The 72,089-nt window shown below is 39.4% G+C and overlaps 3 protein-coding genes and 1 pseudogene across 14 annotated transcripts in view; 3 read left to right on the top strand and 1 right to left on the bottom strand.

Moving 5' to 3' along the window:
- The window catches only part of LOC122327411, a 48,670-nt gene extending 33,610 nt beyond the window's left edge, over positions 1-15,060 (top strand). Inside the window, exons 2-7 of one of the 6 annotated variants that reach the window (XM_043222762.1) lie at positions 3,024-3,359; positions 3,570-3,908; positions 4,256-4,363; positions 4,689-4,714; positions 5,031-5,198; positions 11,888-12,053. In XM_043222762.1, the coding sequence (XP_043078697.1) occupies positions 3,024-3,359; positions 3,570-3,908; positions 4,256-4,363; positions 4,689-4,714; positions 5,031-5,198; positions 11,888-11,908 (998 nt within the window). In that variant the 3' untranslated portion in view covers positions 11,909-12,053. Of the gene's footprint in view, positions 1-2,107; positions 2,301-2,562; positions 2,943-3,023; positions 3,360-3,569; positions 3,909-4,255; positions 4,364-4,688; positions 4,715-5,030; positions 6,254-11,887; positions 12,054-14,361 lie in introns of those variants that run through there. The other 5 variants (XM_043222766.1, XM_043222765.1, XM_043222764.1 and 2 more) reach the window with 5 other exon arrangements.
- A 754-nt stretch (positions 15,061-15,814) lies between these two features.
- Positions 15,815-37,362, bottom strand: LOC122327441 (SLAM family member 5-like). Of its 2 annotated transcripts, none has more exons than XM_043222808.1 (6): positions 37,084-37,362; positions 17,762-18,097; positions 17,265-17,561; positions 17,055-17,186; positions 16,714-16,781; positions 15,815-16,110 (listed from the first exon to the last, which is right to left on the bottom strand). In XM_043222808.1, exons 1-6 carry the CDS (start codon positions 37,127-37,129, stop codon positions 16,063-16,065), a joined length of 927 nt encoding a protein of 308 aa, XP_043078743.1. In that variant the 5' UTR covers positions 37,130-37,362; the 3' UTR covers positions 15,815-16,062. The 2 variants fall into 2 exon arrangements, with proteins under 2 accessions (XP_043078743.1, XP_043078742.1); XM_043222807.1 differs by lacking the exon at positions 37,084-37,362 and adding an exon at positions 18,630-18,790.
- A 2,390-nt stretch (positions 37,363-39,752) lies between these two features.
- Positions 39,753-48,971, top strand: LOC122327295 (annotated as a pseudogene).
- Positions 48,972-57,655: 8,684 nt separating this feature from the next.
- LOC122327408 (SLAM family member 5-like) lies at positions 57,656-66,632 on the top strand. Of its 6 annotated transcripts, none has more exons than XM_043222758.1 (7): positions 62,681-62,879; positions 63,099-63,189; positions 64,288-64,617; positions 64,785-65,066; positions 65,140-65,244; positions 65,663-65,733; positions 66,353-66,632. In XM_043222758.1, the coding sequence occupies exons 2-7, from the start codon at positions 63,150-63,152 to the stop codon at positions 66,440-66,442; spliced, it is 918 nt and encodes a 305-aa protein (XP_043078693.1). In that variant the 5' UTR covers positions 62,681-62,879; positions 63,099-63,149; the 3' UTR covers positions 66,443-66,632. The 6 variants fall into 6 exon arrangements, with proteins under 6 accessions (XP_043078690.1, XP_043078689.1, XP_043078688.1 ...); XM_043222757.1 differs by having other exon boundaries at positions 62,772-62,819; XM_043222755.1 differs by lacking the exons at positions 62,681-62,879; positions 63,099-63,189 and adding an exon at positions 57,656-57,884 and having other exon boundaries at positions 65,571-65,733.
- Positions 66,633-72,089: the final 5,457 nt, after the last annotated feature.

Here is a 72,089-nt window from a genome sequence, read left to right as displayed (position 1 = left end):
CAGTGTTACTGTCACTGGTGAGTACCGCTTAGTTTCGTTGTGGATAGTGAGCTTTAGTTGAGCTTTGGCTCAGGTGTCAAGTAGGGTTGCAGAGCGGTGGAAAATTTCAAGAAGCTTTCCAAAAAAAAGAAACATTCCACAATTTCTTGAAGGTTTCAGATATTTCTTTTTAACCACTATGGTCAAATGATTCATGATTTGTGGCCTGATCATAGCGACAGTCCACTGATGGATGATGGTAAAGAGAGCTCTTTTAATCACACCGATGCTCGAGAGAACATTACTAATCACATTGAGATCGAGCCCGAGGCTGCCAGTGAGATTTAATTCTTTTTTACTTTTGAACCAAGGAATCATTCTTTCCAAAATTCCAAAATTGTAAGGTTTGCATTTTTTTGTATTTTATATTTTTGCTATTGAAATGCTCTATTTTACAAACACATTGACGTGTCCTTGTTAAACTTGAAATGTTTTTACCACCGTGCCCTCATTGTACTCAAAAAGTTGAATAATAGCTTTTGTTTGCATTCGTTTATCGTCGTGGATAGAAGAAATACTTTTTATACAGCACCACTACTATATCTGTGAAAAGCGTTGACGAAATGACAACAGACTCTGTGCCTGAGTTCTATTGCTATTGTCCTCTCACAAAGGAAATACTAATATTATTTCATTACAGCGCCACCTGTTGGTCAAAAGTGATAGGCAGCTCTAACCCTAGTTAGATCTCACCTGTCCGTAGTTTCTCTGAACCCTTCACTCTAAAATCAGCAACAACCTGTCTAAAGTGTTCTCCCACAATCTAGAACTCAGTACTCATACATTGTTTACTACCTTGATGGCACACGCACATCAGAGACATCAGTTTTTAAATCGGCAAGTAATGTAAAAAAAAAGTTTTTATTTTGTATATTTGCTCTATTTGTCATTGGTTATATATATTTTTTTGATTTGCTTTTATTTTATTACTTCATTCGAGTTATTTTTTATGCCGTTTGAAATGTGTATGGTGCTTTGTAATCATATTTAAACACTTTGTCTTCCAAAAAATGTGATTTGCGACCTGAAATAATATGAAAATGTGCACCAGGTCGACTTGCGTTTACGTTTACAATAAAGTTTACAATAAAAATTATAATAAGCGTGCCCATTTATCTCTGATAATGCATGGAATATTATATACCTTATTATATACCTTAAGAAGCATGGATGTTTTATAAGGGCCAAACTAGATGAAAATCAACCAATAAGGCAAATTCAGAATGCTTAAAGACATGTATTATTTGAAACTAGACCAGGTACCAGATGGGATGTCTTATAGTTCTGCGACAGACACCATCACAGAGCATAGTCACATGAGGTAAAGACAGATTGAGTCTTATCTGAGAGATTTTGATGTAGATGAGAAATGTTCATAGTCCATGTAATGATAGTCCAAAAGTGGTGAGCTGGCAACGAGTCCAAAAAAAAAATACATTTTAGGTTTTAGGACAGATTTGATGAAAGGTTTTTGGTCCACTTTAAATGCTGACTGCTATTTCTTTCCCTGGCACTCCATTCCAAAATATGCGCCTATAGCTGCTTACAGGTTAAAGAATAACAAAAAAGTGGATAAAGTTGCAAAGGGGCCTTAAAAGAAGGAAAATGTAGAATTGCAAATATGAATCGGTAAAGCCAAAATAATAAGTGTTTAATCTGGGAAAAACGTAAGCACAAATAGCAAGAAATGTGGGATAATGAGGGGAAAAGGAGACATCTATACCAAGTTCAAAAGACTTTCAAGGTAAATAGGCAGGAAGTGGAAGCGTTAAAGACGAATGTGTATTAACAAGATTCAGACAGTAAGGCATAAAGATTATGGGTCACATTAAAAATAGGGAAACAACTAATAGCCTTTATACGGAAATTGGGCTTTAATGGGATTTGATGGTAATAAAGGAAGAGTGATTTTTAATAACTAAGAATATTTACAATGGAAACAGGTTTTCAGTATTATTTCAGTGTTTTTTTCTCCCCATTCCCCCTCTATATAAAATTCCTAGTAAATACAGAGGGTGGCGGTAATGAACCAAGGGACGCGCCAAACGACGTTAAAAGAAGAGAAGAAGTATTATTTGAGTCACTCAATGAATGAAAACGAAATCGAAAATAAATCCGTTTTTGTAATGTAGCTTTTACTGTGTAAAAGCAATTATTATTATTATTATTATTATTATTAATAATAATAATAATAATAATAATAATAAATGAAGCTCCGATCCATGCCTTTGATCACGACGATCGTGTTTTACTCGCCCACGGTAAGACTTCTCACACGTGGACTCCTTTGTGTTGTTGTTTTTGTCGTTGTTTTTGTCATGTCATTCATTCCCATGTTTAATTTACTATATAGAATTTCATTTTAGATTGTTAAAGTATATACACTCTCGCTTTATTGGATTGAACTTTTTTTTATTTAATTTTTTTTTGCGTTTATGTATGTACGTTGTTATATACGGAAGAGTTCAGAGTAAAAAGTGCATGTTGAAGAGCGCACATTGTACAGAGTATAAGGAATAAACTCTCGATATCTTCATTATTGGTGCTATGCAGCTACGCACTTGAGCTCAACAGGTTATGGGCCCAGAGCATTGAGATAAAACGATCCTCACTGAGTGAGTTAACGGCAAGTAAGTGTGTAAAAGAAAGTAAGGATGGCGAGCAGAGCGTCAGGATTTCTAGCACCACCGTTTTTATTCAGCGGATCAGAAGACAAGTGTTATCTGTGGGAAACGAGGTTACTTGGATATTTGTATAGTCTAAAACTGAAAGAGACTATACTGCATGAACCTACTGATCCTAATGCCGAACGGATAGCCGAAGATAGGCTGAAAAATGCAGATTGTTATGCTGAATTGAGAAGGTTGATAGATGATAAAAGCCTATCACTAATAAGACATGAAGTTCTTATCAAATCTTGATTTCATTATACTTTCCTGTTGAATAATTTTGTTTGGTTTATAATGAACTAATTTCTTCTCCAGGTGTTTTCAGGGGCGGTACTGATGGACTGTCGGCTTTTGTGATGGATGGAGATTCAGTCGCTCTACACACTAATGTTGAAACAAAACAACAAGAAGTCATAAAGTGGCATTATAAAGACACTAGAATAGCTCAGATCGCTGGAGATCTCAGTTTTATCTGTACAGATGTTCAGTGTAATGGTGGTACTGAGAGATTCAGAGAGAGGCTAGAGCTGGACAATAAAACTGGAACTCTTACAATCAGAGACACCAGAACCACAGACTCTGGACTTTATGAATTAAAGATATTCAGCAGCAGATACACCACCGAAAAGACCTTCAACGTTACCATTCGTGGTGAGTCAATTAATTCGTTTAATTAATAACATTGTTTTAAACCAGGTTGAGGTCACATAAGTAATGTTATAATTACTGAATGAGGAAATAAGATAAATACTTATTGTGTGCAAAACGGAAATACATGTTGCATTACTCTACTCTCAGATCCAGAGTTTGTTTTAAGATTTGGCAAAAAGATCCTTCAGCAGCTGTTGGTTTGTGTTTCAGGCGTTTCTGCTGCTGAACGAGATGAAATGAGGAGAAAGTCATTGATGGAAGGAGAATCAGTCACTTTAGATCCTGCTGTAACGAAAAACCCAAATGATGTGATGGTTTGGTATTTTAATGACATTTGCATCGCTGGAATCAATGAAGAACCCAGAATGATTTGTACAGATGTTCAGTGTAATAACAGCACTGAGAGATTCAGAGACAGACTGAAGCTGGATCATCAGACTGGATCTCTGACCATCATGAACATCAGAACCACAGACTCTGGAGAATATACACTACAGATCAGCAACAGCAGATTCAGCATCACGAGGAGCTTCAGTGTTACTGTCACTGGTGAGTTTTGTTGTGGATAGTGAGCTTTAATTGAGCTTTGGCTCAGGTATCAAGTAGGGTTGCAGAGCGGTGGAAAAAAAAAATTCCACAATTTCTTGAAGGTTTCAGATTTTTTTTTAACCTCTATACAATCCCAATATTAAACTTTTGTTTAGATTATCAACTTCACAAAGAGCAATTCATGTTAACACTGCTATTGTGTTCCTGACAGCTCAATGATGTGAAAAACTCACCATCGGTTAAAGTAGCATCATGCAGCCGATGAAGGAAGCAGAAAAGTGTAAAAAGTTGCAAAAGAAAAATGTAAAATTTGCACTCTAGTACTAAAGACTTATTTACTCTTTCAGGTTTAGGTCTGTCTGCAGGTCAAATAGCAGGAATATGTGCTGCTGCCCTGCTTCTTATTGGTGCAACTGTTTGCGTGCTTTTTTACCAACATCGAGTGAGAAAGAGAGGTGAGTATTACATTAGTGATGAGAAGTCTTTTTATGTGACCGGTTCATTAAGACCACTTGATAAAAACTATTTGTTTCCCAAAATGATTCAGTTTACATCAACACTTTAATTACTTTGTCGTTATTATAATCTGTTTCCTCTTCGGTTGAAGTCATTGGTTTTCATACATTACACTTACTACTGTACTTTCTGCTGTTCATCATTCAAATATAAATAATATATCTGTGTGTTACACATACGGCTGATTTAACGAGGTGTATTTATTAAATAGATATGTAATAGTAATGTCGTGTTTAATTGAGTTTGTCGTTGTTGTTTAAACAGACACTAAGATGAAGGACAGTTCTCAGGTAAGATACTATGAACACTGAATCGGTTTCCCTAGAAGAAGATTCAGATCTGTAAGCTGGCAACATGTTTGTGTGATTTATTTAGTTTGTTTCAGAAACCATCACACTTATTGATAGCTTCGGTGAAGGTTTTATTCAAAGGCGCCAATATTTTTGGCAACAACTGTATTTTACTGTAAAACCAGAAGATGACAGTTTTAATGTAGTTTATCAGTTCAATTTAGGAAAAGAACATAACATAAAAATAAGCACTTACGTTCCTTGTCTAATTTTTTTTTTTTTAATCGTTAGTCACCTTCGATCTGTTTTCTTACAGGTGAATGGTGTTCATGATTTGTGGCCTGATCATAGCGACAGTCCACTGATGGATGATTTTAAAGAGAGCTCTTTTAATCACACGATGCTCGAGAGAACATTACTAATCACATTGAGATCGAGCCCGAGGCTGCCAGTGAGATTTAATTTTTTTTTTCAAAATTGTAAGGTTTGTATTTTTTGTATTTTATATTTTTGCTTTTGAAATGCTCTATTTTACAAACACATTGAGCGTGTCCTTGTTAAACTTGAAGTGTTTTTACCACGTGCCCTCATCGTGACATCGTGCCATTCAACGTAAAGTTGAATAATAGCTTTTGTTTGCATTTGCTTATCATTGTGGATAGAAGAAATCGTTTCTGTACAGCACCCTACTATATCTGTGAAAAGCGTTGCCCATTTATCTCTGATAATGCATGGAATATTATATACCTTATTATATACCTTAAGAAGCATGGATGTTTTATAAGGGCCAAACTAGATGAAAATCAGAAATCAGAAATTCAGAATGCTTAAAGACATGTATTATTTGAAACTAGACCAGGTACCAGATGGGATGTCTTATAGTTCTGCGACAGACACCATCACAGAGCATAGTCACATGAGGTAAAGACAGATTGAGTCTTATCTGAGAGATTTTGATGTAGATGAGAAATGTTCATAGTCCATGTAATGATAGTCCAAAAGTGGTGAGCTGGCAACGAGTCCAAAAAAAAAATACATTTTAGGTTTTAGGACAGATTTGATGAAAGGTTTTGGTCCACTTTAAATGCTGACTGCTATTTCTTTCCCTGGCACTCCATTCCAAAATATGCGCCTATAGCTGCTTACAGGTTAAAGAATAACAAAAAAGTGGATAAAGTTGCAAAGGGGCCCTTAAAAGAAGGAAAATGTAGAATTGCAAATATGAATCGGTAAAGCCAAAATAATAAGTGTTTAATCTGGGAAAAACGTAAGCACAAATAGCAAGAAATGTGGGATAATGAGGGGAAAAGGAGACATCTATACCAAGTTCAAAAGACTTTCAAGGTAAATAGGCAGGAAGTGGAAGCGTTAAAGACGAATGTGTATTAACAAGATTCAGACAGTAAGGCATAAAGATTATGGGTCACATTAAAAATAGGGAAACAACTAATAGCCTTTATCGGAAATTGGGCTTTAATGGGATTTGATGGTAATGAAGGAAGAGTGATTTTTAATAACTAAGAATATTTACAATGGAAACAGGTTTTCAGTATTATTTCAGTGTTTTTTTTCTCCCCCATTCCCCCTCTATATAAAATTCCTAGTAAATACAGAGGGTGGCGGTAATGAACCAAGGGACGCGCCAAACGACGTTAAAAGAAGAGAAGAAGTATTATTTGAGTTACTCAATGAATGAAAACGAAATCGAAAATAAATCCGTTTTTGTAATGTAGCTTTTACTGTGTAAAAGCAATTATTATTATTATTATTAATAATAATAATAATAATAATAATAATAATAAATGAAGCTCCGATCCATGCCTTTGATCACGACGATCGTGTTTTTACTCGCCCACGGTAAGACTTCTCACACGTGGACTCCTTTGTGTTGTTGTTTTTGTCGTTGTTTTTGTCATGTCATTCATTCCCATGTTTAATTTACTATATAGAATTTCATTTTAGATTGTTAAAGTATATACACTCTCGCTTTATTGGATTGAACTTTTTTATTTAATTTTTGTTTGCGTTTATGTATGTACGTTGTTATTGTAATGTATTGTCATTTTGACAGTGTGTCTTTAAGTAACTCTCTAGACTCTGCATTTATTTTGCATAAGCTCCGCCTCACTCTTGTACACCAGAACAGATTGTGAAGTAAAGTCGCTTGGAACACTTGAGAGCACTGTGTTGGTATCGTGCATTATTTTACATGGTGTCAGAAGTCTGTAAAACACGAAAAAGGCAGAATGGCATCCTCGCAGTTCGAGCATCCAAGAATCGATTGGGACGCTCCGGATTTATATCAGGAATTCGAAAGATTTCGGAGTCACGTCACGTTTGTCTTCGAAGGCCCACTATCAGAGCTGACCGCAAAGCAGCGTGCAGGCTGGCTAGGCACGTGGATTGGCGAACAAGGTCGAGAGATTTATAAGACATTTAACTGGGCGGAAGGTGAGAAGGATGATCCATTTAAAGTGTTGGACAAATTCGCAAGCTATATAAGGCCGCGAAAGAATAAGAGGATAGCCAGACATCGTTTTAAGCAAAGAAAACAAGCGATTGCTGAAAGTTTTGATAACTTTGTGAAGGATTTAAGACTTATACTAATGGATTGTGAGTATGCTGATCCAGATGACATGTTGATCGATGCAATAATCGCGGGTGTCAGAGAGAAGCGCGTTCAAGAACGACTGTTAGACAGAGAAGATTTAACGCTGGCAAAAGTGCTGAAACCGCTCAGCAATTTGAACTTTCCCAAAAGCAGATTCAAATCGTCAGGGAAGAGGAGTCTCAAGTGCGAGCAGTACAAGTGAAAACAAAATACCAAGTGGCAAACAAAAAAGCCTATCAGAAATATCAACTTAAATATCCTCAGAAAGAAATGCATGTGAACCGGCCCAAAAAGTGCTCAACCTGTGGTAAAGACCCTCAGCACAAGTGGAATCAAGGAAAATGCCCAGCAAAAGGCTCTGTCTGTTCCTACTGTCATAAGCCAAACCACTGGGTGGCAGTATGTCGCAAAAGATCTGTCAACACTGTAAGCGTTGAGATGGATTCGGAAGAATTAGAATCTAAAGAAGAGGAAATTCTCACATTAATTTGACACAGACAAATAATGTGAGTAGCGACAAATGGACAGCAGACATTGATATTTTGTCACAGAAAGTGCCATTCAGAATTGATACTGGTGCAAAGTGTAATACGTTGACTTTGAGTAGTTATCAGACACTTATGCACACTGGTGAGCTTAAACGTTCACATCGAGTACTGCAATCATACTCAAACCACAAGCTAAAACCAGTAGCAGCAGTGGATCTAAGGATTGAACACAAAAGTGCTACTGTGAATGCAGAGTTTGAAATTGTGGATATCTCTCAAGAAAATGTGCTAAGTGGTGAAACAGCTGAAGCACTAGGCTTGGTTGCTAGGCTTGATGCATTGCAGTCATCAGATGAAAAGAATAAAGAAAAATGCTCTAGTAATGCAAGGGAGACACAAAATATACCACCTGGGTTAGACGATTATCCAGAGTTGGCTCATACAACAGGAACTTTGCCGGGCAAATACACCATCAAAATTGACCCAAATGCAAAAGGCGTTGTTCATCCAGTCAGAAGGCAACCAGCGGCACTCCGAAAGAAAATAATTGAGAAACTACAAGAAATGGTCACAGATGGATTCATCACCAAAGTCGACCAACCAACCGAATGGGTCAGCTCAATGGTAACAGCTGTTCGAAATGGCAAGATCAGAATTTGCATCGATCCGAATGATTTAAATAAGGCCATAAAGCGTGAGCACTACCCGATGCGCACCATTGAGGAAGTAGTCTCAGCAATCCCGGGCGCCAAAGTTTTTTCAGTCCTGGATGCAAAATCTGGGTTCTTGCAAATAGAACTGGATGAAGCATCATCTTTGTTGACAACTTTCAACACACCTATTGGGAGGTTTAGGTGGCTGAGGCTTCCTTTTGGCTTGAAATGCTCACCAGAAATTTTTCAAAGAATAATGGACGAAATGCTTGAGGGAATCAGTGGCACAATAAGCATTATGGATGATATCCTGATTGCAGCTCCCACCGAAACGGAGCATGATGCGATTCTCCATAAAGTAATTCAGAGAGCCACAAGTTACAATTTGAGCCTCAACCGATAAATGCCACATCAAGCAATCTTCTGTGCCATATGTAGGACACCTAATAACAGCCGAGGCCTAAAGGCTGACCCAGCTAAAATAGAAGCTGTTAAGTCAATGCCAGCGCCAACAAACAAGGATGGTGTCCGTCGCTTTCTAAGGCTTTGTTACCTACTTGTCGAAGTTTCTGCCAAACCTCAGCGAGGTGGATGCTCCACTGCGGCAGCTTCTAAAAACTGATGTTGAATTTGCATGGCAGCCAGCACAGCAACAAGCATTTGACAAACTAAAAGATTTATGCACACAGTCACCAGTACTTAAATTCTTGATCCTTCCAAACCTGTTGAAATTTACTGTGATGCCAGCAGCAGCGGCTTGGGTGCTGTTCTGCTGCAGGGCGACCATCCAGTCGCCTTCTCGTCTCGATCACTAACAGACACCGAAACTCGCTACGCGCAAATAGAGAAGGAGATGCTCTCCATTGTCCACTCCTGTACCAAGTTTTACAATTACATCTTTGGAAACCATGTCACAGTGTACAATGACCACAAACCTCTGGAAGATATTTTTAAGAAGCCTCTCTACCCCCATGCGCATACAAAGGATGCGTCTTAGGCTCCAGTGGTATGACCTGACAGTCCATTACAGACGAGGGAAAGACATGGAGCTACCTGACACATTGTCTAGAGCACAACTACCTGAGAAAAAGACAGAAATTGAAGGCTTGGAATGTATCTCAATGCTCAGTTTTGTCTCGGTTCGTGAGAAGAAGTACTCTGAGCTCCAGGAGTGCACAAAAAAAGAGTTCAGCGCTCTCCAACAAATAATACAGCAAGGGTGGCCAAACCACAGACGCGACATGCCCACAGTAGTCCAACCGTATTGGGATTCTCGAAGTCAGCTTGCTATAGTTGACGGCATAATCTACAAAGGCCTGCGTATAGTAATACCTCCATCCATGCAAGATAATATGCTGAAAATTGTACATCAGTCTCACTTAGGAATAGTGAAAAGCAAACAGAGAGCTCGTGAGGTCTTATACTGGCCAGGCATGAGTGCTAAAATAGAGGAAATGATAAAGAACTGCAGTAAGTGTGCTGAATTCCAGAACCGGCTACCCAGAGAACCGCTCAAGCCCACAGAAACTCCAGGACTTCCGTTTGAAGAGGTAGCCTGAGATCTGTTTGAGTTTGAAGGTAATCATTATGTTTTAGTGGTGGATTACTTTTCAAAATTCATTGAAGTGGATAAGCTGAAAGGTCTGTATAGCAGTGCTGTTGTTGAAGCTCTTAAGGCTCAATTTAGCAGACATGGAATCCCAACCACTCTTGAGAACGGACAATGGTCCCCAGTACTCTGCAGAAGAATTTAAGGATTTCTGCCAAAGCTATGGAGTCACGCATAAGACGTCATCACCTCACACACCACATTCAAATGGTGAAGCAGAGCGAGCAGTTCAGACTGTTAAGAGACTATGGAGCAAGGCATTAGACAAACATCTTGCTCTTTTGGACTACAGGTCAACGCCAATAGAGTCAGTAGGCCTATCACCAGCACAGCTACTAATGGGCAGACGGCCCCGTAACAACCTGCCTGCTGCTCGGCAGTTGCTCACACCTACTGTCTATGACCCTTTCAAAGTGAAATGTCGTCTGGATGAAAGCAAAAGCATCCAAAAGTACTATTACGACCGCAAAAGGGCAAGTGGTCCCCGGACTCCTCTGCGTCCCGGAGAGGAAGTAAGGATGCAACCATATCCTGGACATTTCAAGTGGTCTCCTGGTGTCATAGTGAGACCACATTGTGCTCCAAGATCCTATGTTGTAGACTGTGGAAGTAAGGAGTACCGTCGCAACATTCAGCATCTTCGTAAAAGTACAGCAAAAGCAAATGAGGCCCGTCATAGGCCTGACAACGAACTTTGGACTGAAATGCCAGAGGCATTTAGTGATGAAGGGCACAAACCTGCAGCTCACACTATTTTGCCTCAATCAACGCATGAGGAGCCTTTCTCTGGCAAGCAATCACTGCCAGCAGGACAGTATGTCACTAGGCGGGGCAGAGTAGTGAAACCTCCAAATAGGCTCTGTCTGTAGTCAGGGAAAGGTGTGGTAAAGACACCTTGTGGATGTAATGATGCTGGAATGTTCATTGTTAGTGTTAAATGCATCATTGACTGAAGTTTACACAGAATGTGTGCTAATTCCTTTATTTATGTTTTTGTAGTTTGAAAGGAAAATAGCAGTCAAGAATTTAACATTCATAATAGTTATATGGATGTATATATACATATACAATTGTTTTGTTTGAGTTTGAATGTTTTCTGCTGAGGAAGGGATATGTAATGTATTGTCATTTTGACAGTGTGGCTTTAAGAAACTCTCTGGACTCCGCATTTGTTTTGCATAAGCTCCACCTCACTCTTGTACACCAGAACAGATATTAAAGTAAAGTCGCTTGGAACACTTGAGAGCACTGTGTCGGTATCATGCATTATTTTACAGTTATATACGGAAGAGTTCAGAGTAAAAAGTGCATGTTGAAGAGCGCACATTGTACAGAGTATAAGGAATAAACTCTTGATATCTTCATTATTGGTGTTATGCAGCTACGCACTTGAGCTCAACAGGTTATGGGCCCAGAGCATTGAGATAAAACGATCCTCACTGAGTGAGTTAACGGCAAGTAAGTGTGTAAAAGAAAGTAAGGATGGCGAGCAGAGCGTCAGGATTTCTAGCACCACCGTTTTTATTCAGCGGATCAGAAGACAAGTATGATCTGTGGGAAAGCGAGGTTACTTGGATATTTGTATAGTCTGATACTGAAAGAGACTATACTGCATGAACCTACTGATCCTAATGCCGAGCGGATAGCCGAAGATAGGCTGAAAAATGCAGATTGTTATGCTGAATTGAGAAGGTTGATAGATGATAAAGCCTATCACTAATAAGACATGAGGTTCTTATCAAATCTTGATTTCATTATACTTTCCTGTTGAATAATTTTGTTTGGTTTATAATGAACTAATTTCTTCTCCAGGTGTTTTCGGGGCAGTACTGATGGACTGTCGGCTTTTGTGATGGATGGAGATTCAGTCACCCTACACACTAATGTCCAAACAAAGCAACAAAGATATATGAAGTGGTATTATAAAGACACTAGAATAGCTCAGATCGTTGGAGATCTCAGTTTTATCTGTACAGATGTTCAGTGTAATGAAGGTACTGAGAGATTCAGAGGCCGACTAGAGCTGGACAATAAAACTGGAACTCTTACAATCAGAGACACCAGAACCACAGACTCTGGACTTTATGAATTAAAGATATTCAACAGAAGATACACCACCGAAAAGATCTTCAATGTTACCGTTCGTGGTGAGTCAATTCATTCGTTTAATTAATAACATTGTTTTAAACCAGGTTGAGGTCACATAAGTAATGTTATAATTACTGAATGAGGAAATAAGATAAATACTTAGTGTGCAAAACGGAAATACATGTTGCATTACTCTACTCTCAGATCCAAAGTTTGTTTTATGATTTGGCAAAAGATCCTTCAGCAGCTGTTGGTTTGTGTTTCAGACGTTTCTGCTGCTGAACGAGATGAAATGAGGAGAAAGTCATTGATGGAGGGAGAATCAGTCACTTTAGATCCTGCTGTAACGAAAAACCCAAATGATGTGATGGTTTGGTATTTTAATGACATTCGCATCGCTGAAATCAATGGAGATCTTGGTTTTAACTGTACAGATGTTCAGTGTAATAACAGCACTGAGAGATTCAGAAACAGACTGAAGCTGGATCATCAGACTGGATCTCTGACCATCATGAAAAGCACGATCACGGACTCTGGAGAATATACACTACAGATCAGCAACAGCAGATTCAGCATCACGAGGAGCTTCAGTGTTACTGTCACTGGTTAGTTTTGTTGTGGATAGTGAGCTTTAATTGAGCTTTGGCTCAGGTATCAAGTAGGGTTGCAGAGCGGTGGAAAAAAAAATTCCACAATTTCTTGAAGGTTTCAGATATTTTTTTACCTCTATACAACCCCAATATTAAACTTTTGTTTAGATTATCAACTTCACAAAGAGCAATTCATGTTAACACTGCTATTGTGTTCCTGACAGCTCAATGATGTGAAAAACTCACCATCGGTTAAAGTTGCATCATGCAGCCGATGAAGGAAGCAGAAAAGTGTAAAAGTTGCAAAAGAAAAATGTAAAATTTGCACTCTAGTACTAAAGACTTATTTACTCTTTCAGGTTTAGGTCTGTCTGCAGGTCAAATAGCAGGAATATGTGCTGCTCCCCTGCTTCTTATTGGTGCAACTGTTTGCGTGCTTTTTACCAACATCGAGTGAGAAAGAGAGGTGAGTATTACATTAGTGATGAGAAGTCTTTTTATGTGACCGGTTCATTAAGACCACTTGATAAAAAAACTATTTGTTTCCCAAAATGATTCAGTTTACATCAACACTTTAATTACTTTGTAGTTATTATAATCTGTTTCCTCTTCGGTTGAAGTCATTGGTTTTCATACATTACACTTACTACTGTACTTTCTGCTGTTCATCCTTCAAATATAAATAATATATCTGTGTTACACATACGGCTGATTTAAGGTGTATTTATTAAATAGATATGTAATAGTAATACGTGTTTAATTGAGTTTGTCGTTGTTGTTTAAACAGACACTAAGATGAAGGACAGTTCTCAGGTAAGATACTATGAACACTGAATCGGTTTCCCTAGAAGAAGATTCAGATCTGTAAGCTGGCAACATGTTTGTGTGATTTATGTAGTTTGTTTCAGAAACCATCACACTTATTGATAGTGTAAGGAGGAGGCGGAAGCCGATTGCGATTCCATTTGCGGATGTTTATTGGAAACACACACACAGATGAGGATGGTCAGAAACAAGCAAGGGTTGGCAACAGTAGTATCAGTCCGGAAGGCAAACATACACAAAGGGAGATCCGTGGGCAAAGTCGAATGAAGGCAAAGGTCAATGACAAAGTTCAGTAGTAATCGGTTACCGTAACAGACAAGGAAGATCCGTGAAGCCGTGAGTCGATAAAGCAAGCAAAAGGTCATACACAATAGTAGTCAGTAGTTCAATGGTAAACGCTTGGTAAGGCAGACAGGCTGGCACATTCGCGTGAGAGCACCTGGTGCTCTACGGTTAAATAGCCCTAACCCGGAAGTAGCAGCAGAGGGCGCGGCTCGGGTCAGTACTCGGGAGAGGGCTCCCTCTGCTGGCTGGATGTTACAGATAGCTTCGGTGCAGGTTTTATTCAAGGGCGCCAATATTTTTGGCAACAACTGTATTTTACTGTAAAACCAGAAGATGACAGTTTAATGTAGTTTATCAGTTCAGTTTAGGAAAAGAACATCATGTGTTCTGCAAACATAAAAATAAGCACTTACATTCCTTGTGTATTTTTGTTTGTTTAAGCAAATCATTAGTGAAATCATTAGTCACCTTACCTTCTGTCGATCTGTTTTCTTACAGGTGAATGGTGTTCATGATTTGTCACCTGATCATAACGACAGTCCACTGATGGATGATGGTAAAGAGAGCTCTTTTAATCACACCGATGCTCGAGAGAACATTACTAATCACATTGAGATCGAGCCCGAGGCTGCCAGTGAGATTTCATGAGTTCGCACTTACATATAATTAATCATAGTAACGGTAAAAAGTAAGCGTGTTTGGCGTGCTGTCAGGAGAGGGCTCGAACTCGGTGGACTACCGAGTCCAGAGTTTTTCCTCTTGTCCGGAAAAGCGGACAGGGCTCGGTGTCCGACCCGATCCCTAGTTAGATCTCACCTGTCCGTAGTTTCTCTGAACCCTTCACTCTAAAATCAGCAACAACCTGTCTAAAGTGTTCTCCCACAATCTAGAACTCAGTACTCATACATTGTTTACTACCTTGATGGCACACGCACATCAGAGACATCAGTTTTAAATCATGAGTTTTTATGTTGTATATTTGTTCTATTTGTCATTGGTTATATATTTTCTATATACATATTTGTTAAAAAAAAAAATTAGAAGCAGTTGTTATATTCGCAATTTATTTATTGAATTGTGGATTTTTATATTTTATACAATTTGAGGTTATATGTGACTTTGTTGCCTTGTGTTTTTCTGTAATAAGTCATAAGTCACAAATAAGCTTTCTGTAATAAATCGGAATATGTGAGTTTATTATTATTGTTTTGTTTATTGTATGCGTCTAAAAAGTCATTTTAAATTTGATGGATTGAAATGTTCAAAATATTATTAGATATTTTTTTACACTGTCAGTTTATGGTTTAGACACTTAAGAATTAAATATTAATGTAACTCATGAAACTATTTGGATACATTTAAATGCATTTAGTACAGTTTTTAGCAACACTGCTTAAAGTTACACTAAAACTAAAGGCATGGTACTATAAATGTACACACATCGTATTTATTCATAAAGCATTTTTATTGTCAGAACTCTTGAAACTAGTCACAGCATGAGTTTATAAGACCATTTTTAATGAGGTATGAGACATATGTCCTTGAACATGTTTATATTTCACAAACACATTTTTTAGTCCCTTTTTTGTGTACAAACCAAAACTGTGTCAAACTGTCAAAATTATGGGCAGAAATGGAAAAACACCCTTCAACCACATGCATTAAACACAGACGCGCTGCTGACACCTCAGACACGTGCAGAGAAACTCATGAACAGACATCAAACACAAATTCAGCAGCAGGCGATTCTCACGCAGAAGATGTTAGCCTGCCAAACCACTCTCGACTCGTTTTGATCAACGTTTTACATTTATGGTGTCCTCGATTCATTCTAAGAGCTCGCCGTTTCACACTCGTGTCATTTGCACTCCCCTCCATTTTCAGAGTCAATAATCAACATTTCCAAGCTTCAAAAAGCGCAGAAGCTCAAATCGGCGCTCGATGCTCAAAACTGGTCTGTCGGGTCTTTCCACGCCCCGAAAAGTCTTTTCGCGGCCCGATAGCAGTCGCTGCGTCAAGTGTCAAGAGACAAGAGGCATGGCTTTGGAGAGTGATTAGCAGAAAGCTTTCAAAGCTAGCTTTAATCGTCGTTCATGTAAATGTGTTGCGTTGGATGTTTTTTGTGATTCGTACCAGCTTGAGAGCTCTACCATCTGAGGGTGTCTAAAGAGTTGAACCAATGAAAACGTCTTTGTTTAATCATATGACGACAGATGCATAGTCCACATGAGTCTCCTCTCCGATTTTCTGCAAAAAGCATGCACAATTGCGCTAAAACGGTTTGCCTTTTAAGGGTTAACACATTTTCTTTAAAATCAAATACTGAACTCAGGTAATAGAGTTGTACTACCTTTATATACAATACCTATCATTCATCTAATGGTACAAATAAGAACTCTTTTTGGGGTAAATAGAGTGACATTTTGACATTATGCCAAAAACATCAACAACAGAAACTGTCAAATGTTTAAACTACCAATCAGTTGTAAAGCCCGTGTTAAGTAGACGGAAAAAAACAGATCCGGTGCCTGAATTAGCTGTAACTGTTTGTTTTCTGCCAAAATAAACTCAATGTTCATAACTAATCACGTTTAGCGTGCTAATATGTAGCAGGGTAGCATCACTGACAACATGAACCTCGTCTCATTTTCTTTAGCTTATATTTTTACGTTGTTTACTGACTAAAGAGTAGTCATTGAATACATAATGTTAAATTGAGCGTTTCTTAAAGTGTATATGCATATTTTTACACTTTGTGTTGCATTTGAAAGTGCCTGTAAATATCTGATCTGATTAAAGTGTTGGCCAGGTCACTATACAGCCACAAACACACACATCAAACTTTCTTACCAATCTGCGTGATTTTCTTTTGAAGAATGTTGTCTCTGCATACGTTATTTCTTCAATACAAGTCTGAACTGTTTAAAGGGATAGAAATAACACAAAATATATCAAGGCAAGCATTTTGCTATGCCACAATTAAATCACAAGAAATGTATTAATTGCATTTATGAATTTGTCTCGGCTCTACGCAGTAATTATAGCAACATTCTTGACTTTTTCATTTTTATTTAAGCTCAACGAATCACAACATTGTCATTCCCAAATGTTCATCTGAACACTGAATCCTCAGACAAGATTTCATGGGCTATCAACATTAGAGTGCTTTAAAAGCGGTAGGAAACACTTGCCTTTTTGATCGGCTCTTTTACGTTTCCTGTAGATGCAGGAGATTGTAATTAGAGCTAAAGCGAACAGAGATCCAGCAGAGATCAACAGTATTGGAAGTGAGTCTTCTTGTGAAGGAGAATGCGAGTCCAGTGCTGTAAGAATAAAGCTGGAAGTAAATGCGTCGGTCTGATTTACAACAACATACAGAGATCATAAAACAGCTGCTTTACCTGGACATGGCTGACAGAGCTGAGTAACGTTGATGTGTTGAGTCTGGTTTCTGATGGGGTTGTTGATCACACAGCTGTAGGTGTTTTTATCCTGATATTCCACCTCCAGAGGTAGAGAGAGACTGATGCTGAGATCAGACACACTGATGCTGGACAATAAACTGTTTCCTTTGTACCAGGAGAGAGTCACATGACCCACGTTCACCGCCGAACACAACAACGAACAATTTGATGATGAAGATGAAGATGATGAACATTGTGAAGAGTTCCTGCTGATGACAGGAACAGGCAGACGAGCTGAAAACATGACAGAATAAACTGAAATATAAGTAAATCTTATTATTGGTTCAATGGTTTGATTGAGTGAGTGTGATATAGCAATTTATAAAATGATTAGTATGCAAATAATTCATAAAACAAGACAATATTTGACAAAATACATCATATATTAAAACAAGATAATAGATAACAAAACAAATAATAGACAGTCTACTCACCATAGACTGAAACATTGAATGTTTTTGTTGTCAGTTGAGGTCCACTAAGATCTACTTTATAAACTCCAGCGTGTAGAGTTGAGATGTTCGTGATGGTCAGAGATCCAGTTTGATTGTCCAGCTTCAGTCTGTCTCTGAATCTCCCGTCAAGAACATCATCATATATCGAAAAGGTTTGCTTCTTTCTGTTATGTTTAGCTATAAAACTCTTTTCATCTCCAATTGTCCACACTATGTCGTCCACCATGTCGTCTATTTCAGTAACATCAATGTTTAGAGTAACAGAATCTCCCTCCATCACTGACTCCATTTCTTTTATCATAGCCCCAAACGCACCTGAAAAACATTAATATGCGCAAACCGAAGATGCTTTTTGAAGTCAGCTGTAGATAAACTGATTGATGAAATACGAATACAATTCATGAGCAAATCATTTTATCATTATTTTAACACATCTAAAGTAAAAACATCAATGTGAGAAGTTTTTTAAATGTATCTTTAAAAAATAAATACGCTATAAATGCAAATGCAATAAATTAATAGTTTCATTAAAGTTTAATTCTGCTTGATAAACATGCATAGATAACATAAATTGTAGTTATTTATGAATATCACAGGAGTGTTTTTACAAATATTTTTGAGAAACTTTTCCGCAATTTTTTTAAGTAAAGATATTTTAAACGAAAACAAGATGGCTGGAATTTTAAAGTGGTTGAATGGGGATTTAGCCTTTCTGATCTCAATTAAAACAGACACCTGAATTGAATTCAAAGTCAATTTCAGGATATTGTTTCATCTGGCACATAACAGAGAATTCTGAAAGGACCTTAAAGAAATTATGCCATTAAAAAAATATTTTATAACTTACCCATCAGACTCGAGAGCAAGCAGAACAAAACAAGTGCGTAGAGCATTTTCTTTAGGACTTCAGTGAAGACTCTGATCTAACGTCGGCTGATGAATCCTCTCAGTTCAACATAACGCTCATTATATATCTAATCTTCATACTGGTCTGATGCGTGTATGAATTCAGTTTGGCCATTTTTGTGCACAGAAATGCAATGTTAAAAAACGTTCAGCTTCTGAGTCAGACTGAAAGTCGCTGCGGTGGGTTTTCTTTAGAAAGGTGTTTGTTCTGCTGGGTAGGCAAACATCTTGTGCATGAGAGAAATGGCATTTAGAGCATGAGGTGAAGGGGCTCTTCCTGCTTTTATACATGACGCTGTAACCTGAAAAACACTAAACCGTAACAAGCGTAATAGAAACACAATATAGTTGAGTGCAATTCATATTTAATACTTTTTTTCCACATTTTATTATAAAATAGTGTAATGCTGTATTTGGAAAACTCTAATATTTCTGGCTGTGAGAAATTCTCCCGCAACAAAAAACAACCTTAATGGTGTCCGAGCCCATCCGTATTTTATTTTTACTGTGAAAGGTCGCGTGCAACTACACAAGTGCAATGACAGAGTTAAAGACAAATATATGATGTATGTTTATTGATGCTGGACAATGATGAGAATGAGGAACGTTGTGAAGAGTTACTGCTGAGGACAGGAAGGAAGAAGAAGATCTATTCTCTATGAGATATTTTTCAGTTCAGTAACTCCACGGTATGTTGATGTCTTTATGTATTCCAGTAACGTTAATGTTGAGAAGGACATGACATCCTTCCATCATCGGTGTGGTTGGATTTTAGTTTGTTTCAGCAGCACCAAACACACATGAAGAACGTGAGCAGGTTAACAGTAGAATGAACTGGGGCAGTTGTGGCTTAATGTGTGTTTACAGTGTGTGTGGGTGTGTGTGTGTGTGGTTGTGATCGTTCATTTTCTCACTGCTGCGTGTGAGAACTTGGATGGGCTCTGAGTATGATATACTTATAATTCACCTCCTTTCCCTTCCTAAAGAGGTTTTATAAATCAAGAGTAATGTTAAATACCTAAACATAATCATGCTACATAGCCCATGGAAAACCCTCCAAATATTTTTTTTTTTTTTTAAATATAGAATAGCTAATGTCATTTCAGATGGTTCCGGCCTTCGGGGGAATCGATGGGTAGATCAATGGGTTTCTGTACCAAAAAATACTTCTAGTTTTAAAATGATACCCTAAATAACTTCTGGCAATGCCCACATGCGCACTTCTGACTCAACGTGTGACATGTATTCGTATCTTGGAACTGATGTGTGTGTGTGTGTGTGTGTGTGTGTGTGTTGGTATTTGTGGTCAATGGGGTTAATATCAAACAATATGCTCATCTATATATTGCACAGAACTTCTAAATAGAGTTTGTTTTGAATATCTAAAAATACCTGTAGTTTCCTGTAAGGGGTTGGGTTAGGTGTAGGGTTGGTGAAAGGCAATACAGAGATGCTGAATTACAGGAATTTATTTAGCATCGGAATCGAAAAAAATTGTAGTCAATAATGCTAGGTCAAGATAATCGGGACTATCACAGAATGTAAACAGAAACTGCTGTTACAGAATAACACTCGCAAACTTGAACATCCACACGCTATCTCTCTGATAAGTAGGGATGGGTAGATCGACAACTATTTTTTTTTTAAATGTCGCTTGAATCGAGGCTGAAACCTCGCTGACACGTGGTCACGTGATGCTGAGGCTCAAATACAGGTTTGTCTTTTCTTCTAGATCTATGCATTTAGTTTTTGGAAAGAATTTTGATGCATTATATTATTTTCTATTTAATGTATTATTATTATCAGTTTGGAAAAATTTGTTTAATGTGATTGATGTTTAGACCAAAATTGAAAACACCTAAAAACTCAAGTGATATTGAGTTAAAAACGTTAAAGTGAACAATTCACAATTCATTTTACAGTAGCTGTGCTGCCCTCATCAGGCCATTCATTTTAGTCGTCTTTTTAAAGAAGGATAAACATTACATTTACATATATATATATATATATATATATATATATGCGCTAGAAATCTTTTTTTTGGCTTGCTTTGTAAGTTATAATAAGTAATAAAAAAAAAGCTACATTCATGAACTTGCGGATTATATCAAATCTAAAGTAATAGTTTTTGAGCAAAGTTCCAGGAGCTATGTGTTTATGAAATAATTTTACATGGATTTGGTCATGTCCATCTGTAGAAGAGAAGAGAAGATAATTACTGACCAACAAAAAATGTTCTGGAAAGTCAATGAACCTGTTTTGTATTTTGAACAGAAAATTGCAGAGCAATTTTCAGAAATACTGTCAAGGTACAACATCAGCTGCCATTTTTGGTGAGATCATCAGTTTTGGTGAGAAACTGAAAGAGCCCATTCAAAAGATTGTCTACAAAGACACCGCCAGAGATATGGCTAATGAAATTAAAACAAACTGTGAATCCCTAAATGGAAACAGATCTAACCTAGAGAAACACATTCTTAGGAGGTTGGCAGAACAGGAGGATTTTGACATGTACATTGAATACTTAAACTTTCCCAGAGACCACTTAAAGGGTTTTGTCAGTAAGTATATCACTGATAAGTTTGAAGTCAAGGTTCGACCCAAGATGAAGGAGAAAATTGAACTTGTGAAGCAGAAGATTATGGCAGCGGTTCATAGAGCAACTACACAACACAATCAATGGAGATGTTCAGAAATGGCTGCATAATTTCACAGAGCAGCTCTCAGATGTGCTGATATTCTTTAGTGGAGTGAGTCATGAAGGTCTGGATGATTTCAACCTCCTAGAAGATGTGATAAGCAACTTCAGTTCAGTATCATTAGAAATGCTAGACAAATTCAGTACAGAGACATTTCCAGTAAGTCTGGAACATAAGGACAGACCAGATGAGATCCTGATTGGTCACCTCTGTCAGTGCCGCTGGGTTCAGTGTCCATTCTGTCGAGCCACCTGCACCAACACAATAGAAAACCATTCTGGAGATCACAGTGTTCCCTTCCATCGAATGAATGGTCTCACTGGGTGTTGTTATGAGGAACAGAGCTTCTCAGTGCAGATTTTATACGGGCCAATGGATTTCATACAGAAGGGGATATTTATGCAAAGTGGAGCATCACCCCTAACTTCTCTGAACTGTGTTTCTGGAAATGGTTTGTGTACAGATTTCAGAAAGATCTGAAGAAATACTTTGAGAAAACATTCCACATGTGGCCAGTGATTTCAAAGCAATGGAGCCAGTACTCAAAAGAGCAAGCTATTGCAAGCTTGGATAAATATAAATAATGAAAAATGAACATGAATTACATGTAGGTCTGATTCATAGGCCACAGTTTGAAAATTAGTTTCTGAGATGTTCTTTTTCAATACAAAGAGCTCCTAAAGGACAAAAATATATTTTATAATTTAAACCAATGAAAAATAATTGACTTTCTAGTAACAGAATTGTGCCCATAGTTGGCTTATGATGGTTTTGGGAAAATCACTTAAGTTTTATTTTATTTGTCATACAGAAGTTATTACTATAAGTTCACAGGATTAGTTTCTTTGATTTTTAATTTTTTTATTCCATTTAAATTGCCATTTTGGTGTTTGCTTTAGTCGGTCACTTGACTGTGTAGCATTTTTTCCCCTGTTGCAGCAATTCTGTATTTCATACTGTAACAGCTAAGAAAACTATGGGCCAGGTAATGTTGGCAGCTTGATGTTCATAAAACCCTCATGTCAGCATAGTGAACCTGTGTATCATTTGTTCTTTTCGTATTCAATTAAAGACTTAAATTCAGAAAATCGAAAATTACTCATGTCATCATTGATTTCAGATAAAATATAAAACCAAATAAATAAATAAACTCTTTTTTGTGTGTGTGTGTGTTGTCTGTTTCTTACTAATGTTGAAAATGATAAATATGAAAAATGCCTAAAGCCCAAATCTGATTTGGAAATTCAATCATCCAGTTTGACACGTGTTCTGTTCCTCTAATAAGTAAAATTGGTCTGAAGATTTATATACTGACGAATAAGTACAAGGAGGTAGGACAATCTGAGCGAGTACCATTCAACATCAGAACTTCCAATGCAATTAATTTTTAATTGGATGATCAGGGTAAATTGTACTTCCTTAGTCTTCTGGGAAACATTCCTGTTCAAAAGTTTACCACCCCCATCCCCATTCTTGAGAATCCGTAAATGTTTAGACCTTATATAATAGTTATACCAACAAGGCACTCATGAACAACTATCATATAACAGAAAAACATTGTATGAATTGGAAACAATGGCACAGCACGAGGATCGCCACCTTAACGCTGGTGGAGGGTTTGAGTGCCTGAATGACCCTAGGAGCTAGGTTGTCCGGGGCTACATGCTCCTGGTAGGGTCTCCCAAGGCAAACAGGTCCTAGGTGACAAGCCAGACAAAGAGCGGTCCACTTCACCCCTATGGTAAAAAAACAAACTAGAGTCGCGGCGTCGCCGGTATGGTGCAGCCGGGGCCCGCCATGGAGCCAGGCCTGTGGCTGGGGCCGGCATGCGCAGCGCCTGGTGGCCGGGTCTTGCCCCACGGGACCCGGCCGGGCTCAGCCCGAAACAGCGACGTGGGGCCATCTTCCCGTGGGCCCACCACCTGCAGGAGGAACCGTAAGGGGCCGGTGCCTTGTGGTTTGGGTAGCAGTCGAAGGCGGGGACCTCGACAACCCAACCTCTGGACTCAGAATCTGGTTCTAGGGACATGGAACGTCACCTCTCTGGGGGGGAAGGAGCCTGAGTTGTTGCGGGAGGTTGAGAGATACCGGCTAGATATAGTCGGGCTCACCTCCACGCACTGCTTGGGCTCTGGAACCCATCTCCTCGAAAGGGCTGGACTCTCCACTACTCTGATGTTGCCCATGGTGAGAGGCAGCGGGCTGGTGTGGGCTTGCTCATAGCCACCCAGCTTAGCCTCCATATGTTGGAGTTTAACCCGGTGGACAAGAGGGTCACCTCCCTGCGACTTCGGGTTGGGGGGAGGACTCTCACTGTCATTTGTGCCTACGGGCCGAATGGCAGTGTAGAGTACCCGGCCTTCTTGGAGTCCTTGGGAGGGGTGCTGGAAAGTGCTCCAACCGGGGACTCTGTCGTCCTGCTGGGGGACTTCAACGCTCACGTTGGTAATGCTAGTGTCACCTGGAGGGGCGTGATTGGGAGGAACGGCCCCCCCGATCTAAACCTGAGTGGGGTTCTGTTGTTGGAATTCTGTGCTAGTCACGGTCTGTCCATAACGAACACCATGTTCAAGCATAAGGGTGTCCACCAGTACACGTGGCATCAGGACACCCTAGGGCGGAGGTCGATGATCGACTTTGTGGTTGTATCATCCGATCTCCGGCCTCATGTCTTGGACACTCGGGTGAAGAGAGGGGCGGAGCTGTCAACTGATCACCACCTGGTGGTGAGTTGGATCCGTTGGCGGGGGAGGAGGCCGGACAGACTTGGCAGGCCCAAACGCACCGTGAGGGTCTGTTGGGAACGTTTGGCAGAGACCCTGTCAGGGAGATCTTCAACTCCCGCCTCCGGCAGAGCTTTGACCGGATCCCGAGGGAGGCTGGAGACATTGAGTCCGAGTGGACCATGTTCTCTACCTCTTTGGTCGACGCAGCCGTCCGGAGCTGTGGCCGTAAAGTCTCCGGTGCATGTCGTGGCGGCAATCCCCGAACCCGATGGTGGACATCGGAAGTAAGGGATGCCGTCAAGCTGAAGAAGGAGTCCTATCGGGCCTGGTTGGCTCATGGGACTCCAGAGGCAGCTGACAGGTACCGGTGGGCCAAGCGGACCGCTGGCCGGGTGGTTGTGCAGGCAAAAACTCGGGTCTGGGAGGAGTTCGGGGAGGCCATGGAAAATGACTATCGGACGGCCTCAAAGAGGTTCTGGCAAACCGTCAGACGCCTCAGAAAAGGGAAGCAGTGCCCTGCCAACACCATATACAGTGCTGGTGGGAACCTGCTAACCTCGACTGGGGATATTGTCGGGCGGTGGAAGGAATACTTTGAGGACCTCCTCAATCCCGCCAACTCGTCTTCCACTGAGGGAGCAGAGGCCGGGGACCTGGGGGGGGACTCGACCATCACCCTGGCTGAGGTCACTGAGGTTGTTGAGAAACTCCTCGGGGGCAAGGCACCAGGTGTGGACGAGATCCGCCCGGAGTACCTCAGGTCTCTGGATGTTGTAGGGCTGTCTTGGCTGACACGCCTCTGCAGCATCGCGTGGATGCGGGGGACAGTGCCTCTGGACTGGCAGACCGGGGTGGTGGTTCCTCTTTTAAGAAGGGGACCGGAGGGTGTGCTCCAACTATAGGGGGATCACACTTCTTAGCCTCCCTGGGAAAGTCTATGCCAGGGTACTGGAGAGGAGAATCCGTCCGATAGTTGAACCTCAGCTTCAAGAGGAACAATGCGGGTTTCGCCCTGGACGTGGAACACTGGACCAGCTCTATACCCTCTTCAGGATTCTGGAGGGTTCTGGGAGTTTGCCCAACCAGTCCACATGTGTTTTGTGGATTTGGAGAAGGCATTCGACCGGGTTCCTCGTGGTGTCCTGTGGGGGGTGCTCTGGGAATATGGGGTAAGGGGCCCTTTGCTAAGGGCTGTCCGATCCCTGTATGATCAGAGCAGGAGCTTGGTTCGCATTGCCGGCATTAAGTCAGACTTGTTCCCAGTGCATGTTGGACTCCGACAGGGCTGCCCTTTGTCACGGTCCTGTTCATTATTTTTATGGACAGGATTTCTAGAAGCGCAGCCGGGGCGGAGGGGGTCTGGTTTGGTGACCACAGAATAGCTTTTCTGCTTTTTGCTGATGATGTTGTTCTGCTGGCTGCATCTGGCCAAGACCTACAGTGTGCGCTGGGGCGGTTTGCAGCTGAGTGTGAAGCGGCTGGGATGAGAATCAGCACCTCTAAGTCTGAGGCCATGGTTCTCAGTCGGACAAGGGTGGCTTGCCCCCTTCAGGTTGGTGGGGAGTTCCTGCCTCAGGTGGAGGAGTTTAAGTATCTTGGGGTCTTGTTCACGAGTGAGGGAAGGATGGAGCGAGAGATCAACAGGCGGATCGGTGCAGCCCGCAGTAATGCGGTCGCTGTACTGGTCTGTCATGGTGAAGAAGGAGCTGAGCCGCAAGGCGAAGATCTCGATTACGGTCGATCTTCGTTCCTACTCTCACCTATGGTCATGAGCTTTGGGTCATGACCGAAAGGACGAGATCCCGGATACAAGCGGCGAAATGAGTTTCCTCCGTAGGGTGGCTGGGCGCTCCCTTAGAGATAGGGTGAGGAGTTCAGTCACTCGGGAGGAGCTCGGAGTAGACCCGCTGCTCCTCCACACATCGAGGCCAGCTGAGGTGGCTCGGGCATCTGTTCGGATGCCTCTCGGACGCCTCCCAAGGGAGGTGTTCCGGGCATGTCCCACCGGGAGGAGGCCCCGGGGAAGACCTAGGACACGCTGGAGGGACTATGTCTCTCGGCTGGCCTGGGAGCGCCTCGGTGTTCCCCCGGATGAGCTGGAGGAAGTGTCTGGGGAGAGGGGAGTCTGGGCGTCCCTGCTTAGACTGTTGCCCCCGCGACCCGGCCCCGGATAAGCGGAGGAAGAAGAAGAAGAAGGCACAGACTGCTATTATGTTGTCAGTGTACTTTCCAGTTTTGCATTTAACATATCCAGTGAGCTCTTGGGTCAACCATCTTTGTCAAAAACTCAATTTACGACTGACTGTGCAAAAAGCATTGATGGTTGAAGGACTTTCATTGATTTATATTTGTTGAGATGACGAACAGTGCCTGCACGTAGATGTTTTCGTAGATGTTCTCGTATTTCCTTCAGTTCTCTTCTTGAAACATGTCGTCTCTGCTGCTTGCATCCAGGTTTCTCAGATCATATAATTGCATGTTGCTTAATGGAGAGATCTTACCTTGAATTTAAACGTGAGAAACTGTGTATCTCTCTTTCTCAGGTTTATCATGCTTATCGTGTATTGTGAGGTCTATTAAAAAAATCTCACTACTGGTGCTTTTTTTTTTTAACAGCGCTCAACCCTGCAGCAAACTTTTTGTGAATGTAACATCAAAATACTTTAAATGTACGCTCCACAACACTAGAAATGTAAAAAAACATTTTAGCATGCCATAAGGCTAGTTTTAAGCGATGGTCCTTACAGATACATCTTGAATTCTACAAACTCCATTTTATTCTTCTGTGCCCCTCTAACTAAACGTTTCAACACTTTTGAACTTTTTTTTTTTTTAAGTATAATAATTCTGAATGAAATAAAAAAAATGCTAAAGAAAAAGGTAAAAAATGCAAAAAAAAAAAAAAAAACGTGATTAAATTAACATTTTCTTCAGGTTTAACACTAATAAATATTACATATTTTTACAAATAGTTTTTACAGGTAGCCTATATGAATGTCATTTATTAGATTCTGTAAAAAAAAAAACCTAAATAATATCTGTTCTTACATTATTCCTATATTAATGCAATTTGATCATTCAAACGTTGAACTATTCCATCCCAGTAGATGGCGGACTAAAGCGGTCGCGCGATTCAACGAAGAAGAAAACGAGGCGGGCTCGGAAAAGGAAGTCACGAGCGTGAAATTTGAAATCTGACAACAAATATTTCATTTAATAATATGTTTATTTAAATAAATTTAAAAATGAAGCGTCAATCTATTTTTATTGCAGTGCTCTTGTTTGTTCTCGCACACGTTAGGACATTTTGTTCCGATCTCTGTTCAATATCGTTGGTGAAGCAAGTTCTACCTAATGAATGAACAAACGTCTGTTTATTCAAAGCTTGAGCAGAAGTTTCCAAGTAATTAAAGTAAATGTGAGATATTTCCTAAAGACACAAAAGAAAAAAAACGCTTAACCAAGTCATGTAACAATAGTTTGTCGCACATATCAGTACTGTTTTAAAGATTTCCCTATACTACTTTCCTGCTGAACAATTTTATTTCTTCTCCAGGTGTTTTCGGGGCGGTACTGATGGACTGTCAGCTTTTGTGATGGATGGAGATTCAGTCGCTCTACACACTAATGTTGAAACGAAGCAACAAGAAGACATAAAGTGGTATTATAAAGCCACTAGAATAGCTCAGATCGCTGGAGATCTCAGTTTTATCTGTACAGATGTTCAGTGTAATGGTGGTACTGAGAGATTCAGAGACCGACTAGAGCTGGACAATAAAACTGGAACTCTTACAATCAGAGACACCAGAACCACAGACTCTGGACTTTATGAATTAAAGATCATCAGCATCAGATACAGCCCCGAAAAGACCTTCAACGTTACCATTCTTGGTGAATATGATAATAAAATGCGTGCAAACGGAAATACACGTTGCATTACTCTACTCTCAGATCCAGAGTTTGTTTTTAAGATTTAGCATAAAGATCCTTCAGCAGCTGTTGGTTTGTGTTTCAGGCGTTTCTGCTGCTGAACGAGATGAAATGAGGAGAAAGTCATTCATGGAGGAGCATCAGTCACTTTAAATCCTGCTGTAATGAAAAACCCAAATGATGTGATGGTTTGGTATTTTAATGACATTTGCATCTCTGAAATCAATGAAGAACTCAAAATGATTTGTACAGATGTTCAGTGTAATAACAGCACTGAGAGATTCAGAGACAGACTGAAGCTGGATCATCAGACTGGATCTCTGACCATCATGAACATCAGAACCACAGACTCTGGAGAATATACACTACAGATCAGCAACAGCAGATTCAAATTCAAATTTTATTTGTCACATACACATACATACATGATACGACATGCAGTGAAATGTTCTTTACAACCGTCCAGCATCAAAATAGAAAACAGAATTTAAATATATATAAATATAAAATATAAAAAATATGTATAACAATATGTATAAAAAGAAGTGTGCAAAGTAAAGTATAAAAATAAAGTAAAGTGTAGAATATAAAATATAAAGTGTAAAAATGTAAAGTGGCTGTGCGAATGTCCAGTGTAAGTGGCTAGTGCAATTGTCCAAAGTAAGTGGCGAGTATCTGGGGAAGAGGGGTGAACATGGGAATCCCAGTGATTAGGTACTGGGTGTTCTCTGGTTCAGACTCCGAATGGCCTGCGGGAAGAAGCTCCTCCTCATTCTCTCTGTGTTTGCCTTCAGGGAGCAGAAATCGCTTTCCTGAGCGCAGCAGAGAAAAGAGTCCATTGTTGGGATGGCTGAGGTCTTCCACGATCTTCCTGGCCCTGGTACAGCACCGCTTGTTGTAGATGTGCTGCAGCACAGGGAGCTCAGTGCGGATGGTGCGCTCAGCTGATCGCACCACCTTCTGAAGGGCTCGCCTGTCCTGCATGGTGCTGTTTCCAAACCAGGAGGTGATGTTTCCCGTCAGGACACTCTCGATGGTGCAGGTGTAAAAGTTCCTGAGCACCTGAGATGGGAGTCTGAAGTCCCTTAAGCGCCTCAGATGGTATAGACGCTGCTGGGCCTTCTTCACCAGGGTGTTGATGTGACAGGACCAAGACAGGTCCTGTGTGATGTGAACACCCAGGTACCGGAAACTGTCCACTCTCTCTACTGGGGTCCCGTCGATCTTGATGGGATGGTAAGAGCGCACCTGCTTCGTGCTGAAGTCCACTATTAACTCCTTTGTTTTGCTGACGTTCAGGAGCAGATTGTTCTCCTGACACCATCTCTCCAGGTTGTTGATCTCCTGAAGGTAGGCCATCTCATCGTTGTTGGAGATCAGGCCCACCACGACAGTGTCGTCAGCAAATTTAATGATGGTGGTGGAGTTTGTAGTGGCCACACAGTCATGTGTGTACAGCGAGTACAGCAGGGGGCTCAGAACACAACCCTGAGGGGCTCCAGTGCTGAGAGTGAGGGAGGATGAGGTGTGTTTTCCCATCCGCACGGCTTGTGGTCTGTCAGTTAGGAAGTTGGTGATCCAGTGACGCGGGGATGGGCTGAGTCCCAGGACCTCCAACTTCGAGGTGAGCGTGGAGGGAACTATGGTGTTGAAGCGCTGAACTATAGTCCACGAACAGCATTTTCACATAGTTCCCTTTCCTAAAATCCAGGTGGCTTGTGGTTGTGTGGAGGAGGTGCGTGATGGCATCCTCTGTAGACCGGTTCTGGCGGTAGGCAAACTGTAGTGGGTCCAATGTGTCCGGTAGTGATGAGGTGATGAAGTCTCTGACGAGTCTCTCGAAGCACTTCATCACTACAGACGTCAGAGCTACAGGGCGGTAATCATTTAGGCAAGATGGTTGAGGTTTCTTCGTCACAGGAACAATGATGGACTCTTTGAAACACGAGGGGACTATAGACTGTTTCAGGGAGAGATTAAATATCTCAGTGAACACCGGTGCTAGCTGGTCAGCACAGGCTCTCAGAACCCGACCTGTGATGCCGTCAGGTCCTGCTGCCTTCCTGGTGTTCACTCTCCTGAATGCCCTCCTTACGTCGTGCTCCGAAATGGTGAACGTGATATCCTCTCCGGCTCTCTCGGCGTGCATGCTGTTCATCATGCCGCTAGCGGCGCTAGCGTGATTAGCTGCAGCCTCGAAACGAGCATAAAAGGTGTTTAGCTCGTCTGCCAGAGAAGCATCCGCGCTCTCCACTCTGGAGGTTGGCGTTTTATAGTCCGTGATGTTTCTCAGTACCTGCCAAAGGCTCCTAGAGTCACTGTGTTGAAACTGTTACTCAAGTTTCCTCCCGTAGCACCTCTTTGCCTCCTTTACCGCTCTGCGCACGCTGTACGACGCATCCTTGTATTCAGACATGTCCCCGGTGACAATCCCCGTATTATAGGCTGCGGAGCGGGATCTCAGAGAGTCGCGGATAGTTTTGTCTACCCACGGCTTCTGTTTGGAAGCGTCCTGATGACGGTTTTCTCTACCGTGTCATCCGCTAGTTTCCCAATGAATCCCACCACCGCTTCCGTGAACACGTTGACGTCCTCGGAGCTACACCTGAACATGGCCCAGTCTGCGTCATCCAAAGCGTCCTGCAGAGCGGCCACCGAATGGTCAGACCAGCGTGACACCTCCCTCTGTACCGGGGCTTCCTGTTTCAGCCTCTGTTTGTAAACAGGTACGAGAAAATGGCGGCATGGTCCGATTTACCAAACGGCGGGCATGATTTTGCCTTGTAGCTGTCTCTGAAGGGTGTGTAGCAGTGATCCAGTGTCCTTTCGCCCCTGGTGGGCAGGTGATGTGCTGGTGAAAGTTCGGCAGTGCGCGCTTGAGGTTTGCACTGTTAAAATCCCCAGCACAATGAGTGCGGCGTCCGGTGCTGTGACTGGTGTCTTGTGAGGTGGTCATGTAAGTCCCATATTGCAGTGTCCGTGTCTGCTTGAGGTGGAATGTAAACGGCGCTGACTATGACCGAGCTGAATTCCCGTGGAAGATAGAAAGGGCGACATTTGATGGTCAGAAGTTCCAGGTTTGGTGTGCAGGAGCGTGAGAGAGGAACAACGCTCGCGCTGTCGCACCAGCGGTTGTTCACCATCAGACACACTCCACCTCCCCGTGTCTTCCCGACTCCATTGTTCTGTCCATGCGGTAAACAGAGAAAAACTCGGCCGGTTGTATGGCGTGGTTCAGCCATGTCTCGGTGAAGCAGAGGAGGTTGCAGTCCCGAATGTTTCTCTGGAACTTGATCCTTGCCATGAGGTCTTCAAGTTGGTTTCCCAGAGACTGGACGTTGGCTAACAGGACACTAGGTAGGGGAGCGCGGTGTGAGCGTGCCCTCAACCTGTTCCTGACGCCGGTTCGTTTCCCTCGTGGACGCCGGTGCGGGTCGCGTCCCTTTGTCTTCGTCAGGATCTCGCCAGCCAACCTGGGTCCGGGTTTAAAAAGCGGCGAATGTTGGGTGCATTGTACACCAATAGATATAAGAGTGGCTCGATCATATTTAGTGATAGCCATCTTATATAAAGAAAACCGCACAGACTATCCAAAATACTAATAATTAACAGAAAAACAAAAAGTTTTGCCGGAGCGGACGTGACGGCAGCCGAACTCAACGGCGCCATCTTGGAATTAAGTGGAATTTAGCATCACAACGAGTTTCAGTGTTACTGTCACTGGTGAGTACCGCTTAGTTTCGTTGTGGATAGTGAGTTTTAGTTGAGCTTTGGCTCAGGTGTCAAGTAGGGTTGCAGAGCGGTGGAAAATTTCAAGAAGCTTTCCAAAAAAAAGAAACATTCCACAATTTCTTGAAGGTTTCAGATATTTCTTTTTAACCACTATGGTCAAATGATTCATGATTTGTGGCCTGATCATAGCGACAGTCCACTGATGGATGATGGTAAAGAGAGCTCTTTTAATCACACCGATGCTCGAGAGAACATTACTAATCACATTGAGATTGAGCCCGAGGCTGCCAGTGAGATTTAATTCTTTTTACTTTTGAACCAAGGAATCATTCTTTCCAAAATTCCAAAATTGTAAGGTTTGCATTTTTTGTATTTTATATTTTTGCTATTGAAATGCTCTATTTTACAAACACATTGACGTGTCCTTGTTAAACTTGAAATGTTTTTACCACCGTGCCCTCATTGTACTCAAAAAGTTGAATAATAGCTTTTGTTTGCGTTCGTTTATCGTCGTGGATAGAAGAAATACTTTTTATACGGCACCACTACTATATCTGTGAAAAGCGTTGATGAAATGACAACAGACTCTGTGCCTGAGTTCTATTGCTATTGTCCTCTCACAAAGGAAATACTAATATTATTTCATTACAGCGCCACCTGTTGGTCAAAAGTGATAAGCAGCTCTAACCCTAGTTAGATCTCACCTGTCCGTAGTTTCTCTGAACCCTTCACTCTAAAATCAGCAACAACTTGTCTAAAGTGTTCTACCACAATCTAGAACTCAGTACTCATACATTGTTTACTACCTTGATGGCACACGCACATCAGAGACGTCAGTTTTTAAATCGCGAGTTTTTATGTTGTATATTTGTTCTATTTGTCATTGGTTATATATTTTCTATAATACGAAAATGTGCACCAGGTTGTTTGTTTACAATAACAAATATACCTTGGATACAATTCCCATTGTATGCTTTAAAAGGGGTGATATTGAAGTGTAATGCAATGTGTTTATTTACCACATACTCGGCAATTTTGTATTGATTTTGTTCAATTCTCATTGATCTAAAAAGTAGATTGTGCTCTGATTGGCCAGCTATCCAGTGCACTGTGATTGGCCGAATACCTCAAGCGACTGGTGCGTGTTATGAAAAAAAAAAAATCTATGCCCTAACAGACTGTAACTCTCCTCAGAAGAAGTATCATATTGAAGTTGTCACACTGTGACAAGAACTACACTGTAGGACCTTGGCCTACCAGTTATTTTGTTATTTAGCTGGTATTGTCTGTTTACATTTATATGTAGCCCACATGGGCGCACAGCTGCAGAAGCAGAGATGGCAGAAAATGATGCTGCAGGTGTTATTAGTTTATCATTGTTGACAATGTTGTTCATGTACCGGGTTTTTGAATTATGCATTATCTTATCAAGCAAGCTGCCACTAAGAAACTTCCATACAGCTGAGAACACAGCTGTGGGTTTTAAATTATTAATTTTGTAATATTTATTTTTATGCAAGTGTGTTCTATATACATATTTGATAAAAAAAATAAAAAATTAGAAGCAATTGTTATATTCGCAATTTATTTATTGAATTGTGGATTTATGTTTTATACAATTTGTTTTTCTGTAATAAGTCACAAATAAGTTTTCTGTAATAAATCGGAATCTGTGAGTTTATTATTATTGTTTTGTTTATTTTATGCGTCTAAAAAGTCATTTTAAATTTGATGGATTGAAATGTTCAAAATATTATTAGATATTTTTTTACACTGTCAGTTTATGGTTTAGACACTTAAGAATTAAATATTAATGTAACTCATGAAACTATTTGGATACATTTAAATGCATTTAGTACAGTTTTTAGCAACACTGCTTAAAGTTACACTTATAAAAAACTAAAGGCATGGTACTATAAATGTACACACATTGTATTTATTCATAAAGCATTTTTATTGTAAGAACTCTTGAAACTAGTCACAGCATGAGTTTATAAGACCATTTTTAATGAGGTATGAGACATATGTCCTTGAACATGTTTATATTTCACAAACACATTTTTTTAGTCCCTTTATTGTGTACAGACCAAAACTGTGTCAAACTGTCAAAATTATGGGCAGAAATGGAAAAACACCCTTCAACCACATGCATTAAACACAGACGCGCTGCTGACACCTCAGAAACGTGCAGAGAAACTCATGAACAGACATCAAACACAAATTCAGCAGCAAGGCGCATTCTCACGCAGAAGATGTTAGCCTGCCAAACCACTCTCGACTCGTTTTGATGAACGTTTTACATTTATGGTGTCCTCGATTCATTCTAAGAGCTCGCCGTTTCACACTCGTGTCATTTGCACTCCCCTCCATTTTCAGAGTCAATAATCAACATTTCCAAGCTTCAAAAAGCGCAGAAGCTCAAATCGGCGCGCTGGATGCTCAAAACTGGTCTGTCGGGTCTTTCCACGTCCCGAAAAGTCTTTTCGCGTCCCGATAGCAGTCGCTATGTCAAGTGTCAAGAGACAAGAGGCATGGCTTTGGAGAGTGATTAGCAGAAAGCTTTCAAAGCTAGCTTGTATGATTCTTATTCGTCGTTCATGTAAATGTGTTGCGTTGGTTGGCTTGAGAGCTCTGAGGGTGTCTAAAGAGTTGAACCAATGAAAACGTCTTTGTTTAATCATATGACGACAGATACATAGTCCACATGAGTCTCCTCTCCGATTTTCTGCAAAAAGCATGCACAATTGCGCTAAAACGGTTTGCCTTTTAAGGGTTAACACATTTTCTTTAAAATCAAATATTGAACTCAGGTAATAGAGTTGTACTACCTTTATATACAATACCTATCATTCATCTAAAGGTACAAATAAGAACTCTTTTTGGGGTAAATAGAGTGACATTTTGACATTATGCCAAAAACATCAACAACAGAAACTGTCAAATGTTTAAACTACCAATCAGTTGTAAAGCCCGTGTTAAGTAGAGCGGGAAAAAACTGATCCGGTGCCTGAATTAGCTGTAACTGTTTGTTTTCTGCCAAAATAAACTCAATGTTCATAACTAATCATGTTTAGCATGCTAATATGTAGCAGGGTAGCATCACTGACAACATGAACCTCGTCTCATTTTCTTTAGCTTATATTTTTTACGTTGTTTACTGACTAAAAAGTATTCACATTGAATACATAATGTTACAGCGTACTATAAATGATACCTACTTCTTATTAAGTGTCCTTAACCGATGCTTACTTTTAAATTGAGCGTTTCTTAAAGTGTATATGCATATTTTTACACTTTGTGTTGTATTTGAAAGTGCCTGTAAATATCTGATCTGATTAAAGTGTTGGCCAGGTCACTATACAGCCACAAACACACACATCAAACTTTCTTACCAATCTGCGTGATTTTCTTTTGAAGAATGTTGTCTCTGCATACGTTATTTCTTCAATACAAGTCTGAACTGTTTAAAGGGATAGAAATAACACAAAATATATCAAGGCAAGCATTTTGCTATGCCACAATTAAATCACAAGAAATGTATTAATTGCATTTATGAATTTGTCTTGGCTCTACGCGGTAATTATAGCAACATTCTTGACTTTTTCATTTTTATTTAAGCTCAACGAATCACAACATTGTCATTCCCAAATGTTCATCTGAACACTGAATCCTCAGACAAGATTTCATGGGCTATCAACATTAGAGTGCTTTAAAAGCGGTAGGAAACACTTGCCTTTTTGATCGGCTCTTTTACGTTTCCTGTAGATGCAGGAGATTGTAATTAGAGCTAAAGCGAACAGAGATCCAGCAGAGATCAACAGTATTGGAAGTGAGTCTTCTTGTGAAGGAGAATGCGAGTCCAGTGCTGTAAGAATAAAGCTGGAAGTAAATGCGTCGGTCTGATTTACAACAACATACAGAGATCATAAAACAGCTGCTTTACCTGGACATGGCTGACAGAGCTGAGTAACGTTGATGTGTTGAGTCTGGTTTCTGATGGGGTTGTTGATCACACAGCTGTAGGTGTTTTTATCCTGATGTTCCACCTCCAGAGGTAGAGAGACTGATGCTGAGATCAGACACACTGATGCTGGACAATAAACTGTTTCCTTTGTACCAGGAGAGAGTCACATGACCCACGTTCACCACCGAACACAGCAGCGAACAATTTGATGATGATGATGATGAAGATGATGAACATTGTGAAGAGTTCCTGCTGATGTCAGGAACCGGCAGACGAGCTGAAAACATGACAGAATAAACTGAAATATAAGTAAATCTTATTATTGGTTCAGCGGTTTGATTGAGTGAGTGTGATATAGCAATTTATAAAATGATTAGTATGCAAATAATTCATAAAACAAGACAATATTTGACAAAATACATCATATATTAAAACAAGATAATAGATAACAAAACAAATAATAGACAGTCTACTCACCATAGACAGAAACATTGAATGTTTTTGATGTCAGTTGAGGTCCACTAAGATCTACTTTATAAACTCCAGCGTGTAGAGTTGAGATGTTCATGATGGTCAGAGATCCAGTTTGATTGTCCAGCTTCAGTCTGTCTCTGAATCTCCCGTCAAAAACATCATCATATATGGAAAAGGTTTGCTTCTTTTTGTTATGTTTAGCTATAATACTCTTTTCATCTCCAATTGCCCACACTATGTCGTGCACTATGTGGTCTATTTCAGTAACATCAATGTTTAGAGTAACAGAATCTCCCTCCATCACTGACTGCATTTCTTTTATCGTAGCCCCAAACGCACCTGAAAAACATTAATATGCGCAAACCGAAGATGCTTTTTGAAGTCAGCTGTAGATAAACTGATTGATTTAATATGAATACAATTCATGAGCAAATCATTTTATCTTTATTTTAACACATATAAAGTAAAAACATCAATGTGAGAAGTTTTTTAAATGTATCTTAAAAAATAAATACGCTATAAATGCAAATGCAATAATTTAATAGTTTCATTAAAGTTTAATTCTGCTTGATAAACATGCATACATAACATAAATTTTTGTTATTTATGAATATCACAGGAGTGTTTTTACAAATATTTTTGAGAAACTGTTCAGCAATTTTTTTAAGTAAAGATATTTTAAGCGAAAACAAGATGGCTGGAATTTTAAAGTGGTTGAATGGGGATTTAGCCTTTCTGATCTCAATTAAAACAGACACCTGAATTGAATTCAAAGTCAATTTCAGGATATTGTTTCATCTGGAACATAACAGAGAATTCTGAAAGGACCTTAAAGAAATTATGCCATTAAAAAAATATTTTAGAACTTACCCATCAGACTCGAGAGCAAGCAGAACAAAACAAGTGCGTAGAGCATTTTCTTTAAGACTTCAGTGAAGACTCTGATCTAACGTCGGCTGATGAATCCTCTCAGTTCAACATAACGCTCATTATATATCTAATCTTCATACTGGTCTGATGCGTGTATGAATTCAGTTTGGCCATTTGTTGTGCACAGAAATGCAATGTTAAAAAACGTTCAGCTTCTGAGTCAGACTGAAAGTCGCTGCGGTGGGTTTTCTTTAGAAAGGTGTTTGTTCTGCTGGGTAGGCAAACATCTTGTGCACTTGAGAGAAATGGCATTTAGAGCATGAGGTGAAGGGCTCTTCCTGCTTTTATACATGACGCTGTAACCTGAAAAACACTAAACCGTAACAAGCGTAATAGAAACACAATATAGTTGAGTGCAATTCATATTTAATACTTTTTTTTCCACATTTTATTATAAAATAGTGTAATGCTGTATTTGGAAAACTCTAATATTTCTGGCTGTGAGAAATTCTCCCGCAACAAAAAACAACCTTAATGGTGTCCGAGCCCATCCGTATTTTATTTTTACTGTGAAAGGTCGCGTGCAACTACACAAGTGCAATGACAGAGTTAAAGACAAATATGTGATGTATGTTTATTGATGCTGGACAATGATGAGAATGAGGAACGTTGTGAAGAGTTACTGCTGAGGACAGGAAGGACGAAGAAGGTCTATTCTCTATGAGATATTTTTCAGTTCAGTAACTCCGCGGTATGTAGATGTCTTTATGTATTACAGTAACGTTAATGTTGAGAAGGACATGATATCCTTCCATCATTGGTGTGGTTGGATTTTAGTTTGTTTCAGCAGCACCAAACACACATGAAGAACGTGAGCAGGTTACGGTTCAGTAGACTGAACTGGGGCAGTTGTGGCTTAATGTGTGTTTACAGTGTGTGTGGGTGTGTGTGTGTGTGGTTGTGATCGTTCATTTTCTCACTGCTGCGTGTGAGAACTTGGATGGGCTCTGAGTATGATATATTTATAATTCACCTCCTTTCCCTTCCTAAAGAGGTTTTATAAATCAAGAGTAATGTTAACTACCTAAACCTAAACATGCTATATAGCCTATGGAAAACCCTCCAAATATACATATATTTTTAAATATAGAATCGCTAATGTCATTTCAGATGGTTTATGAAAATTTTAATGTGGTCGTGTGATTAAAATAATATTTTACCCAAAAATAAAAATGATATTTTGCTCACCCTTAAGCCATCCTAGGTGTATATGACTTTTTTCTTTCATGGTAATGCTGGTGGATAGCGGCCATTGTTTTTTTAGCTTCATAAATCAGATATATATACGCCTTTGGGGGAATCGATGGGTAGATCAATGGGTTTCTGTAACAAAAATAGTTTCTATTCTAGTTTTAAAATGATACCTAAATAACTTCTGGCAATGCCCACATGCGCACTTCTGACTCAACGTGTGACATGTATTCGTATCTTGGAACTGATGTGTGTGTGTGTGTGTGTGTGTGTGTGTGTGTGTGTGTGTGTTGGTATTTGTGGTCAATGAGGTTAATATCAAATAATATGCTCATCTATATATTGCGCAGATCTTCTAAAGTTTGTTTTGAATATCTAAAAATACCTGTAGTTTCCTGTAAGGGGTTGGGTTAGGTGTAGGGTTGGTGAAAGGCAATACAGAGATGCTGAATTACAGGAACTTATTTAGCATCGGAATCCAAAACTGTAGTCAATAATTCTAGGTCAAGATAATCGGGAATATCACAGAATGTAAACAGAAATTGCTGTTACAGAATAACACTCGCAAACTTGAACATCTACACGCTATCTCTCTGATAAGTAGGGATGGGTAGATCGACAACTATTTAAAAAAAACAAACACGAGCTTCAAAGCGATCGCTTGAAACGAGTCTGTCACGTGACCTGTAAGAACGAGGCTTTCGCTACCTGACACGTGATCACGTGATGCTAGGCTCAAATACAGGTTTGTCTTCTTTTTTTCTAGATATATGCATTTAGTTTTTGGAAAGAATTTTGATGCAAGAAAAACATTAATTAAACGCATTATGTTATTTTCTATTTAATGTATTATTCTTATCAGTTTGGAAAAAGTAGTTTAACGGGATTGATTTTTAGACCAAAAGTGAGAAAACACCTAAAAACTCAAGTGATATTGAGTTAAAAACGTTCAAGTGAACAATTCACAATTCATTTTACAGTAGCTGTGCTGCCCTCATCAGGCCATTCATGTTAGTCGTCTTTTTTAAAGCAAAGAGAAACACACACACACACACACACACACACACACACACACACACACATATATATATATATATATATATATATATATATATATATATATATATATATATATATATATATATATATATATTTGCTAGAAATTTTGCTAGAAATCTTTTTTTTTTTTTTTGGCTTGCTTTGTAAGTAATTATAATAAGTAATAAAAAATTATATATATATATATATATATATATATATATATATATATATATATATATATATATATAGAAGCGAGAATGCTCTAATAAATCTGGTTGTGTGGGATTATTATGAGCGAGAAGAAAAGTCGCATCAATTCAGATGCTGAGAAACAAAAACAAAAGAAAAACAAGCACGAGGACTAGTTATGCGCATGCGCGTCTTTCGGATTATAGTTGACATGAGTGAGACTCTTACGACGCGGAGGATACGGTAAAAATGAATTTAATTTCTTGTTCTTGGTGTTTACACGATGCTCTACAAACAATACTTTAGAATTATTTTATAGTTACATAACTGCTCTTTAAAGTACAGTTCGTGTTAGGTGAATTACATGACTGGTAAAGTGAAGTAGCTTAACTTTAGTTTTCTTCAGTTAATAAGATGAGTTTTTATAGCTGAAGAAAGTTTTAATTTAAGACGTAAAAATAACAAAAAAGACTAGCCTAACAGTTGGCTTCTGATTCAACCTCACAAGTCACCATCTGCTTCTTTATATCTATGACAAATTACAAAAAGTTAGAAATTGAATTAAAAAAAAAAAGAGAACAAACCTGTTTCTTTTCCTGTTTTCTTGTCATATGACACTGACACCCAGACACACCCAGACACAGTATGCCTAGCTAGAAGGTGAAAATACAGGGAGCTAGGTGAAAAGTTTGCAGTACTCATAAAACAGGCAAATACAGTACCTAAAAAGGTTGATCTGAAATCTTTTGTGTCTTTCTTGGTATTCAGAAGATGGACAGATAACATCCAAAGAGACAACTCTATTAAAATTATTACTGTGAAATTGAAAGATACAGTACAATGTCATTCAGTAAAACTATATTTTATAATGAAGACAAGAATTCACACAGGCGAACGGTATTAATATTAAAAGAAGTCATTGTTTTTAAACTGAAACACAACCCCTCAGTTTTCAAACTAAAATGGGTTCTTCTGTAGTGTTTTTTTCATTTTAGTTTTAGTTTAGTCTTTGAGTGAAGCTGTCATTTTAGTTTAAGTCACATATTCTTTTCTCTGATTTGAATGATTTGACACTCTGATTTGAATTTACAATGTTTTTTTTTTTACCAACCACATACATTAAAATAAAATAATGCACTGCAGCAAGAAGCAGCATATGAATCTCTACAATTGTGATAATCAACAAAATGCTGCATGCTGGGTAACACCATAGTAGAAATCATGCACTGCAGTTATGAAAACATATGGTCACCACTGCTGACCGTGTCTAAAAGTCTGAGCTAATACAGACCTTTCTTTTATTTTGAAGCATTATGGCAGCATTTGTTTAATAGGAATTTTTCAAAGTTCTGTATCAGCTGAAGGTCAAATCAAAGAGGAGACCACTTAACAAAGTTTCTGAATTATAAGCAGAAATCACATGCTTCTACTTCAAGCTTTTGATTCAGCTATGCACAAATGTTTTCTATGAAACAATGTTGTAGCGGTTTAGAAACAAACTATTCAGAATTAGTAAAAGGCTCAAGAGCCCAACTAAAGCAGACACTGAACACAATTATGGTGGCATTGTGTGTTCGTGTTTTCCAGGTGATTTCATCAAAGACTTTTTGGCTGAAGTCAGTTGTTGTGGTTCTCTTTTCTTCAGTGATGATGATTGTTAACTGCAGGTGTTCATCACTAATGCTCAATCAACATTTAATCAGTCACTTAATTACCACATTGTAACTCTTTGAGGAATGACTTGGTACGTCCTCTGGTGAAATCAGCTGCTCAGAGTTCATGGCTGGAATAAACATATGACAGGACTTTTACTCTTCGTTCCTGGATTGTTTACCTTACGTTTAAGCAAATACAGCATTTACAGTGATAAGATGATTGTCACTCAGAGCCGGGGTCTTAACATAAATTATTGTGTGAAAGATATTGCATACTCAAATCCAGATAATGTGTTTGCAGTGTGTACTTGAAGACAATGAACAGACTGTAGAAGAAAGGAGCAGCTCTAAAGTGTATCACATCAAGTTTTTGACTCCGTTGTTAACCCAATGCTTAGCACTATGGGTAAGAATACAACCTCTGATATTTTGCATGAGACTTGCTCTTATGTTGCAGTACACTGATGCATCTGAGAATCTTATCTGTGTGTGTATGTCCATTTTCTAGATCACAATCCATCTATTGTTTTATTTGGAAACAGCGCAGCTGTCCAATTTCAACACAATAATATTCTTCTTGGAGAGATAAAGAAAATATGGAAAACGTTGCAATATCCAGAACGTTTCCTTTGCAAATGAAGATATTAGGACATCACGTCTCTGTGAACAGCCTGATTGGTTTACATGAAACTGCACTTGACCTGCGTTCCCTCACTGATCAACTAGTGAATGAAAATGAAATAATTGCCTTCGTCTTTGTTGTGCGACTGGGGCAGTTAACAGATGCTGATAAAATGGGTCTTGAATGGCTTCAGAGAGTGTTTGGTGACAGAGTTCTTCAGTTTGTGATGATTCTCTTCACCTATGAGAGCCAGGAAGAGACTGACTCTATAATAGATGATCTGAAGAAAAACTCTGCTCTGGAGCGGCTGATTGAGAATTGTGGTGGAAGATATCACACCTGCAGCAAGAAAATGAACAACCAGTCAGAGATGAGAGATCTGATGAACAGGATCGAGCAACTGTTCATTGATAATAAACAGCAGAGCTACACTATTGAGATGTACAACACGGCATTAATGGAGCGTGAAGGCCTTCAAAACAGGACATGTCAAAGTAAGGACAGATTTGGTTTACAAATATCTTGCTCTACTTACTCTATTCAAGCGCATTATTCATAATTCACATACATTATAGGCTCGAAGGTGTTGGTATACATAGGTTATTTTGTTAAAATACATTTGTTAGTTTGAATAATAAGTACTAATTAAACAATAATTAACAAAAACAGCTGTGTAACATTTTACTGGGATAAGTATCTAGGCAAGCATCATTTTGTTAGTAATGTAAGGCAGTGTAGGGACCGAATACAGTATCCAAGTACATCCAAAGGCAGAATCAAGTACTTTTGAGATAATGATTGTGAATTAGTGGTGAACACCTGCTGTACAGCTAGTGATGACTGCACTGATCACAGCACATACAATGTTACAGAGAGACATCTAACACAAGAAGCCAAAGAGCCCAGCTAAAGCAAACATTGATCTGATACTCTGTATTTCTCCATAACACCAGGCCATTTAATTAGTCACTTATCTCATTAACTCTTTAACCCTTAAAAGTCCTTAACACTGGACTTGGATGCTGTACTCGGACACAACACTGCAATTGAGCAAACTTTCGTCAACAGTTCATACCTGCTACTGTCTAAAAATGTTTTATTCATAGATTTGCTTAAAACTGATTAAAATGACAACTTTTCTGTAACAAGATCAATGCACGCTAAACGAAGACAACATGGGATATACCGCAACACTAGAGACAGGAGAGAGACTTGAGGTATGTGTTGAGTAAAGGTAAAAATACCTTAGCTATACAGTTTAAATTGCATTATGAGATTTTAAACACTTTACACAACAAAATGTATTTGTTTTGGTGAACTGTAAATCATAAGCTAGTCCACAGCAGATTTTCTAGTTAAATTTCTTCTATACGTTTTACATTTTCTATAATTTGTTTCTCAGATAAAAGTGGATGCACATTCAGAAGATGGTCAACGATTGAAACAAAGCAAAGGAAATGTAACCAGTGAAAAAATTGAGAATCTTTTTCAAAGACTCGATAACAGGCACCACTGTAAACTGAGAGCTGCAGACGTTCTTCAACTGACTACACATTCTTTACAGTCTCAGGAGTCTTGTGATGAGAAGAACTTGATTCAGACTTTCCTACAAAAATACTGATGATGAACTATAGAGCAAGATATATTAAATGTAATGAAACCAATATACAACATGATGGGCAACAAGAAAGCAGTGATGTACTTAAAGATGAGGATGATGTCGATATTTTTTGTGAAATGCCTTTGTTTGCTGAAGAAAAAGCAGGAAGGATACTATTCACCCAATGGATGTTCAGATGGCTGTGTTTCATTGTGCTGATAGTTTCCTGAAGCAGCTGATAGTGACTAAACTCTCTCAGTGTCAGTACGCTCTTCCTCTGCTTGTTCCTGATCCATTCTCACAACAGATTGAGTTTCCTCTCTGGACATTCAGACAAATCAACAAGACCTGGAAAATGAAAAACACCAACAATGAAACCAGTAAAATACAGTATATCTGTAAGACAGAAACACCTATGGTGTCATTCTTTAGGTTTGGCTCGGTGTCTTCATCCAAATCTCAGCTGATGAACAGTCTGATCAATGACAAACACAACACGTTCTTCCACAGGAACAGTTCAGGCAGCAGCAAAACCAGAGTCCTGATGAATGGAGTGGTGGAGATCGCCTGGTACTGTCCATCTGGAAAAGACACAGACAAATTCACTCAGTGTGTTGCTTTCTGTAACCTTCACGGTGATGCAGGAGACCATGAGAAGCAGTTGAAAATACTCACTAAAATGGCGTCAGTCAATGTTGTTATTCTACCACGACTTGACAGAGATGACAAGAGTGCAGCACAAATGCAAAACCTATACAAGAATAGAAAGCCACTTATTTGTCTTTTACAGAGGATGAAAATGGTGTGATTGAGACAAGAAAATGGAAATACAAAATTGGACTAAAAGGCAGAAATCACTCGGATGTATCTGAAGAACTCATACAAACTATAAATAAATGCCTTTCATTCTTATTGTCAGAATCATCTTCTGTTTTCAAGCTTGAAGATGTGCCTAAACAGTCAGGGATTAGAGTAGATGAGGAACATGATGATGACTGTAGAAAAGGAAAAAAGCAGCCAAGCAGTTGATGGGTTTACTTAAGGATAAAAACCTGACAGAAATCAAAGAAACATTTCTGCCCTGCCAGGCAAACTGTGGCATCAGTGGTGTGAAAAAACAAAGCGCTACATAGATTTCAGGGAAATGAAATAGAAATTGAAATAAATGTAATAAAACAAGACATGGCGAAAATCCGTGAAGACCAGTATCTGTTGGACATTGGTGAGTTCATGAAGTTTTTATTACAAAAATGAATTTACAATCTCCTAATGAGAAGATATTCTTTCTGAAATGGCTCGCAATCCTCCTGGACGAATATACCTCTGCTGACATTTCTGATCTACATTACAAGTATAATGAAAAGTGGTCAGACGTCATAAAACTGAAAGAGAAAAATGAAATAACTGAGCAACAGATATCAACAAATTTGACCAATGAACAAATAGAGCTTGATAAGATATCAAAAGAACTTCAAGCAGCGACATTTGGCTTGGAGCACATCCTGAGGGAGATCGGTCAGATCTATGAATCATGTAAATCAGTGAATAAGAACAAGGAAGGTATGCCATATAGTTTTTTCTCTCTCCCGAGTCTTGCAGCAGAGATGATGATCTCTGGATTTCCACTGGAGCTGATGGATGGAGATGCTGCTCATGTTCCTGTGATCTGGGTTACTGCTGTACTAGATGAGCTCATCCAGAAACTGGGAGACCAGAAAGTCTTTGTGCTCTCAGTTTTAGGGATTCAAAGCTCAGGGAAATCCACTATGCTGAATGCTATGTTTGGACTCCAGTTTGCGGTTAGTGCTGGCAGATGCACCAGAGGAGCTTTCATGCAGCTGGTCAGAGTGTCAGAGGAGATGAAGAAACAACTGAAGTTTGACTTTATTCTGGTTGTTGATACAGAGGGGCTTCATGCACTAGAACTATCCGGAAGGTCAACAAGACATCAGGACAATGAAATGGCCACATTAGTTGTTGGTGTCGGTAATCTAACATTGATTAATATTTTTGGAGAAAGCCCATCTCAGCTGCAGGACATTCTTCAGATCGTTGTTCAGGCCTTCATGAGGATGAAAAGGTCAAACTGAATCCCAGATGCGTGTTTGTTCATCAGAATGTTACAGATGTCACAGCTAGCGATAAAAACATGGAGGGAAGGAGACGACTGCAGGAGACACTGGGCGAAATGACAAAACTTGCTGCTAAAGATGAAGTCTGTGATGCAGAATGTTTCAGTGATGTCATTACCTTTGATATTCAGAAAGATGTTAAATATTTTGCACAGCTGTGGGAGGAAGTCCACCAATGGCACCACCAAACCCATCATACTGTGAAAACATTCAAGAGCTAAAAACAATGCTTTTTCGCCATCCCTTAAAATCAGATGGCTTAGAGCTGACGTGCCTAAAGGATCGTATAAATGATCTCTGGGAAGCTTTACTGATTGAACAATTTGTGTTCAGCTTCAGAAATTCTCTGGAAATAGCAACATACCGAAAACTGGAAACAGAATATAGCAAGTGGTCCTGGAGTCTCCGCAGAACCATGCTGGATATTGAAAACAAACTCTACATCAGCATAGAAAATGAAATGATTGACGAGGTTTCAGCAAGTGATCTTCAAGTAAAACTAAAATTGAAAAGTGGAGAAGTAGAAAAATCAATGTCAGAATTTTTGAGAAAGACAAAGATAAAGATGTACTGATACAGTGGAAAGCAACATTTGTCATTAAAATCAAAGAGCTAAAGGAAAGCATTGTGAGAGAAACAAGAAAGAAATTAAATGAAATTCTCCAGCAGCGAAATATGAAGAAAAGGATTGATGCTCAGAGGACACATCATGAAAACACTCTCTTGGAAAAGAGCAAAGAACTTGCAATAAAACTCAAAGACAAAGCAAATGATGAAACAATCCTGAAAAAAGAGTTTGGGAAGTTTTGGAAAGAGTGTGTTAATAAAATAACCACAGAAACTCCTCCAATCAAAGACATTGATGTATTAAAAGACATGAAACAACTCCTCGGTGATATTCATGAAAGTGTCCCCTTTATCCCGCTAAGAAGGGATATTTTCTCTGAGCAAAGTTATTCAGATTATGTGCAGTTAAATAAATCCACTGGAATTGCAGAACATGCTGAAAATGCCATCAAGCCAGATAAACAGAAGTTTGGATGCTGTCTGTCTAAAGAGGATGAAGCCCAAATAAGAACTTTGGTCAATGGCATTGCTCAATACGCAGACAATATGATAATGTCATTTAACATTGCAAAAATAGGCTATAACAAAAGCTACATTCAGGAACTTGCGGATTATATCAAAGCTAAAGTAATAGATTTTGAGCAAAGTTCCAGGAGCTATGTGTTTATGAAAGAATTTTACATGGATTTGGTCATGTCCATCTGTAGAAGAGAAGAGAAGATAATTACTGACCAACAAAAAATGTTCTGGAAAGTCAATGACCCTGTTTTCTATTTTGAACAGAAAAGTGCAGAGTACTTCAGCATTTTTCAGAAATACTGTCAAGGTGCAACAGCTGCCATTTTTGGTGAGATCATCTGTCAGAAACTGAAAGAGCCCGTTCAAAAGATTGTCTACAAAGATACCGCCATAGATATGGCTAATGAAATGAAAACAAACTGTGAATCCCTAAATGGAAACAGATCTAACTTAGAGAAACACATTCTTAAGAGGTTGGCAGAGCAGGAGGATTTTGACAAGTACATTGAATACTTAAACTTTCCCAGAGACCACTTAAAGGGTTTTGTCAAAGATGAAGTCAGTCAGTATATCACTGATAAGTTTGAAGTCAAAGTTCGCCCCAAGATGGAGAAAATTGAACTTGTGAAGCAGAAGATTATGGCAGCGGTTCATAGAGCAACTACAGTGGTCAACACAATCAATGGAGATGTCCAGAAGTGGTTGCATAATTTCACAGAGCAGCTCTCAGATGTGCTGATATTCTCTGTAAAGGACTTTAGTGGAGTGAGTCATGAAGGTGTAAATGATTTCAACCTCCTAGAAGATGTGATAAGCAACTTACTTGGTTCAGTATCATTAGAAATGCTAGATAAATTCAGTACAGAGACATTTCCAGTAAGTCTGGAACATAAGGACAGACCAGATGAGATCCTGATTGATCACCTCTGTCAGTGCTGCTGGGTTCAGTGTCCATTCTGGTCGAACCACCTGCACCAACACAATAGAAAACCATTCTGGAGATCACAGTGTTCCCTTCCATCGAGTGAATGGTCTCACTGGGCAGATTTTTGCACATCTTTAGTGTTAACTGGTAAAAAGTTTTATACGGGCCAATGGATTTCATGCAGAGGGTACAGAAGAGCAGGGAATATTTATGCAAAGTGGAGCATCACCCCTAACTTCTCTGAACTGTGTTACTGGAAATGGTTTGTGTACAGATTTCAGAAATATCTGAAGAAATACTTTGTGAAAACATTCCACATGTGGCCAGTGATTTCAAAGCAATGGAGCCAGTACTCAAAAGAGCAAGCTATTGCAAGCTTGGATGAATATATATAATGAAAAATGAACATGAATTACATGTAGGTCTGATTCATAGGCCACAGTTTGAAAATTAGTTTCTGAGATGTTCTTTTTCAATACAAAGGACCTCCTAAAGGACAAAAAGCAAGAAAAAGAAATAAATAAAATAAAACACATAGCTTTAAATCTCAATATATGTGCAGTTATAAAATGCAAAGTTATAAAATTTCAGGTAAAAGTACATCAACAAGTGAACAGTAGGTTATTTGCCTTTACATGTTATGTCCTCCCACTAGAGGACAACATATACTCTATGGTGACATCCACAGGACATCCATGATCAGTTAATAAGTACTTCATTGTTGCATAATTATGTTTTTATTTTTCTGTTGATATGTAACCATTTTTGTTTTTGGGATTCATTCTCCAATAAAGGGATGTTGCCTGGTTAAGAATCTGAAAGTAATTGCCTCGGCTATAGGGCTGTTTCATTCAGTGATTTTGATTTCGATTTCTGGTTCTTGAATCGCTGAGATTCGATTCCAAGAATCGATTCCTCACCGTTATTTTCCATTCTTTTTCGGTTCTTTTTAGATGGGTGAAACCTACACTTTTTCATTGATCTAATTAAAAAAATAAAGGTAATGATTCACATCTATATTTTATAATTTAAACCAATGAAAAGTAATTGACTTGCTAGTTTTTTCATTGAATGATTTTAACAGAACTTGTGCCCATAGTTGGCTAATGAAAGTTTTGCGAAAAGCTCTTAAGTTTTATTTTATTTGTCATACAGACATTATTACTATAAGTTAACAGGATTAGTTTCTTTGTTTGCTCTAGTCTGTGTAGCATTTTTTCCCCTGTTGCAGCAATTCTGTATTTCATACTGTAACAGCTAAGAAAACTATGGGCCAGGTAATGTTGGCAGCTTGATGTTCATAAAACCCTCATGTCAGCCTAGTGAACCTGTGTATCATTTGTTCTTTTCGTATTCAATTAAAGACTTAAATTCAGAAAATCGAAAATGACTCATGTCATCATTGATTTCAGATAAAATATAAAACCAAATAAATAAACTTTTTTTTTTTTTGTGTGTGTTGTCTATTTTTCTTACTAATGTTGAAAATGATAAATATGAAAAATGCCTAAAGCCCAAATCTGATTTGGAAATTCAATCATCCAGTTTGACACGTGTTCTGTTCCTCTAATAAGTAAAATTGGTCTGAAGATTTATATACTGACGAATAAGTAGAAGGAGGTAGGACAATCTGAGCGAGTACCATTCAACATCAGAACTTCCAATGCAATTAATTTTTAATTGGATGATCAGGTAAATTGTACTTCCTTAGTCTTCTGGGAAACGTTCCTGTTCAAAAGTTTACCCCTGTTGAGACTATTTCACTCAAACGGCTCTTTACCAGGAAGGATCAACTCAAGGCGAAATAAAACACAAGACAAGTTTCTGGATTTTTAGCTTGCAAGGATTGTGCTGTCGATTGCAAGCGGGAGAGAAGCAGGTTTCTCCTTAACCTCCCTTTTGCCTCCAGACGGATCTCAGTCCGCCTGAGGCCGGGGGCCGGGCAGGCCCCCGCCTTCTGCCTCCTTTCCTGCTTTTGCCTGCTTTGCCTCCAAGCTCAGATCGCAAGTCACTTTATTTATAGAGAAAAAGGACAGAGCAAGATAAGTAAAAAACAACTGGCAAAACAAAGACTCCAGACATGTTCGTCACATATCTTTTTGTGCGTCAGAATCTTCATTCCCTCAGATTCCCCTGGCGCCCATACTAGTCTAAGATACCACACAGAGGCCATGTCATGTCATGACCTAGAACAAGACGTGTTATACCAGATGGAAACTGAAACCTGAAGGGTCGAAGTTGCAAAATGTCAATACATAACCCTAACATCTCCCTCCTGTTTGACATTTAGCACCTATTTAAAATGACATAACAAAGCATATGCGTGTTAAACTACATCTCTACTGATTACTTGATTAAATAGTCGATGCTTACTTTAAACAGCAAGGTTGGGCGAAAACCCCAGTATCTGAGGAAAAATTCCCAACCGACCCCTAGATGTTACATGGGCGATCACCTGTAAGGCTTGCATCTTAATGAAAAAATAGAAAATGAGAAACAGGAGGAAAATGTGAAAATAAACTGAAAAGGAAGAATAAAATAAAACAGTGCCTCTCATTCTTGGCACGGCTACTGTAGCTTGTCAGTGTACCTTTTGTATCATAAACATCAACACTCAGCCATGTGTGGTTTTAACTGAGACTTCACACATGATACTAAACTCTCCATTTCTCTCTTGGTGGAGAAGCATGGTAAAACTGAAAAAATGTCTGGCTAATCATTTTGGTAATCATTACCCTTAAACACGGTAAAACACAGATCATAAACACATGTTCAAATCAAATGAGTCTTTAGTTCTTGTCGTTCTGTGAACCAGTCGAAATTCAATTAGTTTCCGTTCCCCTTTAATCGTCTCTCATATGGCCACCAGTGTGACCATCACTGCTGCAGTCAGGTTTAGAGCAACTCTCCAGCCCTCACGTGCTCCCATTGGGGGCGCTATAGCTGGGAGTAAGGGATTAGTTGATTTCTTCAGCAGCCAAAGGTTTTGATACTGGCCGACTTCCACCCTTACTCAGCGTCCTCCCAAGTGTTAGCAGTTTGCAATGGCTTTGATGGATCCACGTAGATCTCTCAGCGATCTTAACTGCAGTGGGTGTGGTCAGGATAACTTTGATCAGGATGCTGTTGCCTGGTTTCACTCTTGAGGCCTGTGGGGACAGAGGTATATCTGGCAGATCATTTGCTCCCACAACATCTTTACATTTTTTAAATTTCAACATTTTGTTCATACATTCTGCTAGTGTATGCTGCTCTTGTGGTTTCTCACACACATCATCACACAGCAGCAAAATGAACGGTCTACCATACAGTATTTGTACTGTTGGCAAGGTGTCAGTTCAATAAAATCCATGTGGATAAACTGAAAAGGGTAGTCTGGCTTTGGAAATTGACCTCTCTTACGCCTGCAGTTGCCCTGTGAGTTATGTTTACAGCAGATTAAACAAGATTTACAAAAAAATTGAGTAGCTATTAAAACCTGGTGCATAAAAGTACTGTTCTACCCTATGCACCATCCCTCCTGTTGACACATGTTCTTCTCATGTGTCAACATTACTGCTGTTTTGTACAAACTTCGTGGAAGGCACAGTTTGCCTTCAAGTCTGTATTGTGTCTGCACCAAGCAAGGTCATGCTTTGGGAGAGGGCAGTGAGTGCAGCGAAAGTATGGGCCCTGTCTGCTTTTCCTTTTTTCTTTTTCAACAATCCCTGTCCATGTCTGGCATAATTCATTATGCTATTTACTGAGTTGGTGGACCAGTTTATATTATATTTTTTGATGTAATCTGCCAGCTGGGGATTGAATCCTAAAAGGAGTGCTTGTTTTAATTGCTGTTTGTATGCACTAGTCTCATCAGCACTATACTGAACCCCACTGTTAACCCTAAAAACTAAAAAAATGCTCTGTATTCATGTACATCTTCTCCATCTTTCTGTTTACACTGGGATATATTAGAGTAATCTGTAACCCCCTTTCTTGAGAATCCGTAAATGTTTTGACCTTATATAATAGTTATACCAACATAACTATCATATAACAGAAAGACATTGTATGAATTGGAAACAATGGCACAGACTGCTATTATGTTGCCAATGTACTTTCCAGTTTTTGCATTTAACATATCCAGTGAGCTCTTGGGTCAACCATCTTTGTCAAAAACTCAATTTACGACTGACTGTGCAAAAAAGCATTGATGGTTGAAGGACTTTCATTGATTTATATTTGTTGAGATGACGAACAGTGCCTGCACGTAGATGTTTTCGTAGATGTTCTCGTATTTCCTTCAGTTCTCTTCTTGAAACATGTCGTCTCTGCTGCTTGCATCCAGGATTCTCAGATCATATAATTGCATGTTGCTTAATGTATCTCTCTTTCTCAGGTTTATCATGCTTATCGTGTATTGTGAGATCCATTAAAAAAAACTCACTACGGTGCTTTTCTTTTAACAGCGCTCAACCCCTGCAGCAAACTTATTGTGAATGTAACATCAAAATACTTTAAATGTACACTCCACAACACTAGAAATGTAAAAAGTTTTAGCATGCAATAAGGCTAGTTTTAAGTGATGGTCCTTACAGATACATCTTGAATTCTACAAACTCCATTTTATTCTTCATTTTACTCTAACTAAACGTTTCAACACTTTTGAACTTTTTTTTAAGAATAATAATTCTGAATTAAATAAAAATAAATGCTAAAAAAACCAAAACATTAAATTAAAAGCACTTTTTTTCAGGTTTAACACTAATAAATGTTACATATTTTTTACAAATTGTTTTTACAGGTAGCCTATATGAATGTCATTTATTAGATTCTGTAAAAACTATTGAACTATTCCATCCCAGTAGATGGCGGACTAAAGCGGTCGCGTGATTCAACGAAGAAAAAAGCGAGGCGGGCTCGGAAAAGGAAGTCGCGAGCGCGAAGTTTGAAATCCGAAAACGCATATTTATTTTAATAATATGTTTATTGAAATAAATTAATAAAAATGAAGCGTCGATCTATTTTTATTTCAGTGCTCTTGTTTGTTCTCGCACACGGTAGGACATTTTGTTCTGATCTCCATTCAGTATTGTTGGTGAAGCAAGTTCTACCTAATGAATGAACGAAACGTCTGTTTATTCAAAGCTTGAGCAGAAGTTTCCAAGTAATTAAAGTAAATGTGAGATATTTCCTAAAGACACAAAAGAAAAAAACGCTTAACCAAGTCATGTAACAACAGTTTGTCGCACATATCAGTACTGTTTTAAAGATTTCCCTATACTACTTTCCTGCTGAACAATTTTATTTCTTCTCCAGGTGTTTTCGGGGGCGGTACTGATGGACTGTCGGCTTTTGTGATGGATGGAGATTCAGTCGCTCTACACACTAATGTCCAAACAAAGCAACAAGAAGACATAAAGTGGTATTATAAAGACACTAGAATAGCTCAGATTGCTGGAGATCTCAGTTTTATCTGCACAGATGTTCAGTGTAATGGTGGTACTGAGAGATTCAGAGAGAGACTAGAGCTGGACAATAAAAATGGAACTCTTACAATCAGAGAGACCAGAACCACAGACTCTGGACTTTATGAATTAAAGATATTCAGCACAAGATACAGCACCGAAAAAAGACCTTCAATGTTACCGTTCGTGGTGAGTCAATTCATTCATTTAATTAATAACACAGGTGTAGATGACACAGTGTTATCCTTTCTGTTTGAATGAGAAATTTATGGAAAATAAAGAGTTTTATAAAATATTTGCAAAACGGATACAAATACATGTTGCTTAACTAAAAGAGCGTACTGTAACTAATCTCTATCAGATCTAGAGTTTATTTTATGTTTTTGTATGAAGATCCTTCAGCAGCTGTTGGTTTGTGTTTCAGGCGTTTCTGCTGCTGCACGAGATGAAATGAGGAGAAAGTCATTGATGGAGGGAGAATCAGTCACTTTAGATCCTGCTGTAACGAAAAACCCAAATGATGTGATGGTTTGGTATTTTAATGACATTGGCGCTGAAATCAATGAAGAACCCAGAATGATTTGTACAGATGCTCAGTGTAATAACGGCACTGAGAGATTCAGAGACAGACTGAAGCTGGATCATCAGACTGGATCTCTGACCATCATGAACATCAGAACCACAGACTCTGGAGAATATACACTACAGATCAGCAACAGCAGATTCAGCATCACGACGAGTTTCAGTGTTACTGTCACTGGTGAGTATCCCTTTATCAATCTTAAAATAGTTCATATTACGTTATTTTATTGTGTTCGCAAGTGAGCTTTGACCCGTGTATAAAGTAGGTTTGCAAAGCTGTGGAAGAAATATTTCACCACTTCAAGCAATATCATAATGCAGAAAAGATACTGAAGTAAAATGGATTATAATTTATTTTCAAATATTAACTTATTTACTCTTTCAGTTTCAGGCCTGTCTGCAGGTGAAATAACAGGAATATGTGCTGCTGCTGTCCTGCTTCTTATTGGTGCAACTGTTTGTGTGTTTGAGTGTCTAGTGAGAAAGGTAAATATTACTTTATTAATAGGAAACGATTCGGTTTACACCAATACTGATCATTTTTGTGCCCCAATCTGGGTAATTTAATATCCAGTCTGTCTGTATCTTCCTAGTAATACAAGGTGCTTACTTAAAGTCCTTCGTTATACTTTCTGCTGTTCGTCATTTAACAAAAAAATAAAGAAAAATCACAACCTTTTGTACACTGTGAACTGGTATTACACATACAGATGAATTAACGAGATGGATTTAAAATCACTACTCCTGTTCATAACCATCTGTGAATCTGTTTTCTTGCAGTCGAATGGTGTTAGTGTGAAGGGGAAGGATGTTGATTTGTCGCCGAATCAGAGCGACAGTCCACTGATGGATGATGCTGAAGAAAGCTCTTCTAATCACACTGATGCTCGAGTGAAGAACACTACCAATAACTCATCCTCTAATCACATTGAGTCTAATGCTGTTGTTATTGATATCGTTGATGGAAACTGCTTATACTGAACACCTGTCTGTATTAAATGTCTGTAAACTAATTTATGAGTTTGTCGTAAGTAACAAAATAAATGACACAGTTATAGCAATCATTGTGTGTGTATACTGTAATATAATATTAACTCTGATTGGTTAAAATTTTTACTTCTTAAATCAGGTGTGTCAATTTCTTTCTTAAGATGAGATTTAAACCTAATTAAACACACCTGATCTAGCTATTCCAGTCCTTCAGTTTTATTTGAAAACTAAAATCTGTAATTTTCAGATTTTTCCTGTTATGTTTTTTAAAGTTTTCTCCTGTATTTCTGAAATTGGGGAAAACTAAAATTACATGAATTAGACGTAAATTATTACGTAAATGTATCCTGTGACAGTAACTATGAAAAGTTACATCTTTACCGCAGAAAAAAAAAACTATCACAAATATACATTTTTATTTAACAGGCTTGCTTAATTGCATCATTTTTAAATAGTGTTTCTTTTTTTAGTAAAAATACTAAAAAAACTGTCAACTGTGATATCTGGTTCCAACTAAGTTAATCCTTCCAAATGACTTTTGACAAGAACAAGACGGACCCAATTCAGCAAATTTGTGTGCGATGGAGGTGGCTACTTTTGAACCAGTATCAGCAGAATGCCTTCAAACTGTGGACACATCTCATAACACTTGATGTACTTTGTAAAAGAGATGGCATCTACGCTAATATTAGCCTCTTTCATTCTTATTCCGAGGTCACTGGAGCTGCCCAGATCCAGACTATCCAGATTAAAGGGTCACTGCAGCCACCTGAATTCAGTCTATGTCCAGCCCAGACGGTGGAACAACACAGATAGGTGACCTCTAAAACCCTGAATGTCAACTGAGATCAGGATAACTATGAACCCCAGAGACATTTCCCCAGTTAAGACCAAATGACCTCAATAGTCTTCGGGACAAGACCACAGGGACCAGATGAGTCCTCTGAACAATCTGATTTTGTTGCAGCCTAGAGGTAAACTGCTGGTTTTGTCTAGCCAGGGAAGAACGATGGTAAAAGTACTGTACCAACACTGAAGTTTGGAGGTGGAAGCATTCTGGTATGGAGCCATTTTTCTTCTCATAGCAGAATCCGTGGCAGAAAAATGGTAAAACTTAACTTATTAACTCTGAGGGAGTTGGAGAATGAGTCTATTTCCAAAAGAGTGGAGTATTCCTTTAAAAAAATTTCACATGGCATTTTTGTTGAAGCTCAACAAGCCAGGCCATTCATAGAGATGTTCAGAACTTTCAGTGAGCGCAAGGAAGCCCACTTCGCACTTCTCTTTATCTCTCTATTGGCTACTGGTTGTGGTTTGCATCAAGTTCATGCTTGCTCTGCACTCTCTTGCTGTTACTCAAGCTCGAGTCCACTTACCCTCTAGAAGCCTGAAGTCAGTAAGCGAACGCCACCTTGAGGTCGGGGTCAGTAGGGATCCTGACCATGAAGGAGGGAGATACAGTCACTCTACAGACTGGTATCAAAACAATCCACCTAGAGGATATTAAATGGTGCTCATGTTTTTTGCTGTCTCCAGAAACTTTCCATAGCTGTTAAAATGGAGTGAATCAACATACAGGCCACAATCAACAACCTGATCAACTCTATGCAAAGGAGATGCGTGAGGTGAATGGAGGTCTAGATATTGACTGGCTTTCAGAGATGTGACTTAATATTATAATCATACACTGTTTATTTTACATATTGTCCATCACTTGTACATCAGACCACACAATTTTCAAATGACATTTTATGTAATATTATGTAATATTAAAGTTTTCAAATTAAATTAAAGTTGCTGTTCTGTAGATGGCCCCCTAGATGGCACCATTTACTATTTAAACCATAGATCTTTCGGGAGCAGACATCAGAGTTGCATCACTGCAGTTTCACGGTAAGCGTGTTTTCACCAAGTATAAAAGCAGAACCTGATTTTCTGGTCTGTTCCTAGGTCAACATTTTTGTACCAGGTACCAGATGGGATGTCTTATAGTTCTGTGACAGACACCATCACAGAGCATAGTCACATGAGGTAAAGAAAGATTGAGTCTTATCTGAGAGATTTTGATGTAGATGAGAAATGTCCAAAGTCCATGTAATGATAGTCCAAAACTGGTGAGCTGGCAACGAGTCCAAAAAAACAAACAAAAAAACAGATGCACAGGCTTGAAGAAACAATCCTCATATATACATGTTCCTTGTGAAACACCTTAAGTGGGAATTCACATACTTTTATATACAACAAGGGCTTCATCCAGTATGGGTAACCACACTGAAGGCCCCATGTTTCTCCTTTGAGCAGGCTTTAACATGTGGTATTAATGCTTACCCTCTAAACAGTAGGCACATGCACTGAAGCCTTTGTACTGGGCTATAAACAGAAGTTTCCCATGAAACCAAAAGTGAGGCAAGGCAGGACAATCCTACTTCAGCAGATGCTCTTCCTCTCTGTCTATACAGAGTTAAATACCTGGATACCTACAACTCACCAGTGCCCCCTTACAGACCCGGAAGGAGAAACTACAGGGCAAACATGATAACAGACAAAATGTCTGTTACTTTAAATGCATGGTTTCCCCCAAAAAAGGAAAATTCTATTATAATTTACCCAGGTTGTTTTAAACAAGTTATAAGAAGATACTTTGAAGAATCTGGGTAACTAAACAGATGCTAGTCCTTGGTAACTTCCATAGTAGAGAAAAAATGAAATGAAATGAAAATACTGTGTATTATAATTCACAGTACACTGCGGAGCAAACAGATCAATCACTAAATGGACAAATATCTTGCAAGTATGGTTATTTAAAGCATGTGCGTTTAGTGTAAAGTTTCTTCCTGATACTATGAAGAGCTTTGACCTTTAAACATGAGGAGAGACAGAAAAACAATAGAAACACAATCATGTATTATGTTAAGACATGTTTAAACTATACTTTTGATCTGCTTCCTACTAATTATTAAAACAGTCATGCTGTCATTCACATGTCTGTTCACAGACTGGAAGCTTCGCATTGAACACAACACTTCAATCAGCAAGCTTCAATCAGATTAGCTAACTGCAACATCTTCTTGCATGAGTCATGAGGGCTCTTATTTTCGTTTTGTTTGCTGAATCTCTTCTGTCTTCCTCCTGCATTATAAACAGAGCTTTTGTTCCTATATATAATTTTAATTCAAATGCACTATTTAATTCAACAAAGATCCAGCAGCAGAGAACAGGACTATCCTGGAGAATGAGAGTCTGGGGGAGAGATCCAGTAACAGCTCTACAACAAAGATCAGGTAAGTAACTAACCACACGTTTCAGCGCTACCTGCACATGTGTGACAGAGTTCGCTTATATCCGTATGTGTGGTCTGGTTTCTGATGGGACTGTTGAGCACACAGCTGTAGTGAAAGCAGAACTGATCTAAACAGAAACTTTTACAGAAATGTGGTTTCCGGGTGGACAAACATCTTGCGTGCGAGTCTGGTTATTTAAAGCGTGTGTGTTTAGTTTGTAAGTGTAGTTTCTTCCTGTCCTGCTACGATGAAGAGCTTTGAACTTTAAACATGAGGCGAAACCGCCTTTGACAGAGAGACAGTAAAACAACAGAAAAACAATTGTGTTTTACACTGCATTCACTTATTCTGCTTATTCTGAAAAAGATTTTTTTTAATTGTTTTATTTAATTAATTGTATCATTTAATTAAACCTGTATATCTATGGCTACACTGAGGTTGCAAGGCTTCCCTCAGGCTCTAGCCCAGTTCAGCATGTGGTAAAGGCTCCTCTGTTGTGTTGGTTAGGGACAAGGGTTATCTGAGAATAACGGTCTGTCCGACCTATATCCAAAGTTCGCTTTCTCGTCGCACCCACCGCCCAGGCCCAGCAGTTCTCAGCAGTCCTTAAGCAGACAGAAGCTATTAAGCACCTTCCTCCGTGTGATTAGTTTAACAACAAGTCTTTAGGGTCTTTGTCTGTTCATCCCCGAGGGCATCCCCCTCTACACCTGCTCTACCCCGCACTTCTCACTGCTGTCACAGACACTTTACCAAAAAAAAAGCAATTTCTTTTACCTTTGGGTCTATTGCTCTCAGTTCAAATTGTGAGCGATGCCATGCTTCCTCACACTTTGAATCAGGGCATGAATTCACCTCTCACTGTGGAGTTGCAGGACATACAATTTCCCTGCACTCCAGTGAATCTACCGCAGAATCGGGAGGACCGGTAAGTGCCGCTTCAAGGAGTCACCTTCTACTTCAGCACGGTGCCATTCCCGAGTTGACTCACCTTTTGTCCCACAGCTGCCCTACTGTGGGTACATCAGCTATCGTTCTGTTGATACCATTTGTTCAGAGCCTGGCAGCCTGGTTAGCACTGTCAAACTAAAACCTGGTTTGCAGACCTCATGCTTCTGACGACAGCCACTTCTTTGAGGGCTCCCCTAAAGAAGGACCCACAGCCGATCTATGGACCCTGATCATCTGGCTTCTGGACGGGATGCTGTAGACCTCTCTGGCTTTCCTCTTTTCCCCATTATGAGGCTGGCCTTTGCTCTGAATTGGGGTCTATTTGTTGAACGGTGCATCAGTGGTGCTTTGCAAGAAAACTACACCAAACTATAGCATAGGCATACCTACAAGTGCTTCTCAGGTCTAATTGCCCTGACATTGCTGACTCACTGTTGTGATCTTAAAGGTCTCCACTTCCATCTTAACCTCTGAGATCACCAGGTTTCAACGCAGAGTATAAATAAATAGGATTTGACTATTAACCTTTACTCAAATAAGTTAATTGTTTTTAACAATGTGTTATTTAGTTATTTACACAAGTTTCTTCCCACACACGTCCTGTGAAAATGTAAAATCTAATGTGCATCTCACTGGAGCAACCAGTGTAAACCCAGTGTAATCAGACACAGGGAGAACATACAAATTCCACCCGGAAAGGCTTCCTGTTCCAGACCAGTCTTGAGCCAGGGACCTTCTTGTTGTGAGACAACAGTGCTAACTACTTATGTAGTAGAAGTGATTCCCGATTATGTTGTTAAATGGTGCTATAGTGTTGTTTGCATATGGCTTGACTCTCTGCTTAATAGCTTCTGACAGTTCTAGCAAAGCTGAACTGAATGACTACGAGTAGGAGATCATGATTCATAAGTGTAATATATTTCATTTTATAGCAATACAAAAAAAGAACCAAATCAAACAGCACCCAAAAAAAGAGTCCGGTATTACTTGTTAAAACGGTTTCTCTTTAGAGCAAAAGTCAGTGGTTTCATGTGAGCAAGAATGGAAAAATAACAAACGTTCAGCCACAAAGACGGATGGTTTTCACACCTCAGAAACACGCATGAACAGACATCAAACGCAGACGTCCAGCAGCAGGCACATTCTCATGCACAGGCAGCCTGTCTGTCAGCAGATCAAACCACTTTTCTGTAGAGATGTAAATAATCAATACCATAGTGGGGTCTTATTTCCTTTTGATGGGTAGTTTGTATCTTCGTTTTACACTTTTAACTTTAAGAATACAAAAATAATAATGCCCCAATGGGATGAACGAGCTTCACAATAGTCCTTTTAATACAAAGCATAGTCTTTTGAAGTTATAGGAGACCATTTTATTAATTCTTTGTTAATTGTCATGCCTTTAAACCCCTTTATGAGGACCCTTCTTTGATTTCCTGAAGCTACGTGTGATGATTTTCACAATCTCAAAACTGAGTCTGAGGTCGTTGCAGGAGATTTATAGTGAAAATGATCACACATTCTGGGTCTTTAAAAAAAACATTAGCGTTTGATCATCATTTTATTACAGTTGGTGCATGACCCACACAATCATCCTCTTTAACTTTCTGTAAAATATGCATTTAACACAAGATATACTATTAACAATATCTGCAAGTAAGGCAAATAAAGAGTTACTTTCAGTGTCATTATATTCAATTTGACCCAAATTTAAAAGCATTAAGTAACGCAGAACCTGATTTTGCCGTGTTTGAATTGTTCTTAGTTTAACGTCTTTGCTGACCCTGGAACAACATTGTGATTAACCAATCAGGTTTGGAGAACCGTTTTTTCTGCAGTTTAGGCTTACAATCAATGTTTGGTGCTTGTACAGCAGTGACACTTATATATCATTAAATCTGATTTTAGGCATTACTCATGTGTAAGGTTAGGTTCAGGTGTAGAGATAAACTACATATTTGAATTAAAAGTTTGTTACAGGGTCAGTAAAATATATTACCCAGGAACACACAGCATCCTAGAACTATCACTGCTTATCCCTGCTCTATACTCACTGCTGACTGAAACTCAGAATGCGTTTGTTGCTTTTTTCGCTCCAACTGTGTCTAGCTGATACTCTCCATTGTGTTGAGTTGTGATATTTGTGATGGTCAGAGATCCAGTATGATCGTCCAGCTTCAGTCGGTCTCTGAATCTCTCATCAGGACCATCATATTATATCTTTTTATTCATTTTGGCTATTTGAGACTTTTCAGCCCCATATTTCCATAGTATGTCATCGTCTTCATGCATCTCAGTAACACCAGTGTTTAGAGCGTTGGGATGTATGTACTTATATTTTACTGTCGTATTGCCATTCATTTAATACAAATAAAGAAAATACTTGTGTCTTCTATTAACTTCTACTGGTAAAAAGATATGGAATTTTTCAATGCTTACAGATTGCCTGGACATATATTTACGGTATCAATTAATGGAGTAATATTGAAACATGAATTTATCATTTTAATGTCTGGTGTTACTGATTTATTAGCTAAGTCTATAAACAATTGGATTTGGAGAGCAGCAACACACTCCAAGTTGGGGCAGAGGCAAAACAGAAGTGAAAAAGTTATAGAATATCAAAATGAAACTCTTTTGAAGCGGTCCACCTTAAGAGGAACTGGTAACAGATGGAGTTCTAGCGATTGCATCTAAATAGAGCAAAGCAGTCTTTGCGAGCAAAAATGGGTCATGACTCATCACCTGGTGTCAAATTTCCAGAGAGTTTCCTGAAGTCCTCAGATGGCATTAAAAATACAAAAAAAAAAAAATGCTGCAGTGTTGAATACAATCACAGATCATTTGCGATTTATAGATTTCACATCTGGAAGAGACACGTACGTTTAATTTCTGTTCATACGTTCATTCTATGAATCGCACGCATGCATATCAGAGAAATGATCGTAAGATCAAATTTAAGATGATTTCTGCACATTTTCTAAATGAGGCCCCAGATCTGTCTCTCTTGCGGTTTCAGGCGAACAAAAATGACATCCTTAATTAAAATTAAAAAGGAAAGTGTTTGTGAACAACATATTCCATTTTTATCAGCAGTAGAATTTAAAAATCAGATTAATGATTTTGTGCGCACTTTAACACGTCCCAACGCTTTGCAAATGGGGTTGCAAAGCGTAACTCTACATTTATAGTCAAGTTTAGTGAATGGAAAAACCAAAGTGCACGTATAAAACCATCTTCAACTTCAGACTACCAATGTTACTGAGATTCAGTTTCTGAGTCAAAGATGAAAATGGCTTTCTATAGAATTGTGGTTTGATCTGCTGGGTGGACAGACAGTTTGTAGGCGGCAGTGTGTATTCGCTGCATGTGTGTGTCGTTTGTATATAAAGTGCTTTTCCGGTCCTACCGCTATGAACAGCTTTTTAAAACTCTTTAAATGTACTGAAGACAAAAAAGAGCAACGACAAAAACAAGACGAGCAACTGGTTGAAACCAGTAGAAACAACAACAGAATTATCTACATATCTACAATCTCATAATGTATTTTATTTTATTTCACATTTCCACCTGTGGGTGTGGAGAAACACGTGTGCAAAGCAACTAAATTACAATAATAATAACAATAAATCTTGACATGAATTTAATACCCCTTTTAAAGTCACTGCTTCGTTCCATATTTAGTCGTGTGTTTTTCTGCATAGAAGATCTACATCATCTTCATCTACATAGTTCATTGTTTCTGCCTTGCATTAGCTGTAGCCCTACTTTTTTTCCAACTAGTTTCTCATATTTCTCATATCAACAGTAATTTCTAGTAGAAGCAGGAAGAAGCCCTTGTTTCACAAACCAAGCAAACGCACATGCTCTAAATTCCAGTCTACCTACCAAACTAGTTTACCCTACAGATCAAACAACATTTCTGATAAAAGCCAAACCCGCAGCAGGTTTCGGTTTGACTCGAGCTGAACTTCAGTAAAGCCGGTACTGTGAGGCATCTAGCAATTGTATCAACGGCATATGAAGAGTTTATCTTCAAAAACAGTAACTCGGTTTTTTATGCATTTTCAAAAATCATGTTTTTTACATTTTAATTAATTGTGGGTATTATCAAAACAACCCAACTGCGACCGAATTGATATTAATTGGAACAAACAAACTCTTCATATATCTGTTACTATTATGCTTTTTAAATGGTTCATGTTTTATAGATATATATCTACATATTTATATAGACGTTCAGAGTGTTTGTGTCAACAATAGGAGTGTCCAAGATAAACAGCCTCATTAGTTCAGACCTTTCAATGCCGTGACATGCTTTTTTTGTTCTGTTTGTGCTGCTGGAGTCTGATCGGTAAGTTTTAAAAAAAAACATTTTTATGCTTTCATTTCCTTTAATTTGAGAGTTTTAAAGCTGGTGCTACAATTCAAATTACATAATTTTCTACTACTTTGGGGTATGTACTCTCGCATGAAATCTTGACTCATGTCGCTCGTTACATGCCTTAAAATCCTATAAATGAGGCCCCGGGTCTCGGTGTAGAAATTGAAATTTTAAATGAAAAGCTCTAGGTTTTCTATTATGACCAGGGTCTGATAGTCAAGGTTCCATATTTGGTGACTGTTTTGTAATAGAAGTGATACTGTGACAGAAATTGATTGATTTGTGGCAGAAATATGCATTACAAAAATGTAAAGTTTGGGAGTAAACCAGGGGTTATTTTTGGTAAAGTGAACAAACTAAATCTCAGAAGAACCACAATTTTTGTGACGTCAACTTCAAATTTTAAAAATCACTTGGTTAGACATGGCTTTATTTATTTAGCAATTTTGAGTGCAACACATTCTTCAAAATAGTTTATATTAAATAAAAATAGTCTACTACATTATCTTCACTGTAAAGAATCTGCAAAGATTGAAATTTATTGAAAATAACAATCAAAAAAAATGTAAAGTGCTCTTTATACACTGTAAAAAAGCCCATTAAAATACCATTACAACTACTGTAATATGAACTGTGTTATGGGTAATTTATATTTACAGTAATTTACTGTATGTGTGAATTTGCTGTACTTTACATATATACATACACACACATATATATATATATATATATATATATATATATATATATATATAAGCTTAGTAAATTATTCAAAATAAAGAGTGTAATAAAGTTTGTATAATAAAGTGTAAAACAAATTAGAACAAAACTTGTTGCAGTAAGGGTATCATACCGTAAAATATAACTGCGGTGTAACAGCATCATTCTGTAAAACACATTTACAGGTAAACTACTTTAAAAGGGCAGTTAAATTCCAAAAATACAATAAAAAGCAGTGTAGTTTTTCCCTTTTTTGTTTTTTTTTTGTAAATCAACGTTTTAATACACAGTTGATTTTCTGGCTTTGCAAAATAGGAGCCTTAATCCGCCTCTCTTCATGTTCTTCAGGCATGTTTGTGGCAGATACAAATGAAATACAGTCCGTGATGGAGGGAGATTCTGTCTCTCTAAACTCTGATCTTACTCAGATACATAATGAGACCATAGCTTGGACATTTGAATCGGAAAAGGCTAATATAGCTAAAATCAGAGGAAAGAAACAAAACTTCTCCACGTTCGATAATGTTCTTGATGGGAGATTCAGAGACAGACTGAAGCTGGATCATCAGACTGGATCTCTGACCATCATGAACACCAGAACCACAGACTCTGGACTTTATAAACTACAGATACTCACAGCTAATCTGTACACGAAAATGTTCAATGTTACGGTCTATGGTGAGTAGAGATCTGCTCTATACATTTTTTTTAATTAATTGTTTACATATTGAAATGTTCAACTATTTATATTTTGAGACAATAGAAACATTTACTCAATGCACTGAACTGAAAACGACGGATCGGTTAGATTTTCACATATTTCTCTATTCTCTGATGGTTTCCAGCTCGTCTGCCAGTTCCTGTCATCAACAGAGACTGCTCTTCATCATCATCGTCATCTTGTTCGTTGTTGTGTTCGGTGGTGAACGTGGGTCATGTGACTCTCTCCTGGTACAAAGGAAACAGTTTATTGTCCAGCATCAGTGTGTCTGATCTCAGCATCAGTCTCTCTCTACCTCTGGAGGTGGAACATCAGGATAAAAACACCTACAGCTGTGTGATCAACAACCCCATCAGAAACCAGACCACACATCTGAACATCAGTCAACTCTGTCACACGTGTTCAGGTACAGCAGAGCTGATGATTTACTACACATTGACTCACATTAGTGACTCTCTTTAACTCTTCTTCTCCTCCAGGATCTCTGGTAGCAGTGATCTCTGTTGTCGTTGGAGCTCTGTTGATTGTCGCTGCAGTCGGGATCTTCTGCTTCTTCAAGAAATGTAGAAAAACGGACAAAAAAGGCAAGTATTTCCTACTCCTTTAAACAAGTATAACAATAATATATAATTAAATAATTTATGCAATTATCATTTAATCTCATAATTTATTAAAGCACTCTAGTTTCTTTTTAATGGAAGAAACCAAAAAAATGTATTCAGTTCCTGGGTTTCAGAACACGTTTGCATATTGCTTAATCATCTCACATTTACTCACATAAAACTGAACTTTGTAAACATTACATTAAATAATATTACATCACTGCTCTGCTGGTGTTCAAATTAATATCTATTTTTAAAAAATAAATTGTGTTAGGAATATTGTTCTAATATATTATTGTATTTTATAGGGTTTTTATGCGTGTTGGAATGTCAAATGTATAAATGGCATTTACAAAAATGCTGTATTTTTTTAATTATTGCATTATTATTATTAATAAAGCAGACCAAACTTGTAAAGAAGAAATAACTTATGCTGAAACAACATTCAACAAAAGAGAAATACACAAACGGGTAAGGAAATTTCTCTGCATTTATTCTGGAGATAATTTTTGTATGATAATCAAATCACACACATTACACTTAACAGCATTGTATCAGATATTTATAAAAGCTATAACATCATCAATGCATGAAAAAACAAAACAAAAAAAAACGGTTTTGCAATTAATTGATAACATATTGCTGAAACGATCGATTATCGTTTAAGTGCCGTATAGTTATCATATAGTTGTCTTTAGGGTACATTTACTTTAATATAGTACTATGCAACTTTAAGGGTAGAGAAGATGTGTGTACTCCTCAGCGACAAGCTGATCTAAAGTCAGATTTGATTGTTTTTATAATTTTGATATTGTGAAAATGTTTACTTTTACAAAAATGAGTATTTTTGCCACCACTTGATTCATAATGTAAAATTTCGATCTTTTCGGAAAAAGTCCAAATTTGTAATCTGCTCCATGTTAGCTTAAATAGCTTTATAAGACAAGCCCGTTATTAAATTTTATATTTATTTTACATTCAATCTCAAACAAGCTTCAGATAAACACTTCAATATAATAACATTTCAATCTAATAATTTTATTAGTATTTTATATTGTGTGATATAATTTTTTTTTTTTTTTTTTTACAGAACTTTAAAGAGGAGAATCATGTTGTGTATGCATCTGTCGCCACGAGACAGCAAAAGGAAACTGGTTCATGGGGAAAAACGTATGTTTGAGTCTAAAATGAGAAGTTTTACAGAGGCTTGTCAGAGGACATTTATTCACGCGTCAGCACAGATTCACACTGTAGTAATGTTTATATAATGTATATAATGTTTATATACATATGTTGTTATTTTTGTTTTACTGCAGAGCAATAAATAGTTGCATAAGCTTTATTGAGTAAAACTTGTGTATGGACATGCATTTGTGTGTTTGTATTTATGTTTAAGTTTACAGTGAAGGTAGCTGGAGTTTGCTCCACCTGTCTATTAATAGTATTATAAGCAGCTTCATCTGCTTTGTTTCGTACAGAAATGTTTTGATCTGCGTGAGCTTGAGACTGTTGTAGGATGTTTGTGTTGAAGGTGTGAACGGCGCGTGGTCGAGGGTGTTTTTCTCCTCTTTTATACTCATATGAAGCTAACCGTGATTTCCGCTCTACATAGATGTACTATTAAATACTGATTCTAACAGATAAAAGATTCCGTGTAATTGGACAGGGAGATTGCGTTTAGATCTTACGATATCGCACACTTACTGTACATGTGACACAGTAACACGATTTTAACACAAATCTTTATGCATCCGCAGCATGGGATTGTTGTGACGTATTTTTACGTGTAAAATTCAGAACACACACTTCTTAGGACACCAGCCACAGTTTACTTTCTGTGAAGTTTCAGGAAAGGATAAATGGTTTTCCAGCCATATAAATCGCTTGCAGCAGCTCTGCTACTACATTGGTTTTAAAATGGCTATAAGGCTTTCAGCGTTGTTGAATTTAAACGTGTTCATTCAAACTGCGTTGAAATGTCTATTCTGTATTTATTTCATACTTACAAGCTACACAATCACACAGTGTACTGAGAATGTATAAAGTAGTAGATACACACAATATGAGCGAAATATGACAAACAACAAAAAAAAACAACCAATAAAGGCCTGTGCACATACTGTGCAAATGCAGTTATTAGACATTAATTACAGTTTTGATCCAACAATAAAGTACCATCAATAATACTAACATATACCAAAATGTATCTTCGTGACCTCTTCTCCTCACATGAAATGGCATAAATGAAAAACACTTTGCAGCAAAACAGGTTTGAACACTTAAAAAATACATGTTTCATTGACAGACTGATGTTCCACATATATGTACAGAAATCAAGATATGTGTAAGGAGAAATATTTCAGCTTGAAGTATTTCGACCAGCTGAACGCCGGTTTAACAACATTTAACAGCCGTATCTTCTACGGGTACAGGTGCAGATATTGAAAACATTTAAACTTTTTACTTGACAAAGATGGTTGATCAAAGCCACTGGTTAAAATGCAGAAGTTAAAATAGTGAAAAGGTTCATTTATGGGACAAAATCAGTGTTTTCCAGTAACAGCATCACGATTCATAGCAGTAACACCAACTACTGTATCAGTAGTACAGACTTAGTTCAGTATCTGAAAACTTGTTATTTGGCTCACAGCAGATTTGTGTATATGAACTCTTCTGTAAAGAGCAAGGGGGTATTCCAATAAAAAAGGTTACGTGAGATTACTTTTGTTTCCAAAACAAAGGTAAATTTAAGGCTATGCGAGACGCTATAGCAGCCGTTTCCCGCCATCTACTGGAATGCCAGTGTTTTACTTGTTTTCATCCATCCGTATGAACCTGCAGTGCCTTTCAAAAAGTGCATTTAAAGCAAAAACGTAAAAAAAACAAAATGCAAAGAAATGTTAATGTTATTGAAATATTAAAGAAATGTTAGTGTAACTTAAAAAATGTGTGGGCAACATGCTTTATTAATTATTTACTAAAAATTAATTTATTACTAAAAGTAATAAAAATCTTTTGTTTTTGTAAATCCTTGTTTTAGTTTGATGTAGTAATTCTACAAACTATTTTACATCTTTTATATGTTAATTCAACTTTCATATGTGCTTTACATAAAAAAAGAAGTATGAAATGTGCTACATATATTGAAAATCTATTTAAAAAATGCATTGAACAAAATGCTCATGTTGTGTGCACACACACACACACATATATATATATATATATATATATATATATATATATATATATATATATATATATTTTTTTTTAATGTATTTATTTATTTTTTACCCCCTAAGTACCTAAAAGCCATTTAATACTTGCTATATACTTCGACAGGTAACCGCACAAACCACAGAAAACATGGTTTTGTGGCGTGTGAAATAATAATAGTGCTGTATGTTAGGTGTGAGGAACATTAAACTTGGTTCCCTTTCAGTCGGTCACTCCGAGTCACGTCGGATGACCGATTTAAGTGGGATCTCGCCGAGAGACCAATCTACTTCGAGTGTATCTAAACGAGCCAATTGAAGATTGGCATGCGCTAATCGCATCCAGCTGCCGCTGATCACAGCGGCGTGTATAAATAAGCAGCGGTGCAGCGCATATTCAGCTTTTTCGCTCGAGCCGAAGCGTGACTGTTCGCTCCAAAGGCGATCTCACGAGTGTTGGAGCACGGCGTTTCAGCGGAGGTCGTTTTCCTGCGTCGAGTGGATTGCCACAATCAGGCTGCACTACCCCCCTGTTTGTGTGCAAAACGGCTATCCCCTGTTGCCGCAGCACTAAAAGAGCATTCGCGGGTGCGTCTTTTTAAAGACGGCGTTACGTGCCTGGCAAACTCGACGCGTCTTGGAAGACAGCGTGGGTCTTGCTTCAGACGCGGCGACACCCGTGTGTTTCTGGATCGCGGTTGTTACCTGGTGTTAGGTGATGGTCAATCGTTTGCCTCGTGTGCCTGGGCTGAGCATGCTGAGGTGGCGGTTGTGGATGAATCATTCCTCGCGGGGAGATGGTCATCTCGGAGTGATGGGCGGGCTCTGTCGCCTTGAAAAAAGGAGGCGGAGCTTGTGTTTGCTCGACTTGGTTCTCATTCTGGCTGCAGACAGGTGGGCTCCATTTCGTTGTGACACAAAGCTTAAACTCTGCAACCAGTGGAGCTGCAAAAGGGCAGTCTGGACCCTCACGTGGGGTATCAGCTGTACCCTCTTGGGCTCCCCTGATGATCAGAAGTCAATCGCTGCATCGGAAGGTGAGCCAGACATTTCTGGAAGTGAAGATCCGGTTGCTCTCGTCTACCAGGCGTTGAATGTACTGGATACAGATCTAGAAATGGTGGCTATGCTTGCCCAGGCCACGAGGTGATCGGGATCAAGTGGAAACCTCCACTGCTTCCCGGGCCCTCGAGGCTGGACGACAGTATTTAAGGGTGGCTTGCGCTGGTTCTCAGGGCCCCACCTGGTACCTTTCTTCCCGGAAGTGCATGAGGAGCTTACTGGGATGTGGAAAGCACCTTTCACTGCCAGAAACTGCCCCAGTGGCTCCTCCTTCACCACCACCCTTGACAGCGGCACAGCCAGGAGTCACGGTGATCACCCCCAGTGGAGCGGTCAGTTGGGATGCAGCTGTGTCCCAATGCCGTTTCCGCTAGTGCGCGTGATCCTGTGCTCCCCTCCGGGCCTGCAGGTACTCGCCGGCTCTGAGCGGCGGTGCCTTGTGCGGCCTGTGGACAAGCTGCGTCTGCAGTACACGCTTTGGCGTTGTTGCAGGTTCATCAGGCCAAGGCACTGAAGGATCTGCACAGGGGTGGTCATGACCGGAAGTTCTGAAAGAACTCTGTATCGCGTGATGGACCTCGCGCCACGGCGGCGAAGGTCTGCCAACGCGGTCTCTGGGTTGTGCGATGGCCACTACGGTGGTCCAGAAACGCCATCTGTGGCTGTGTCTGGTCGACATGCGCGAGGTAGACAAGACACGTTCCATGAATGCCCCCATGACCCAGACCGCCACTTCGGGCGACGCAGTGGAGAACTTTGCCCAGCAGTTCTCCGCTGCCCAGAAGCAGACTGAGGTAAGAAACATCCTGCCTCGGCGTGCAGCTGCTGCCTTCACCCAGCCGCCGACGGCCCACCTCCAGCCAGCTTGTCGCGAGGGTGCCCCCTGCTGCCGCCACCGCTCCCGTGCAGTCAACGCAGCAGCCCCATCTAGGCAGCACCGTGGAGCTGGCAGCAGGGCAGCCACCCAGCCTGTCCAGGCTCCTGCCAAACCTGGAGGAAAGCGCAGGTGCAAGCAGATCCGGGATGGAGGAGCTGCTCTAACGGGCAGAGAATGTTGCCGCTACCTAAAACCTCGACAAGGGCGGTTTTCTCTGTCTCTGGGTCCCCAGGGAGGCGAGAGTTGAGCGGGCCAGTTCGCGCCACTCGCGCTCTCCTTGGGCTAATATGCAGCAGTGGGAAGACTGGGAGAACGAACCAGCGGCCTACCCGCCTCACTTCTGCGGGGATGCAGGTAAGAGTTGCGCACACCTCAGACCCCGCCGGACCCGCCACGAGGCGCCCGAGCCGGGTCCTGCACTCCCCCTCGCTGCCCCATCGCCTGCGTCTGTGGTTCCGCTCGAGCCGCTAGTTCGGTCTCTGGATGCCTGGTTGAATCTTCCCAGGCTATCCCGGTGGCTCCTGCGAACCCTTCGACTTCGGCTATATGATTCAGTTCATCCGGCGGCCCCCAAGTTCAGTGGGATCCGCTATATGTCAGTGAACAATGCGCGTGCCCCTGTCTTGTGGGCGGAGATTGCTGTCCTTCTAGTGAAGGCACGATAAAGCCGCTTCCTCCAGCCGATGAGGTCGGGCTTACAGCCCATACTTCATAGTGCCCAAGAAAAGCGGTGGGTTATGACCAATCTTGGATCTGTGAATCCTGAATCGAGCACTCCCGTTCAGGATGTTGACACAGAAACGCCTATTCAGTGCGTCCGTCCCAGGATTGGTTGCAGTGATCGACCTGAAGGACACGTACTTTCATGTGTCGATTCTTCCGTGCCACAGGCCATTCCTGAGGTTCGCGTTCGAGAAGGTCGAGCATATCAGTACAAGTCCTACCCTTCGGGCTCTCCCTGTCATACGGCGTCTTCATGCAAGTCGCGGAAGCAGTCCTTGCTCCACTGAGAGTAAGGCGTTCGCATTCTCAACCAACTGGATGACTGGCTCAGTCCGGGCTCAGTTGTGCGAACACAGGGATCTGGTGCTACAGCACCTCAGCCAGTTGGGGTTTCAGGTCAACCAGGAGAAGAGCAAACTCTGTCCAACGCAGAGGATCTCTTTTCTTGGGATGGAGCTGGATTCGATCGATCAGATGGCACACCTCACAGAGGAGCGTGCCAATTGGTGTTGAACTGCTTGAATATGTTCAAGAGCAGGACGGGCGGTCCCACTGAAATATTTTCAGAGGCTCCTGGGGCATATGGCAGCGCGGCCACAGTGATGCCGCTGGGACTACTCCATATGAGACCGCTTCAACATTGGCTACACGATCGAGTCCCGAGGTGGGCGTGGCAAAGTGGCACTCACCGGTTCAAATAACACCGGCCTGCCGCCAAACCTTCTCCCCGTGGTCAGACCTCTCGTTCCTTCGGGCCGGAGTGCCCCTGGAGCAGGTCTCCAGGTATGCTGTGGTTTCACGGATGCCTCCACCACCGGCTGAGGGGCCACGTAAAACGGGCATGCAGTGTCAGGGGTTTGGACGGGCCCTCAACTGCAATGGCACATCAACTGCCTAAAGTTGCTGGCAGTACATCTCGTCCTAGGCAGTCTCAAGAACTGCCTTCGAGGCCA

The sequence above is a fragment of the Puntigrus tetrazona genome, chromosome 22 (assembly GCF_018831695.1).
Source record: "Puntigrus tetrazona isolate hp1 chromosome 22, ASM1883169v1, whole genome shotgun sequence".
NCBI classification, from domain to species: Eukaryota; Metazoa; Chordata; class Actinopteri; order Cypriniformes; family Cyprinidae; genus Puntigrus; species Puntigrus tetrazona.
The sequence above is the reverse complement of the archived record's forward strand: the minus strand, read 5'-3'. Positions and strand labels throughout refer to the sequence as shown.

Excerpts from the sequence above, each read along its gene's own strand:
- LOC122327441 (XM_043222808.1), bottom strand. The coding sequence starts at position 37,129 with ATGCTCTACGCACTTGTTTTGTTCTGCTTGCTCTCGAGTCTGATGG. Across the intron at positions 17,187-17,264 it reads GCTCTGTCAGCCATGTCCAG|CACTGGACTCGCATTCTCCT; the intron begins GTAAAGCAGCTG and ends TTATTCTTACAG. Across the intron at positions 16,111-16,713 it reads AAAGAAAATCACGCAGATTG|AAAATCGGAGAGGAGACTCA; the intron begins GTAAGAAAGTTT and ends TGCTTTTTGCAG.
- LOC122327408 (XM_043222753.1), top strand. The coding sequence starts at position 57,683 with ATGAGGGCTCTTATTTTCGTTTTGTTTGCTGAATCTCTTCTGTCTTCC. Across the intron at positions 64,618-64,784 it reads GTTCAATGTTACGGTCTATG|CTCGTCTGCCAGTTCCTGTC; the intron begins GTGAGTAGAGAT and ends GATGGTTTCCAG. Across the intron at positions 65,067-65,139 it reads ACTCTGTCACACGTGTTCAG|GATCTCTGGTAGCAGTGATC; the intron begins GTACAGCAGAGC and ends CTTCTCCTCCAG.